Source organism: Geotrypetes seraphini, chromosome 1 (genome assembly GCF_902459505.1).
Source record: "Geotrypetes seraphini chromosome 1, aGeoSer1.1, whole genome shotgun sequence".
NCBI classification, from domain to species: domain Eukaryota; kingdom Metazoa; phylum Chordata; class Amphibia; order Gymnophiona; family Dermophiidae; genus Geotrypetes; species Geotrypetes seraphini.
The window spans coordinates 459,279,335-459,331,699 of NC_047084.1; the positions used below are offsets into that span (position 1 = coordinate 459,279,335).

General features: G+C 49.3%; 1 protein-coding gene and 2 non-coding genes across 3 annotated transcripts; all 3 read left to right on the forward strand.

Annotated features, from left to right (window-relative positions):
* The first annotated feature begins 14,472 nt into the window (after nt 1-14,472).
* RPL10 (ribosomal protein L10) lies at nt 14,473-40,435 on the forward strand. Its single transcript, XM_033922625.1, has 7 exons — nt 14,473-14,516; nt 14,621-14,661; nt 17,222-17,280; nt 22,865-22,972; nt 23,165-23,303; nt 23,627-23,789; nt 40,211-40,435. The coding sequence occupies exons 2-7, from the start codon at nt 14,639-14,641 to the stop codon at nt 40,364-40,366; spliced, it is 648 nt and encodes a 215-aa protein (XP_033778516.1). The 5' UTR covers nt 14,473-14,516; nt 14,621-14,638; the 3' UTR covers nt 40,367-40,435.
* LOC117352826 lies at nt 23,345-23,481 on the forward strand. Its single transcript, XR_004537878.1, has one exon. It is a non-coding gene; the product is annotated as a small nucleolar RNA SNORA70 (small nucleolar RNA).
* LOC117352827 lies at nt 24,163-24,300 on the forward strand. Its single transcript, XR_004537879.1, has one exon. It is a non-coding gene; the product is annotated as a small nucleolar RNA SNORA70 (small nucleolar RNA).
* Nucleotides 40,436-52,365: the final 11,930 nt, after the last annotated feature.

Sequence of the window (52,365 nt, forward strand, 5' to 3'; positions counted from 1 at the left end):
TGTCCGTGCCACATTGGACATTGTAAATAACGTTTTTTTCTGCTCTATCTTGTCGATTCCTTTCAGTATTTTGAATGTCTCGATCATATCCCCTCGTAGTCTCCTTTTCTCAAGGGAGAACAACCCCAGTCTCTTAAGTCTTTCCTCGTAATCCAGGTTCTCCATACCTTTCACCAGCTTTGTTGCTCGTCTCTGCACCCTCTCTAGCAGTATGATATCCTTCTTTAGGTATGGAGACCAATGCTGGACGCAGTATTCCAAGTGTGGTCTGACCATCGCTCTATAAAGCGGCATTATGACTTTCTCCGATCTACTCGTGATTCCCTTCTTTATCATGCCTAGCATTCTATTCGCGTTCTTCGCTGCCGCCGCACATTACACCGACGGCTTCAGTGTCCTATCGATTAATACTCCCAGGTCCTTTTCCTGTTCAGATTTTCCCAGAGTTGCACCTGACATACTATACTTGTGTTCTTTATTTTTTCTGCCTAAGTGCATCACTTTGCATTTTTCTACATTAAACTTCATCTGCCATTTATCTGCCCAATTCTCCAATCGGCTCAAGTCACTCTGGAGTTTTTCACTGTCCTTCTGCGATTTGATGGCCCGGCATAGCTTTGTGTCATCTGCAAACTTGATGATCTCACTGGATGTTCCATCCTCTAGGTCATTGATGAAGATATTAAATAAGATGGGCCCAAATACCGAGCCCTGGGGCACACCGCTAGTCACATTTTCCCAGTCCGAGAACTTCCCATTTATGCCCACTCTCTGCCTTCTGTTCTCCAGCCATTTGCCTATCCATCTTAGTATATCTCCTTCTATTCCATGGCCCTGCAGTTTCCTGAGGAGTCTTACATGTGGAACTTTGTCGAACGCTTTCTGAAAATCCAAGTATATAATATCCACCGGTTCTCCATTATCAATTTGTCTGTTCACTGTCTCAAAAAATTGAAGTAGGTTCGTCAAGCATGACTTCCCTTTCCTGAATCCATGTTGGCTGGCTTTCATCAGGTCGTGTGTGTCTAGGTGCCGGGTTATGCTATCCTTGATCAGTGCCTCAACCATCTTCCCAGGGACCGACGTGAGACTCACAGGTCTATAGTTGCCCGGTACTCCTCTTGATCCTTTTTTGAATATCGGCATGACGTTTGCTATCTTCCAGTCGTCTGGTATCTGCCCTGTTTTGATTGACAGATTGGCAAGTTTTTGGAATAGTTCTCCGATTTCCACTTTTAGCTCTTTCAAGACTCTCGGATGAATTCCATCCGGTCCAGGGGATTTGTCGCTTTTGAGTTTGTCGATCTGGCGGTATATCTGGTCCAAGTCCATGTCTACTATGGTAAGGCTGTCCTCTGTTACTCCTTTGAACACTTTCACTGCTTCTGGAATTGTTGCAGTGTCTTCCTTTGTAAAGACAGACGCAAAGAATGAATTTAGTCTGTCTGCGATTTGTTTATCTTCCTTGATGTACCCTTTCCTTCCCTGGTCGTCCAGCGGTCCCACCGCCTCATTTGCGGGTTTTCTCCCTTTCACGTACTTGAAGAAGGGCTTGAAGTTTTTGGCCTCCTGTGCTATTTTCTCCTCATAGTTCTTTTTGGCATCCCTCACCACCCTGTGACACTTCTTCTGATCACCCTTGTGTTTGTTCCAAGTTTCGATTGTTTTTGTGCGTTTCCATGCTTTGAAGGAGTCCTTCTTTTCTGTTATGGCTTCCTTCACCTCTTTAGTAAGCCACGCCGGCTCTCTTTTGCCTTTGGTTTTCTTTGCTTTGGATATCCTCGGAATGTAGAGGCTTTGTGCTTCCGTGATAGTATTTTTCAGAAGGGACCATGCCTCATATCTCTCCCTCTCTGCTCTGTCATCTCCTCTCCTTCCTTTCCCTCTGGTCTGGCATTTGTCCCCTTAGTTTCCCTTCCCTCCCCCTTGCCCTGGCAACCAGGATAGGTGGGTGGGTCATGAGAATATATACCTGATGTTTTCGGAGAACACCTGCTACAGTCAGTATCTTTGCTTTCTCCAAGGACAAGTAAATAAATAAATAATAATTTTATTTCTTATATAAACATAGAAAAGAAGATGACGGCAGAAAGGGGCCATAGCCCAACAAGTCTGCCCACTCTATTGACCCACCCCCCTTGATTTTACCTCTTTAGAGAACCCACGTGTGTATCCCATTTCTTTTTATACCGCTATACCATAAGTTCAAAGCGGTTTACAAGAAGTTACATACAATGAGAGTAAGAGATGTTTACAACAAGAAGAGATGTTTACAATGAGATACATACAATGAGTGTATGAGATGTAAGGGGAACAGAAAAAGTACTTTATTCTCACATATGGGACTCCCCTATCTGTCAGGATCATGCTTCTAGATAGAGAATTAACAGTGAACAAACATGAACCTGGCGAAACTCAAGAAAATGCCAAGAAAACCACTCCCCAGGAACTACCAATGCCGCAGCTCCAGAGCCAGGGAAAGAACAGAAGCTTTGCGAACACATGCGCGGGAAGGCACCGGCTCCTGCAATCGCATGGTAGGCCCTGCACCAAAGCGACCCCAGAAAAACTTAAATTCCACCGCACAATAAATCTGCTATAGATAAGAGCCCGGAGCTTTCACACAACCACAAAGCGCAAAAATAAGCAGAATGTACACATACTCACAACTTATGGAACAAGGCCGGTAGATGCTGGCAGCTCCGCACTAGCAGGGCAAAAATGCTGCTGTGGAGTTGTGGAGTCCCTTTTTTTTTTTTTATATGGGAAAGAAGAAAAAATAGGGACTAAGTCTGACCCTCTATCATCGGAGGGAGGGTGAGGCAGGGACATGGGGGGGCCCAAGTGTAACCTCTAAAGCCGGCACCACTCAGCCGGACACCCCTGTCTCACTGAAGAGAAGATCTCAACAGGAGAAATGGATTAGCCAGCTCACTGAAGAGAAAAAGCCTCAACAGGAGAAAAGAAAGGCCCAGTCACAGCCAGAATCCAGGAGCTAGTTGAATAGCGATCATCCCCTGCTGGGAGATAGAGAATACTGGATAAACAGGAGGAATGCCAACCAATAAGACCACCTGTTAATCAGTTTCTCTATCTCCGCCTGCTGGTAGATGTGGGCTATCCCATTGGTCTCTGGATTCATCTGCTGCTGTTGCTAGGGAAATATATTTTGCAGAACTGCTTACCCAAACCCACTCTATTTTCTGGAGTTTTGCTCTGAGCAGTAGTGTGAAGTGAAGGTAGGAACTGAGAAACAAATGGCCGCGTTGCAGATGAGCTAGTCCTATTGCATCAAGAGCATTTCTTCAAGCCGTTGAGTGCTGCTTTCGGCAGGGAGGGAAAAAGAAGAATTGTAAGTCCTGTGAGCATCAGGTGGGAAGGCACAGGCACGTGCATGGTACAAGCAGTGCCTTAAAATTTGAACTGACAACACACTCTGTCCATACCGGGTTCCGTGAATGATGTCAGCCACATGTGAAAATATTATACTTGCTTGTCCTCAGAAAACACATTTACAATTATGATCTCATGATATTGCTTTAAGTTATCTTACCATACCAATATGTTACTATTGCTCGTAATTATACAAAGTTACTACTGTTTTTCATTCTATTCCTTGACCTACGATGTCTTATAAAGTTGCCTTGTTGCTTTCTTACTTGGGAGATTCTTATTTTAGCTCGGAAGAGCCAAGAAAAGTTTTCATAGCAAAGCTGACTCATGTCCTGATTTCCTAAGTCATCAGCTTTCACACAATTTCATTCTACTGCAGCTCCACATCAGACTGTAAAGGGACCCACATTGACTCCAGGGCCTACCATCATTCACCTGGAGAGTTACCTTTGTGTGGGAGGCTTATGCAAGGGTTATTAGTAGGGCTACACTAAAATTTTAACACACTGCTGATGCAGCTTCCTGTTTACTCAGGGCATAAAGTGGCAGAAGGAACTCATCAGAGCAGGTCTGTAGGAATCACTGTCGGCAAGGTATAATTTAAAGTGCCATGGCAGGGGTTGAGGGAGGGAAAGGGAGCTCACAGATGCCAGACCTGAGAAGGGGAGGGCTCACAACCTCGGGGAAATCTTTGACTCATCTCTCTCCTCTTCACAAATCCAACAGAGCGCTGAACCCTGTCGCTTCTTTCTCTACATCACTAAAATCCGACCCTTCCTTTCTGAACACACTGCTAAGACCCTCTTCACCTCTACTTCAACCTCCTTCTCACTGGTCTACCACTAAACCACCTCTCTTCCCTTCAATCTATTCAGAATTCTGCTGCATGCCTCATATTCCGCCAATGTCACTATGCCCACACTACCCTCTCAAGTCACTTCATTGGCTCCCTATTCATTTCTGCATACAGTTCAAGCTCCTCTTACTTCCCTATAAGTGTATTCATTCCATAGCTCCTCAGTATCTCTCCTCTCTCCCTATACTCCTCCCCGAGCACTCTGCTCATTGAATAAGTCTCTCTTATCTGTACCTTTCTCCTCTATGGCCAACTCCAGTCTCCGTCCCTTCTATTTTGCTGCACCATATGCCCGAAACAAACTGTGACTCAGTATGTCAAGCTCCATTTCTGGTAGCATTCAAATCCATGCTCAAAGCAGGCTTTTTGAAGCTGCTTTCAATTCCTAACTCCAACCCGCCTGCTAAGCACCCATATGTTATCATTCCCTCTGTAATTCCCCACCTGAGCACTGTGTATAGATGCACCTTTTTGTACAGTTTGCCTATCAAAACTAGACTGTAAACTCTTTTGAGCACTGCACTGCGAATGCCTAGTAGTACAATAGAAATAATAAGTAGTAGTAAGAAAGGGAGTGCACAGATGCTGGACCTGCAGTGGAGCAGGGATGAGAATTGTTGTATGTGCAGGGAGGGTACTGGAAGTTGGAGAGAAGTAGGGGCTGGATCTACATGGGAGGTTGGAGGTTGAAGGGAGATAAGTGGTAGTTCTGCAGTGGGGGGGATGGGGGCTGGAGGGAGAGGTGCCGATCTGCAGAGGGGGGGCTGGTGGGAAGGAAAAAAGGTGCCGGAAATGCAGGAGGGGGCTGGAAAGAAGGGAGAGAGGTACCAGATCTGAGATGGGGGGGGGGGGAGCTGGACGGAAGGGAGAGAGTTGTTGGTAATTTATTTTAAAATATTACATATTATAAAAAATTTAATCTTCCTACAGCCCTAGAGCAAACCTTCAATTTTGTTCCCCATCCATCAACAAACATTATTACCCCAATACCACCCTGCCTAGAATAATCTGCATAAAGGGGCACCTCAAAACTACCTTCTATGCTAGTAAAAATAATTTATTTTTCTTTAAGTTTTTGTGGTTGCCAGGACTTATTTTTTTTGCTTTAACTGGAGTAGCGCTTTGACATCCCCCTCCCACCCCACCCAGACTAACTGCCTTCTTGCCTAATACTGCGTTTCCTCAAAAATAAGACCTACCGTATTTTTCGCTCCTTAAGACGCACTTTTTTCCACCCAAAAGTGGGTGGAAATTCCGGTGTATCTTAAGTAGCAAAGATACAAAATTTATACCCCCTAAGCATTGTAAAACACCCTTCCATCGCACCTTTTCAAAACACCCCCCCTCCACCTCTCAGCACCGCCGCTGCACCTTTTCAAAACACACACATCCTGCACCGCCGCCGCACCTTTTCAAAACACCCCCCAGCACCGCCACCGTCGGTACCTTTTTTAAACAGCTTGGTGATCCAGCAGTATCCCTCCCTCGTAAGATGGCTCTCCTACTCAGGTCAGGAGCGCGGACATGAGGAGCAAGTGTTTCACGCTCCCACTTGGGCTCGCCGCTGCTTTCTGAATGGTGGCGTCATTTCTCACAGGACTCATGAGAACTGACGCCAGCCATTCGGAATGCAAAGGCAGGCCCAAACGGGAGCGCATAACGCTTGCTCCTCACATCCGCGCTCCTGACCCGAGTATGAGAACCGTCTAGCAAGGACGGGAGGGATTTTAAAAGGTATGGGGTATTTTTTTTAATGGTTGTTTTTTGTTTTTTTTTCTGTGCTGGGGCTCCTTGGGAGATCATGCACACTATCTAGCTTTTTCATTCTTTGTGTATCTCTTATTTGTATATTCTGACTTATTTCTTGGATTCTTTAGCAGCCACACAATGGAGGGTGGGGAGGGTCAAAAGGTACTGTGGGGGTTAAAAGAGTATGGCATATGATTTAAAAGGTACAGAGGGTGTTTAAAAGGGTATGGGGATGATTTAAGGTACTGGGGAGCTATGTGGGGGCATGGGGGATGATTTAAGGTACTGGGGGTAAGTGGAGGGCATGGGGGGTATGATTTAAGGTACTGGGTAGTATGGGGGATGATTTAAGGTACTGGGGGGTATATGTCATTAGGCTACTAGGCCTGCCTGTCCCTGCCTCCCTTTGTGCCCTGTTCCAGCCTACCACTAGACCACCAGAGGGGGAACAGGGTACAGAGCCTGGCAGGGAGGGGGGACAGGGTGCAGAGCCTGGCAAGGAGTGTGGGGTTGGGTGCAGAGTAGAGAATGACACAGTGGCTGTTACCCGCCGAAACGGTGGAGGGGAAAAAAGTGCTCACTGCGGGCAAGGAGACAAGGCCATCTACCGCCCTGTGAAGCGGTGAATGGCCTTGTCCCCGCAGTTAAGGGAAGGATCGCGCGCCCGGCCCCCTCCCTCTTTCCTACCTACTGAATCTATCTCCCTCCCTCCCCCCCTTACCTTCGCAGCGCATTAGTAAAGTAACTCATTGAAGCCAGCCGAGCCTGCCTGTAGTCGCTTGTGTATGGGCGGAAGCTTCTCCTCTGACACAACTTCTGGGAAATGGGGAAGACAGAGTGTGGAGAAGATGTTGAAGGGAAATGGGGAAGAGAGTGGGGAGAAGATGCTGGAAGGGAAGAAGACAGAGATGACAGACTATGGGGGCAGCGGAGGGAAGAAGATGGGTGCCAGACTAATTGGGGGGGGGGGGTTGAAGGGAGAGGCACATTAATAGATCAGAAACCAGACAACAAAGGTAGAAAAAAAATTCTATTTATTTATTTATTTCCTTTTTTTTTTTTTTTTTTTTCTTTAGGATAAAATAATATATTAGTTGTGTTGATAAAATTTATAAACAAAGCCCTGCCAGCTGAACATCTTTCTCTAGTTCAGCAGCCAGAGCTTTGATTTATAAGGAAGGAATAAGCTAAATTTTGCAGTACTGCTTGTATGGATGCTGCGGGGATAGTAGTCATGGGGACAAATTTTTGCCCCATGTCATTCTCTAGTGCAGAGCCTGGCAGGGAGAATTTGGTTCAGAATGGTTTTTTTCTTGTTTTCCTCCTCTAAATCTAGGATGCGTTTTATGGTCAGGTGCATCTTATTGAGCGAAAAATACAGTACCCCAAAAATAAGCCCTAGCATGATTTTTAAAGATGCTCTTAATATAAACCCTACCCCAAAAATAATACCCCCCCAAAGCCACCCTGACACTAATGCTGCCTGATTTGCCAATCATCTCTCCCTTCCTCTCCTCTACCCCACCCCCATGTACAGCATCTTTCCTCACCTCTCACCCATACCCTTGTGCAGCAGCTCCCGAGGCCTCCAAAAACAGTGGTAGCGTTCTGAACGGGCTGCTTTGCAGCCTTCCCCAGCGTCTTTTTATCCCTCCCCTCCCATCCCTCTGTGCAGCGGAATCCCACCAATCCTCCCACCGTGAGCCTGATATATTTCCACTCTAAAAGTCTCCAAAACAGCAGCGGCGGTAGCACTCTGAACGGGCTGCTTCACTGCTGTCCCCACCAGGGAAGTTAGTGAAGCAGCCCATTCAGAGAGCTGCTGCTGCCGCCGCTGCTGTTTTGAGGCATATCCGGTTCACGGTGGGATTCCATTGCACAGAGGGATATGATTTTGTACACTGCCTAGAAAGCACAGTTACTTACCGTAACAGGTGTTATCCAGGGACAGCAGGCATATATTCTCACATGTGGGTGACGTCATCTACGGAGCCCCGATGCGGAAGCATTTTCAAGCAAACTTGATTGAAGATTTAAGTTTGCTCTGCTGCTCCACGCATGCGTGCCTTCCTGCTCCACTAGGGGGTGCATCCCCTCGTGGTCTCCAGTTCACTTAACTAGCCAAAAAGCCAACCTCGGGGAGGTGGGCGGGTTGTGAGAATATATGCCTGCTGTCCCTGGATAACACCTGTTACGGTAAGTAACTGTGCTTTATCCCAGGACAAGCAGGCATGATATTCTCACATGTGGGTGACCTCCAAGCTTACTGAAGAGGGATGGAGGGAAGTTGGCAATTTAAGCAAATAGATTTCGCAACACCGATTGGCCGAACCGGCCATCGCTTCTGGACAGGGAGTCCAGACAGTAGTGGGAGGTGAAGGTATGAACCGAAGACCACGTGGCAGCCTTGCAGATTTCCTCAATAGGTGTGGACCTGAGGAAGGCTACGGAGGCTGCCATCGCTCGGACTTTGTGTCCCGTAACTCGACCATGCAGCGCGAGACCAGCCTGAGCGTAGCAAAAGGAGATGCAATCGGCCAACCAGTTGGACAAGGTGCGTTTGGAAACTGGGTGACCTAACCGGTTTGGGTCGAAGGACAAAAACAGTTGTGGGACTTTCCGGTGTGGCTGAGTGCGTTGGAGGTAAAAGGCCAACGCTCTTTTGCAGTCAAGAGTGTGGAGCGCCACTTCTCCGGGGTGAGAGTGGGGCTTGGGAAAAAACACAGGTAAGACAATGGACTGATTGAGATGGAAATCAGACACTACTTTAGGTAGGAACTTTGGATGGGTGCGGAGTACCACCTTGTCGTGATGGAATACCGTGAAGGGTGGGTCCGCTACCAGAGCTTGTAGCTCACTAACCCGCCGTGCGGACGTGAGCGCGAGTAGGAAAATTACCTTCCAAGTGAGGAATTTTGGATGGCATTTGTCTAGGGGCTCAAATGGAGGTTTCATTAGTTGAGCCAGAACCACGTTAAGGTCCCAAACCACCGGGGGAGGTTTGAGAGGGGGGTGGACGTTCAGCAGACCCTTCATGAAGCGAGTGACTAAGGGATGGAGCGAGAGGGCTTTCCCTTCCAGGGGCTGATGAAAGGCCGCAATCGCACTGAGGTGTACTCGAATGGAGTTGGTCTTTAGGCCGGAATGAGATAGTTGAAGTAGATAGTCAAGGACCAGGGGTACGGGGACCGACACCGGGTCCTGGCTGTGGGAGGAGCACCAGGTTGAGAATCTGGTCCACTTTTGGGAGTAGCAGGTTCTCGTTGAGGTTTTTCTAGAGGCCTCCAATATCTCCTTGACTGATTGAGACACGGGGAGAGCAGTCAGGGGGAGAGAAACCAAGCATTCAGATGAAGAGATTGAAGATTGGGATGTAACAGTGAACCCTGACCCTGTGACAGTAGAGAGGGAAACAGAGGCAGAGGCAGTGGATCTCTGACACTGAGTTGAAGTAGAAGGGAAAACCACGGCTGGCGTGGCCAGCGAGGGGCAATCAGGATCAGGGTGGCTTGTACTGTTTTCAGGTGGACAAGGGTCCGCAGTATCAGAGGAAACGGCGGGAACGCGTACAGGAACCTTCCCTCCCAGTCGAGGAGGAAGGCGTCGGCCTCGAGTCGGTCCGGGGAGTATATCCGGGAGCAGAAGAGAGGCAGCTTGTGATTGTGAGGGGACGCGAACAGGTCTATTTGAGGCGTCCCCCACCGTTCGAACACTCCTCTTAGGGCCTGAGAGTGTAGTGACCACTCGTGTGGCTGGAGGAGGCGGCTGAGTCTGTCCGCTAGGCAGTTTTGTTCTCCTTGTATGTACACCGCCCGAAGGAAGGTGTTGTTGGAGATTGCCCATTTCCAGAGGCGTAGGGCTTCCCGACAAAGGGGCCAAGACCCTGTGCCCCCTTGTTTGTTTACGTAGTACATCGCTACTTGGTTGTCGGTTCGGATGAGAACCACTCGGTCGCGGAGCAGATGTTGGAAGGCTACAGCTGCGAGGTAGATGGCCCGAAGTTCTAGCACGTTGATGTGGCAGCGACGGTCTTGTGCTGACCACATTCCTTGGGTGCGTAGGCCGTCCAGATGGGCTCCCCAAGCGTACTCCGACGAGTCCGTGGTGAGTACCTTGCTGTGGGGTGGGGTGAGGAAGAGCAAACCTTTGGAAAGATTTGAAGAGTCGGCCCACCAGCGGAGCGATCGTTGCAATGAAGGAGTCACTGTCACGGAGCGGTCGATCGGGTCCCGGTCTTGACGCCATTGAGACGCCAGGGTCCATTGAGGGATTCTCAGATGGAGGCGGGCGAAGGGTGTGACATGGACGGTGGAGGCCATGTGGCCCAGGAGGGTCATCATCTGTCGAGCTGATACTGAGGTCAGCAGAGAGATCCTTCGGCTCAGACTTACTAACGCCTCCAGGCGCGGAGGGGGGAGGAAGGAACGGAGGCGAACCGTGTCCAGCGTGGCCCCGATGAACTGTAGGGACTGCGAGGGGCGTAGTTGAGATTTTGGGAAGTTTATTTCGAACCCCAGACTTTGTAGGTAGGTAATAGTCTGTTGGGTCGCTGAGATAACCCCTTCCTTGGACGGGGCTTTGATTAGCCAGTCGTCCAGGTAGGGGAATACCTGGAGGCCCTGGGAACGTAAGGTTGCTGCTACCACCACGAGGCACTTGGTGAAGGCCCGAGGTGATGATGCTAGTCCGAAGGGGAGGACTCGGTATTGTAGGTGCCAGTCCCCTACTTGGAAACGCAAAAACTTGCGGTGAGCGGGGTGCACTGGGACGTGTGTGTACGCCTCCTTGAGATCGAGGGAGCAGAGCCAGTCGCCCTCGTCGATCAGGGGGTAGAGTGTTGGTAGTGAGAGCATCCGAAACTTTTCCCGTACCAGGAATTTGTTGAGGCGTCTCAAGTCTAGTATTGGGCGTAGGTCTCCCGTTTTTTTCGGTACCAGGAAGTAACGGGAGTAGAAGCCCTTCCCCCGTTGGTCCGGGGGGACCTTCTCCACTGCTCTCAGGCGAAGCAGGTCTCGAGCTTCGGAGAGGAGTAGAGGTAGCTGAGTCCGGTTGGGAGGGCAATTCCTTGGGGGATTGTCCGGGGGAATGGCCCGAAAGTTGAGAGAGTACCCTGATGAGATCACGCCAAGGACCCATGCGTCCGACGTGAGTTGTTCCCAGCGAGGGTAAAAGGCTTTGAGTCGACCTCCGATGGGAAGGCGGCCTGGGACTATGGCGGAGGGGGCCCGCCCCCTTCCGCGTGTCCCGTCAAAAGGACTGGGATGGTTTGGTGGTCGCGGGCGGTTGAGACTTGGGCATGGCCCTGTGATGGGCTTGCGGACGTCTGGGTGGGGGCCGCGAGAAAGCAGGGGTGGACTTTTGTGGGTAGCGGCGCGGAGGGGCCCTGTATGGCCTGGGCGCTGGCGGTTTGGGCTTTTGCCGGACAAGGGAGGCAAATGAGCGTTCATGTTCGGAGAGGCGTTTTGTCGCCGCCTCGATAGTGTCATCGAACAATTCCTTTCCCACGCAGGGGAGGTTAGCCAACCGGTCCTGTAAGTTGGGGTCCATGTCAACCAGGCGCAGCCAAGCTAGTCGGCACATGGCGATAGCGAAGGCTGCTTCTCTGGAGGAGAGTTCGAAGCCATCGTAGGCCGCGTGGAATAGATGAAGGCGCAGGTTGGAGAGGGACTCTTAAAGCAGGCTGAACGTTCCCTGCCGGGAGGCCGGTAGGTCAGTCTCAAAGGCTCTCAATAGTCCAATGAGGTGTTTGAGGTATGATGTGAAGGTGAAAGTGTAGCTTTGCACCCTAGAGGCCATCATTGCGTTTTGGTATAGTCTCCTGCCGAACTTGTCCAGGGTTCAGCCTTCTCGGCCTGGGGGTCCGCTGCTGAGACCCGGGACGGGTGAGCCTTTTTCAAGGAGGATTCCACTAGCAGCGATTGGTGGGAGAGCTGTGGTTGCTCGAATCCCGGGTAAGGTACTGTGCGGTACTTGGCCTCCATTTTGGAGGGTACGGCCGTGACCATGTAGGGGGTCTCCAGGTTCCTGAAGAAGGCCTGTTGGAGTACCGGGTTAGGTGGTAAGCGAAGGGACTCTCTGGGCAGTGATGGCATATCCAGCTCCGCCAGGTACTCCTTCGAGTATCTGGAGTCGGACTGGAGGTCTAAGTCCAATGCGTGGCCCATGTCTTGGACAAAGCGAGTGAAGGATGGGCGAGATGTCCCCGGGGCCCCGTGCGGGGTCGGGGAGCGAGACCTTCGTCGGGTGGGGAAGGATAAGGAGGCTTCTCTCGAGTATCGAGGTTCATGCTCTGATCCATGCTCCGAGGTTGGGGAAGCACTGTGAGAGTGTTCGGGGGTTGTCGATCTTCGGCGTTTCGAGGAGCCCCTCGGAGACGATGCCGGGGTTAGGGGTACCGATCGATGTCGGATTGGTGACCTCGATCCGGACTCCCTCGGAGAATGCGTCCGAGGGGGAGTTCGGAGGATGCGCGGGTTGGAGAGTGATAACTCAGCCACCTTTAGTGGTCCCGTACGAGGTGTGGGAGAACGGCCTCGTAGGGTTGGTGAACCTCGGGCCTTCTTGGAGGTACGGCGGTTCGAGGTTTCTGTCGTTCTAGCCCGACGTTTTGCCCCTCGGCGGTCCGCGGAGGGGGAACGTCTCGGGCGTCTCGGCGAGGAGTCCGAGGAGGATGGGATGCGGCGAGGATTGCGCACCTTTCCTCGAGGTTGTTCGGTGTGAGGCCCAGGCTGGTCTGGCACATTCGAGGTCGAGGCCGATTGAAACTGGGCCATTGCAGTGGACAGCTCCGACGTGATCATCGCTCGGAGTAGGTCCTGGAAGACGGGCACGGACAGCATCGAAGGCATGTCCACTGCCTCGGTGCGCTCCACCGGGGGCAACCTCGTATCAGAGTATTCCCGTGTGGTGGAGGCACGGCCCGAAGGCTTGGAGGGCTTAGACGGGGCTGTAAGCATGGGGCTTCCGCCATGCGTCGCCGTTGTCCCCGAGGCTGGCTTCTTCGCTGTTATAGAACCTGAAGAGGGGACTTACCCGGGGCCGAGGTTTTCTGTTGTCCCGAGGACTTCGGGGTCGAGTCTCGGGGCGATGCCGAGGTATCCGGGGCCGAGGTCAAGGCCGGGGCCGACCTCGAGGCCGAGGTGGAGGGTTGGTCCGGGGTGAAGAGATCCGCCATGCGGGCTTTTCTTCGGCGGAGGGCCCGGTTTTGGAAAATAGCGCACTGGGGGCAGGAGTCGGTTGGATGAGTCGCCCCCAGACAGAGGATGCACCGGCGATGCGGATCTGTAAGAGAAAGGAGCCGCTCGCACCGGGTGCACTTTTTAAAGCCGGTCAAAGGCCGGGACATTAAATCGAAAGTAGCCGCGGCTCGATTAGCCACGCGGCCACGGGGACCCGGAAGCCTCCGGGTTGTTGAAAACGAAGCAGGAATCAAGTAAAAAGGTAAGGAATTCGCGCACAGCGACTTAATCGTGAAAAAACAAGAAAAAATTGCGGTGCTAGAAGGCAGTTGGGGCAGAGCCTGAAAAACACGTCTTCTAGGCTCGCGGAAAATTTTGAACTGGAGACCACGAGGGGATGCACCCCCTAGTGGAGCAGGAAGGCACGCATGCGTGGAGCAGCAGAGCAAACTTAAATCTTCAATCAAGTTTGCTTGAAAATGCTTCCGCATCGGGGCTCCGTAGATGACGTCACCCACATGTGAGAATATCATGCCTGCTTGTCCTGGGATAAAGCTGATTAGGCGGTATAAAATATTTTAATTAAACTTGAAACTTGATAGAAAGACGCTGCAGAGAAATGGTCCGCCCTGGCGGGGAAGGCTGCAAAACAACCCATTCAGAGCGCTGTCACTGTTTTGCACAAGGGGATTGGTGAGAGGTGAGGAAAGATGCTGTACATGGTGGGGGGGGGGGGAGAGAGAGAAAGGAAAGAGGAAGATTTGGGGTGGAGGAGAGGAAGGGAGAGATGATTGTTGTAAATGGAAAAAAAAAAAAAAAGACATTCCCTGAAAATAAGCCTAGTGCGTTTTTTGAGGAGACACGGTAGCTAAGTCAGCTTGACGAAAAAAATTCAACCACCACCCGAAATACAAATTTACAGTACACAATTATTTAAAATGAGAACTCTAACTTTGGAAAGTATAGGCAGTAACATGTACCCCCCCCCCCAAAAAAAAAAAAAATGTTACCGCTCTTTACGCCTCTGAAAGCTATCTTTTATTTCTATCTAAATATACTGTTTTGTGTTAGAATGAGAAAACGACACGGCGTCGACGGGGACAAAAGAATCGCCACCAACCTCTCAATCTGCGCAAGCGCGACGTAAAGCGCGCTCGGGACGGCGGGCTTCGCTCCGCGCGCGCGCGCGCACAGGTTCGCGATAGGCGATCCGCCTCGTTTTGGACGTAACGCACGCAGACGCAGTAAAGGACAAGCGTTGTGGTGACGTAGGGTGACCGGGGCCTGGCTTTAGCGCATGCTCCGTGCGTTCCGTCTTTCCTTTTTTTGCTCGCTGCGAGGTGGGTAGAGTCATGGCGGCTCTGTGGGCTTCTCTGTCCTCTGGTGTTCTCTTTTCTCATCCTCTTTTGGCTCCTTTAACCTCCTTGTTTCTGTGTGTTTACAGGTGCCATCCCCCGCAGCCATGGGCCGCCGCCCCGCCCGCTGGTGAGTGTTGCCGTTCACCGTCGCTGCCATGTGCACAAGGCCCGGGAGGGGACAGGAAGGGAGTATGCTGACTTATTTCCAAATCCGCGCCTTTCATTCCTGGGGGAAAAATAATGTTGGAACTTAGTGTGATCGTATTGTAAAAAGCTTTGCCGCAAACTGTACAGAATGAAGAGACGGGATCAGGCAGAGCGGGTTTCACTGGCGGTTCCAGATGCAGAAAGTGAGCTAATCTGGTGCAGTAACGAAAGAAAGGCTCGGGAAGAACAGGTCAAGGGAAATGAACTCTCTGGAAAAGCGACGACTTGGAAAGATCAATTCTCGTAGGAATAGTAGATGGATGGGCGGACTGGATAGGCCATAAGGTCTTTTATCTGCCGTGCTCTTGTCTATGCTTTATTGTTATCATAAATGCATTGCAGGGGTAGTAGTTTAATGTTTAAATCTCGGTCTGTCCTTCATCCTTCTAAAATGGACCACCTTGTTTGGGTTTTACATTATTTTTTTTTTAAAGTTTTATAGGTTGATAGTAATCCCACAAACATTACAACCCATCATAAGTTGGCCATAAGCTGTCTCCTTTTATAGTTGTCATTCTGTAATAGATGGCTCTTTTTATCTCTATAGACGTTCCTCCTGCAGCAAGAAATGCTTAACTCCTCCTTCTGCAAATTGTTGCCTAAGTTTAAGTGCAATTTGCACACTTATATCATGAAACATGATGGCAGATAAAGGCCAAATGGCCCCTTTACTATCTCCTCTTCCTAAGAGATCCCACATGCCTGTCCCAGGCTTTCTTGAATTCAGACACAGCCTTTGTCTCCACTTCTACTGCATATTGTAAAATACTTGCACTTTGGGGTATAAAGTGTGCACTTGTGTGAATAAATGCTGGGTGTTTGTTGAATGCTAGTTTATAAATGACCTATGCAACTTGTTTAACAAAAAGGGTGTCCACAGGACAGAAGCACAGATACTATCAGCATTTATTACATTTGCTGTTGACATGGTGTGCAAGTAGGTGTGCAGATACCAACTTATATTAATAAAATCTTGGTGCCCAAGTGCCATCATAGATTAGCAGTCTGTACTGCATCTGGGTGCCTCACTTGTGGTGCCTAGTTATAGAATTGCCCCCTTACTACCTAACTTGTTCTTATACTACTACTTTTCATTTCTATATCGCTACCAGATGTATGCAGTGCTATGCATTAAACATGTGAGAGATTATCCTTGCTTTTAATAGAGTTTATAATATAATCAAAACAGGATAATTAGGAGTTAGGGGTGTTATCAGTCACTGGAGCAAGGACTGATCCTGCTAGTCTTTTAATATCAAATTGTTTCTCAAGAACTAAGGAAAAATAAATCTATTCTAGAGTAGGAGTTACGAATCTGAGAATATTTTGAATAGTTGCAGTCTTAGATGCTGTGCTCTCCAAATAGCCAATAAACCAGTGTCTCACAAACTTTCCGGGTGGCAGCACACTAAATCCAGTGCCCCAGCTGGAAGGCGCCTGGAAGTGCGATGAGGCCCATCTGGCCGCGACCTGCTTCGGTGGAGGGGGGTGGGAAGAGGAGGAGAGTCATTTGCGGTGGCTGACTGCCTACAGGACGTGCCTCTCGCTGTGAAATGCACGTCCTGTAGGCAGTCAGCCGCCGTAGATGACTCTCCTCCATGCCAGTGTATTCCGGCACACAGTTTGCGATAACACTGCAATAAACCATAATCTGAAACCAGCCCAGTTAATGGATTCTTGTCCTCCAGCTATCCCATCGTCCATATTTAGGTTTCCCTCACAAAAGAATGGTTGAAATCCAGTGTCTTATAATTACCCAAAAACATAGCTGTCCTTTGCATGTATGTTTACCAGGTGAAATTGTACACCGCCTATACCTCAAGAAGGAGAATCCTCACCAACTTCTCTTTCCACATCTTTTATACCGTAAAAATAAGACCCTTGTGGAAAAGAGCTGCCACCCCACCCTATTAAGATCTTCTGAGTAACAATATACAATTGGAGAAGTTTCAATTGCACAGGTGTTTTCTTGCAACAACAAAATGTTGGTAAACACATCCTTTTAAGTCAGCCAACATTCTCTTGCTCTTCCTAATTGCACTTTAACCCTCTCATTTTAAGAGGAGATTTGGATGCTCATTATCAGCAGGCTGAACACCATTTATTAGGAAGCTTCTAAATAAACCCCACATCTGTTCTTACCACCTCTCCACATACATTCAAAGATCACATTCTGTTTCCTCACATACACATTGGGTGGGCAAATTAGATGTCATGTTTGACAGTTGTGACCCCAGAATGCAAGCAGATAACCTTTACACCCCCAACTCCCCTCAGGCTGAATCTCTGTCCAAGTTGGTCCCACAGCTTCTCTATTTACAAGCCAAGCCTCTACAACACTCGCACTGAACTAATTTCAGAGATGTTATGTTTTTAAAGAATATAATTTGTGTGTGGGCCTCTTAATACAGTTCTTGCATATGTTGAAATGATTTTCATGTCTTGCTAATAATATTTGTGCTATTTTGTAATTTATCTAGTTACAGATACTGTAAGAACAAGCCTTACCCAAAGTCCCGTTTCTGTAGAGGTGTTCCTGGTAAGTGCACCTTTTTTTTTTTTTTTTCTTTGAATACCAACAAGTATGAGGGTAAATCAAAAGTTTAAAGGCAATTGTTAAATTACACGATAACCAGAACAAAGCTAGTGAAATGCAACATATATAAAGTTGTACATTGTCTGTTGGATAGTTTGTCCATGCACAGGGCAGTGCTCGGCCTTCAGTTGTGTGGCAAGCCACGAGGTCAGAAGCATGGATGCTCCATTGCAAGATTGCACCATCGAAGAATACCATGCAGTAGTGCGTTTTCTTTGGGCAGAGGGAGTGAAAATTCACCATTGAATATTGACTCAGTATGGACATAGCACCATGAATCAATGAGATTATGAGTGGGTAAAAAGGTTTAAAACAGGTGTAACCAACAAAAGTCGTTCTGGTTGGCCATCAATATCGCACACACAAGAAGAGCACATTGACAGGGTGGATGCCTTGGTTAGAGAAATCTTGACAGCTAACGGTGTCTCGGCTGCAAATTTGGATATTGGCTGTGGATCTGCATTTGCTATAATGCATGATGACTTGGGATGCAGGAAAGTTTGCATACGATGGGTTCCCAAACAGCTTACTGATCTGCACAAACAGTGTGCAGAAGTTGTGATCCAGTTCCTGAGACAGTATGAAGAAGATCCGAGTATTCTGGAGAGAATTGTCACTGGCGACGAGACATGGGTGCATCACTGCGATCCAGAGAGCAAAAGATAAAGCATGATAAAAGTAAAGGAAGTGGTGCTCATCTGGATTCGGGAGCAGACAAAAAATGTCTTTTTTGCAGGAATGCAGAAACTAGTTGAATGATACAACAAATGCGCTATCTTGCATGGGGACTATGGAAAAGTGATGCGATCAATTGCTCACAGTTAACTTCTATTAAACCTGTTAAATGTATTTTGCTTTTACTTTTTGATTTACCCTCTTATTTATTTTATAGCATATACATTGCCTAAACCTAGACAGTTTCCAAATAACCATACATACATAATATAAAATACAATGCCAAATAATATACACAAAAAGTGTCTCTGCAATACCATGAACATCTGAACTTCAGTTCCATCTCCATGCTAAATAATTGATGTTTACTCTTCATTCCACTTCTGGATTAAACCAGCAATGTCAGTCTAGAAGGCCTAGGGAGCTTAACAATGAATATTTGTGGGGCACTTGTTTGTATGATTTGATGTTAGGTTTGTTTTGTGGTGTGTATCATGGTTACCCAGCCCTGTTGGGGCCCTTGAGGAACAGAATTTAGAACTGCCTAAGTAGGGTATTTAGCTGTCCTAATTACAGAGTGCTCTAAGGCAATGTTTCTCAACACATGGTACGCGTACCCTTGGGGATACATGGCCTGGCTGCCGCCATGGATCCCTGCTTGCCCCCCCCTCCCCCAGCTGAAGGTGCCAGGAATCATTCCCTGGCTGCCCACCCGCTGCACACACACCCCTGAAGCTGACGCGCTCCATCCCCCACACACACAGGGATGGACCACAAGCCTTCCCCCTCCCACAAATTCCAACGTCAATGCTGACATTGGAGAGAAGGTTCCAGGCCAGCCAATCGCTGCCTGGCTAGCCCAGAACTTGACGTCGAGGGGGGGAAGGCTTGTGAGCCGATCTTATGCAGTGTGTGAGTCGCATGTGTTGACATGGCCCATCCCTGTGCGGAGTTGCTGCTGGGATGGGGGTGGAGCGTGTCTGCTTAGGCTTGGTGCTAGGGTTGGCTTCAGGGGTGGGGGGTGGTACAGTGAGTGGATAGACAGAGGCATCTCTGGCAGCTTCAGCGGGTGAGCAAACAGGGATCCCTGTTGGCACCTGCCGCTTCTGTGTACAGGGTGGCTTTGGGGGAGAGGGGTACAAACTTGACACGTGGAGGCACTAACTTGGGACATAGGAATAGAAAGGGAGAATTGATGGGCATGATTTTGTGAGTGAGAGATGGTACACATGGGGAAAGGAAGAAAGGAAAATTGGGCATAGAGAGGAATGAGGTAGAGATGCATGGGGAATAGAAGGATGAGAGGGAGAAATGTTGGGGGATGCAAGGGGGAGGAATGTTGGACATAGTAATGGAGGGAGAAATGTGGCATTGTGCTGGGGAGGGGTGAAAGAAGGAGAAATGGCCATGGGGCTGGTGGGCGTTGGTGAAAAATGCTGCACATGATCCGGGGGATGTGGCAGCAGAGGAGGTGGGAGAGATGCCTGGATCTCTCAAGACAGATGGACAGTGTGAGAGAGAGAGGGAGACATATTGCCACTAGGGGTGGAGGAGAGAGGGAGAAACGTTGGATTCATGGAAGGACAGAGAGAAGTTGGTTGGGGTCTGGAGGAGAAGAAGCGTTCAGGAGGCAGAAAGAAAGAAATTTTGAAAATGTAACCAGAGACTCATGAAATCACCAGACAACAAAGGTAGGGAAAATAATTTTATTTTCAATTTAGTGATCATAATGTGTCAGTTTTGTGAATTTATATCTGCTATTTATGTTTTGTTCTATATAATCTGCCTTGACCTCTTTGAAAAAAAAACCCTGAATATAAATGATGATTAATATTTTCTGTGTGTGCTTTGTGGTTTTAAAAAAAAATTTTGTGGTTAATATAATCTTAATGCATAACGGTATAGTGTGTATATGAAAAATGGATGGAAGAAATTGCGTTACAATTAGTATTATTATGGGGGTGGGATCATTGGCGCAGCTTGGGCGGGGGTATTCGTTAGGTGTTTGTTAGGCTTGAGGGGGGGGGTACTTGGCTTGAAGAAGTTGAGAAACTGCTCTAAGGGACCTTGGATACAAGCTTTTCTCTTTACTAGTCATTCCCACTTAATGTGGATGGGAACTGGAAGCAGAGGCAGTAGATGGGTTTACAAAAACTGTTCACAAACAGATCAGCACTGTTTGTTAAATGCTCCCATACCGGGATTTACAAAATATGAACATTTGTTTGCCATATAAGTATTCACAATAGAACAAAACACAAAAAAACCCCTCTCAATACTGGGCAAGTTCTCAAGTAATATCTTCATATAACATTTAAAGGTTTTTAAATATTTAAATGTGCTCATAAGCTCTTCAGCAAGGCGCCACAGCAGCGGTACAATGTCGCTGGAAAGGTGCTTGAATTTTTATCATAACACATTGCATGGAGCAAGGATTCTCGCTTCTACTGGAGTAGCAAATGTTATGGCTCTACAAAAGTTGTTTAACAGTAGACCACTTATCTGAAAAGGTCAGTTCAGGGCTCCAACACAGTCTGTGTTTCGCTACGTTACATCAGGAAGCCGGAAAGATGATCTTTTTATATTGTTTTTATTTGCAGTGTGCAGTGCCTGAGTCCTTTGGTCTACACACTTGATCTTGAAAAAACACGTCCTCATCAAGTGTGTAAACCAAAGGACTCAGGCACTGCACACTGCAAATAAAATCAATATAAAAAGCTTATCCTTCCGGCTTCCTGATGTAGCGTGGCAAAACAGTCTGTGTTGGAGCCGTGAACTGACCTTTTCAGATAAGTGGTCTACTGTTAAACAACTTTTGTAGAGCCATAACATTTGCCACTCCAGTAGAAGCGAGAATCCTTTAAAACTTTGTGTTTTATTAAGACCAAATCTATGTTGCAATTGTGAAAAATCCAGCAGTTTACCTTCTGAAATAACATCGTCTAGAGATCTAATGCCTGCAATAATCCAGTTCTTCCAAAGGATTGCAATTGAAGCAGGCCATTCAGGTTGGGTTCCCTGAATGGAAAACATTAAATAATCAATATAGTTTAAAGTTCTTATGTTTTCAAGCAGACTTCCTAGGACATCAAGCCGCATTGTGGTATAAATTAATATCTGGATATTTGAATAAAAAACCAAAAAATGGTCTAAGAGATATTTGGAGCATTGAGATTAAGCATCAAATTAATGCATCTCAATGGCCACTAATTTGGTCTTGGAGAATGAGATGTACAGTGTCAGCATCTATGAGACAAATCTATGAGACAAACTTGGTTCTTTTTATTACATAGAGCTTTTTGGACCCCTACACGTTTGCAAAAATTAGACAGTTCTAAGTCAAATAAATGCTGGCACTGTAATCTTGAACCAGGGACGTTAGATCACTTACTATATCATTGTCCCTATATTAAATGTTTTTGGAATTCAATTTGGCCACAAATTAATAAATTGATGGAAAATCATATAGCAATATCATATGATACAGTATTATTTGGAATGATGATGAGAAAAAAAAGTCAAATTTCACCAGAAAATAACAAGCTTTTATTAATCATGACAGGGGTTGCCATTCAGCATATAACCAACAATTGGAAGAATTATAATAACCTAAATTATACATTTTGGTGGAACACAATATGTCATATATTCAAAATGGAAAGAGCAATAGCAATACAAAGAGGGACATATATTAAATTTATAAAAATATGGGGGCCTTTGACAAAATATTGTAATGAGTAAATAGTAGGTTTTTTCTTCTTCTTTTCTTCTTTTAAATATCTTTATTATGACACACATAGAGGGGGGGTAATGAAAATAATTTTTACATAATATGTTATAATATATTATACAATATGTTATGTATGAATGAAAAGTAATAGAAGGGTGGAGGGAGGGAGAGGGGATAAAAATATATTTAGAACATAATGTATTAGATATAAAAGTGTTATTGTATATTCATCAATTGTATTTTAACATGTTGTACACTTTCTGTAAAATTTGAAAATAAAAAATAATATATAAAAAAAAAGAAGCGAGAATCCTTGCTCCATGCAATGTGTTATGATAAAAATTCAAGCACCTTTCCAGCGACATTGTACCGCTGCTGTGGCGCCTTGCTGAAGAGCTTATGAGCACATTTAAATATTTAAAAACCTTTAAATGTTATATGAAGATATTACTTGAGAAACTTGCCCAGTATCGATGAGAGGGTTTTTTTGTGTTTTGTTCTATTTTGAAAGTATTGCCCCCTCAAGTGGACTGTAATTTAAAATCCCCAGTCTGTTTGGATATAAGTATTCACAGCAGCCCACTTGGTATTGGCTGCCGCTTGGAAGAGCGCTGTTAGGCCTGAGACACATAGTTCGAGCTAAGGTAGACTTACGTTCATCTGGTGTTGAACTTGATAGCTATCAGACAACATGCCCTAAGTGTTTACCATAAAATATGGGACAATATGTGGAATGGAAACAATCTTAGTATTACATGGACTGTCAGAACTTTTGGAGAACATTGATTGCTATGGAGGGGGATTCTGGAGGGGATATTAGCTTGCATATTGCATCAGTGTATATCGGTAGTTTCATTGGCTTGTATTTGATGGCATTTGATATGTTGTACATGAGGGCTACCTAGCCCATGTTTTTGGTTTCTGTTTCAAAATTTGAATAAGTAAAATTATTTTTTAAAAAAACACCCCAAAAAAACAGATCAGCACAAGTGCCAAGCTTGTGTGCGGTAACACTGGTATCATGATCTTAAGTAATCTGGTTAAAATAATACCTTAATAGGTGAAACAGGATTTCTTCCTTATTGTTACATCTCAAAAGGTTTTTATATTTCTTATCCTCAGATTCCAAGATCAGGATTTTTGACCTGGGTAGGAAAAAGGCTAAGGTGGATGAGTTCCCACTATGTGGACACATGGTGTCTGATGAATATGAGCAGCTGTCATCTGAAGGTAAGGGATAGGACTCTGGACTTGAGCAATACAGCTCCCCTAACAGTTTTTAGTGTGTGAAGTGAAAGAGAACCATAAAAAGGGGTTAAGATACCTCAAAGCCAAAACATTGATAAGTGTTAAGATTTTTAAGGTCTGGACCCTCTCCTGGTGTACTTGCTTACTGATTACTGCCTTTCTCTGTCTTTGTAGCTCTAGAAGCTGCTCGTATCTGTGCCAATAAGTACATGGTGAAGAGCTGTGGCAAGGATGGGTTTCATATCCGGGTGCGCCTGCACCCCTTTCATGTTATCCGCATCAACAAGATGTTGTCCTGTGCCGGTGCTGACAGGTGAGCTGGAACCCTAGTTCTCCCAAATGTGCAACTTATATTTGCAGTCAATTAAGCCGACCAGCTCCTTCTTTTCTATTGGGAGGTGGTGTGCAATGGCTGCATACAGTAACATTCCCTGGTTGTGTAAGTGCCCTGTCCTATTTTCAGGGTGCTCTAAGGGATCTCGGAGACATTTGTGACTTCATTTTTTGCCTGTCTTTGATTTTATATTTGAATTGAATTGGGCAGCTTTTATTTGATTCTACTTTTTCTTGAGATGCAGGGCTATAGACTCTCTTGTAAAAGACCTTATGAGCCTGTTGTGCATTCTCTTCCTGCAGGCTTCAGACCGGAATGCGTGGTGCCTTTGGTAAGCCCCAGGGCACAGTAGCCCGTGTGCACATTGGACAAGTGATCATGTCCATCCGCACCAAAACACAGAACAAAGAGCACGTGATTGAGGCATTGCGCCGTGCAAAGTTTAAGTTTCCTGGGCGTCAGAAGGTGAGGCATCGGAGCAGGCAATCCAAGTTTTATATATGGTATAGGTGGTAATTCTCTTGCTAGAAAGAACTGAGCCAGGTTCCATTTGAGTGGAGTGAGATTAAAAACTTAGCAACTTCCCCTGTATATCTCAATGAGCATTTGAATAGACAGTCGTAGAAAATCTTTTCCTCCAGCCTCTTTTCCCACATATCATGAAGCTGCACTCTGACACCTTTTACTTAGGAAGCCTTATCTTGCTTCTGAGGAAGCTTTAACTGAAAGATTGGTTCCTTTCTAGTAATTGCTAGCTTTATTTCTGGAAATGGTAAAATGTAACATTTGTACTATACTTTTTTTTTTTCTTCAATTTTTCTTTAAAACTACTTTCTATTTGCAGTCAATTAAGCCGACCAGCTCTTGCTTTTCCTGTTGGGAGGTGGTGTGCAATGGCTGCATACAGTGATATTCCCTGGTTGTGTAAGTGCTCTGTTCTAATTACAGAGTGCTCTAAGGGATCCTGGATACAAGCTTTTCTCTTTGTTACCCATTCCCATGTAATATGGGTGGAAACTAGAAGCACTGGATGAGTTTACAGAAACTGTTCACAAACGCATCAGCATAAGTTCCATGTTTGTGTGCAGCAGCACTGGTATCTTGATCTTAAGTAACCTGGTTAAAATAATAATTCTTCATTTTGAAGTTAGGAGGCTTCAGTCTGACCTTGCGCATGTACTTTTAGGGTGGTCCAGAAAAACCTAAAGTTGAAGAAACTTTACTAATTGAAATTTTTCACATGAATTTTGTATCTGCTTGATCAAAACCATTTTTTGTACAATTTTTTAGGCCCATCCTGAGGTTGCTCAAAGCTAATGAATATAAGCACCAAAATCCATTTTTTTTCCCTTTTAAAAATCAGCTGATAATTTTGCACTAAACAGGTGATAATGTTATCGTTATGCTAAGGACATAAACGTGTGAAGGAATTTCTGGGTTACAATATCATACAGAAATTTATAGAACAACTAAATGCTTGACTCTCATATGGGGGACAAACTAGACAAGCAGGATCTGAAATAGAGAATGACACGGTGGCGGTTACCCGCGGCTAGCCGCGGGTAACCCGTCGAAACGGGGAAAGAAAAATAGCAGTCGGGACGGGGACAAGGCCATTCACCGCCCCGTGGAGCAGTGAATGGTCTTGTTTCCGCAGTGAGGCATCAAGGATCGCGCGGTCCCCACAGCCCCCACCTGCCTGCTCAATCGATCCTAGTGTTTAACCAGCTCTCTCCCTTCTCCGGCGACCCGCACACTATCAAAGAGCCGCGCATGCGCGGCTGCTCAGTGTTCAATCTTCTCTGATGCAACCGGAAACAAGAAGTTGCAGCAGAGCAGAAGATTAAAAACTGAGCCGCCGCGCTTGCGCGGCTCTTTGGGAAAGCGTGCAGGTCGCCGAAAACGAAAGCCTGCAAACTAAGGTGAGGAGAAGGGAGAGAGCTGACTAAACACTAGGATCGATTGGGCAGGTGGGTGGGGGCTGCGGGGACCGCGCGTGTTCTCAGCTCAAATTGGAAGGAGGGAGTGAAAGGGAAAAGGATTCTGGGCCAAGGGGATGAAGATGGAAAGAAAAACCCACAGCAGGAAAGAAAGGGAAGGACAGGCAGGTGAGCCAGATGCTAGAAGCAGGGGGGGGGGAAGAAAGAGGGAAAAAGCTAGATGGGGTTGAAAACACTGGTATGGAAGAGGAAGATAGGGGAAATCTGGACACGGGAAGGTAACAGAAAGAGGGGAAATTATGTACAGGGGCATAGGGACAGAGATATAAAGGTGACATGCCATGGGGATGGTATATGGACACGGGGGGGGCAACGGCAGATACATAGGGGAGATATTAGAAATGGGGAAAATAGGAGCACAGAAGTGAGATTTGTGGGGATGGGACAGGGACCGAGCTCGCAGGCTCCAGTGGCTTGCACAAATTACATTGTAACGTGCCACAAAAATAAGAGGGAGGAAGGTAGATAGGCCACACGAGAGTTGCTGAAGGGTGGTAGAAAAGAACAGATGGTAAAGGAGGAAGGGAAGGATGGTGGTGGAAAGGAATAGAACAGACATTGAAGGAGGGTGGAGAGGAACAGACCCTGAAGGGAAATGTGGAAGACAGAGTGGGGAGAAGACAGATGCCAGACTATGGGGGAGCGGAGGGAAGAAGATGGGTGCTAGACCAATTGGGGGGGGGGTAAAGGGAGAGGCACAGTAACAGCAAATGGAAGACGCAGAGAGAAGACACACAGTGGATGGAAGGAATTGAATGAGAAGATGTGGAAAGCAGAAACCAGACAACAAAGGTAGAAAAAAAAATTATATTTATTTACTTTTTGCTTTAGGATAAAGTAGTATATTAGTTGTGTTGATAAAAATTTATAAACAAAGCCCTGCCAGCTGAACATCTCTTTCTCTAGGTCAGCAGCAGGAACTTTGATTTATAAGAAAGGAATAAGCTAAATATTACAGTACTAAGGCTTATATGGATGCAGTGGGGACAGTGACGGGGCGGTGAATGGGATGGCAGTGGCGGTGACAGGGCAGTGAAAGGGGTGACGGTGACGGGGCGGTGAAGGGAACGGCGGTGACGGGGACAGATTTTTTCCCTGTGTCATTCTCTAATCTGAAACTTCTGACACTGAAAGTTGACAAACCTTGGTTAATGGACATTAGAAATAAGGTTTTTGAGGAACTGACTGCAGTACTAACGAGCAATGACACGACACTTCTCTATGATGATTATCCCAGGACAAGCAGGCATGATATTCTCACATGTGGGTGACGTCATCTACGGAGCCCCGATGCAGAAGCATTTTCAAGCAAACTTGATTGAAGATTTAAGTTTGCTCTGCTGCTCCACGCATGCGTGCCTTCCTGCTCCACTAGGGGGCGCATCCCTTCGTGGTCTCCAGTTCAAAATTTTCCGCTGAGCCTAGAAGTCGTGTTTTTTCAGGCTCTGCCCCAACTGCCTTCTAGCACCGTGATTTTTTTCTTATTTTTCTCGATTAAGTCGCTGTGCGCAAATTTTTTCTTGTTTCAACTTGTTCCTGCTTCGTTTTTGACCGACCCGGAGGCTTCCAGGTCCCCGTGGCCGCGTGGCTACTCGAGCCGCGGCCAGTTTCGATTCTATGTCCCGGCCTTTGACTGGCTTTAAAAAGTGCACCCGGTGCGAGCGGCTTCTTTCCATCACAGACCCACATCGCCGGTGCATCCTCTGCCTGGGGGCCGCTCATCCAACCGACTCCTGCCCCCAGTGTGCTACTTTCCAGAACCGGGCCCTCCGCCGAAGAAAAGCCCGCATGGCGGATCTCTTCGCTGCTGACCAACCCTCTACCTCGGCCTCGAGGTCGGCCCCGGCCTTGACCTCGGCCCCGAATACCTCGGCATCGCCTCGAGACTCGAATCCGAAGTCCTCGGGACAACAGAAAGCCTCGGCTCCGGGTAAGTCCCCTCTTCAGGTTCCGTAACAGCAAAGAAGCCAGCCTCGGGGACACCGGCGACGCATGGCGGAAGTCCCATGCTTACAGCCCCGGCGAAGCCCTCCAAGCTTTCGGGCCGTGCCTCCACCACACGGGAATACTCTGATACAAGGTCGCCCCCGGTGGAGTGCACCGAGGCAGTGGACATGCCCTCGATGCTGTCCGTGCCCGTTTTCCAGGACCTACTCCGAGCGATGATCTCATCGGAGCTGTCCGCTGCAATGGCCCATCTACAACCGGCCTCGACCGCGCATGTGCCAGACCAGCCTGAGCCTCGCGTCGAGCCACCTCGGGGAAAAACGCGAAAGCTTCGCCGCATCCCATCCTCCTCGGACTCCTCGCCGAGACACCCGAGGCGCTCTCCCTCCACAGACCGCCGCGGGGCAAAACGTCGTGCTAAAACGACAGAAACCTCAAACCGCCGTACCTCCAAGAAGGCCCGGGGTTCCCCCACTCTACGAGGCCGTTCACCTACACCTCGTACAGGACCGTTGAGGGTGGCGGAGCTATCACTCTCCAACCCGCGCATCCTCCGAACTCCCCTTCGGACCGGGGCTCCGATCCGAGGTTTCAGGCTTTCACCGAGGGAGTCCGGGTCGAGGTCACCGATTCGACATCAATCGGTACCCCGAACCCCGGCATCGTCTCTGAGGGGCTCCTCGAGACGTCCGAGATCCACGACCCCGGAACACTTTCACAGTGCTTCCCCGGTTTCGGAGCGTGGATCGGAGCAGGAGCCTCGATACTCGAGGGAAGCCTCCCCATCCTTCTCCACCCGACGGAGGTCTCGTTCACCGACCCCGCACGGGGCCTCGGGAACATCCCGCCCATCCTTCTCTCGCTTTGTCCAGGACATGGGCCACGCCTTGGACTTGGACCTCCAGTCCGACTCCAGATACTCTAAGGAGTACCTAGCGGAGCTGGATATGCCATCACTGCCCAGAGAGTCCCTTCGCTTACCGCCTAACCCGGTACTCTACAGGCTTTCTTCAGGAACCTGGAGACCCCCTATATGGTCACAGCAGTACCCTCCAAAATGGAGGCCAAGTACCGTACAGTACCCTTCCCGGGATTTGAACAACCGCAGCTCTCCCACCAGTCGCTGTTAGTAGAATCCTCCTTGAAAAAGGCCCACCCCTCCAGGGTCTCAGCGGCGGTCCCCCCAGGCCGAGAAGGCCGAACCCTAGACAAGTTCGGCAGGAGACTATATCAAAATGCGATGATGGCCTCTAGGGTGCAAAGCTACACTTTCACCTTCACATCCTACCTCAAACACCTCATTGAACTACTGAGAGCCTTTGAGACTGACTTACCGGCCTCCCGCCAAGCAGCGTTTAGCCTGCTTTCAGAGTCCCTCTCCAACCTACGCCTCCATCTATTCCACGCAGCCTACGATGGCTTCGAACTCTCCTCCAGAGAGGCAGCCTTTGCTGTCGCCATGCGCCGACTAGCTTGACTGCGCCTGGTCGACATGGACCCCAACTTACAGGACCGGTTGGCTAACCTCCCCTGTGTGGGTAAAGAACTGTTCGATGACACTATCGAGGCGGCTACAAAACGTCTCTCCGAACACGAACGCTCGTTTGCCTCCCTCGTGCGGCAAAAGCCTAAACCGCCCGCGTCCAGGCCGTTCAGGGCCCCTCCGCGCCGCTACCCACAAAAATCCACTCCTGCCTTCTCGTGGCCTCCGCCCAGGCATCCGCAAGCCCACCATCGGGCTCTGCCCAAGTCCCAACCGCCTGCGACTACCAAACCATCCCCGTCCTTTTGACGGGATACGCGGAAGGGGGCGGGCCCCCTCCGCCATAGTCCCAGGCCTCCTTCCCATCGGGGGTCGCCTCAAAGTCTTTTACCCTCGCTGGGAACAAGTCACGTCAGACGCATGGGTCCTTGGCGTGATCTCATCAGGATACTCTCTCAACTTTCGGGCCATTCCTCCAGACAACCCCCCAAGGAATTGCCCTCCCAACCGGACGCAGCTACCCCTACTCCTCTCTGAAGCTCAAGATTTGCTTCACCTGAGAGCAGTGGAGGAGGTTCCCTCTGGCCAACGGGGGAAGGGCTTCTACTCCCGTTACTTCCTGGTACCGAAAAAAACGGGAGACCTTCGCAATACTAGACTTGAGACGCCTCAACAAATTTCTGGTTCGGGAAAAATTTCGGATGCTTTCCCTACCGACCCTCTACCCCCTGATCGACGAGGGCATCTGGCTCTGCTCCCTCGATCTGAAGGAGGCGTACACACATGCTCCAGTGCACCCCATTCACCGCAAGTTCTTGCGTTTTCAGGTGGGAGACCTGCACCTGCAATACCGAGTCCTCCCCTTCGGCCTAGCATCGTCACCTCGGGTCTTCACCAAGTGCCTCGTGGTGGTCGCAGCTACCTTACGCTCCCAAGGTCTTCAGGTATTCCCCTACCTGGACGACTGGCTGATCAAAGCCCCATCCAGGGAAGGGGTTATCTCAGCGACCCAACAGACTATTATCTACCTACAGAGTCTGGGGTTCGAGATAAACTTCCCAAAATCCCAACTACGCCCCTCGCAGTCCCTACAATTCATCGGGGCCACGCTGGACACGGTTCGCTTCCATTCCTTCCTCCCCCCTCCGCGTCTAGAGGCGTTAGTAAGTCTGAGCCGAAGGATCTCACTGCTGACCTCGGTATCAGCTCGACAGATGATGACTCTCCTGGGCCACATGGCCTCCACCGTCCATGTCACACCCTTCGCCCGTCTCCATCTGAGAATCCATCAATGGACCCTGGCCTCTCAATGGCGTCAAGACCGGGACCCGATCGATCGTCCCGTGACAGTGACTCCTTCCTTGCAACGATCGCTCCGCTGGTGGGCCGACTCTTCAAATCTTTCCAAAGGTTTGCTCTTCCTCGCCCCTCCTCACAGCAAGGTACTCACCACGGACTCGTCGGAGTACGCTTGGGGAGCCCACCTGGACGGCCTCCGCACTCAGGGGATGTGGTCAGCAGAAGACCGCCGCTGTCACATCAACGTGCTAGAGCTCCGGGCCATCTATCTCGCAGCTGTAGCTTTTCAACATCTGCTTCACGACCGGGTGGTCCTCATCCGAACCAACAACCAGGTAGCAATGTACTACGTAAACAAACAAGAGGGGACAGGGTCTTGGTCCCTCTGTCGGGAAGCCATGCGCCTCTGGAAATGGGCAATCTCCAACAACACCTTCCTTCGAGCGGTGTACATACAAGGAGAACAAAAATGTCTGGCGGACAGACTCAGCCGCCTCCTCCAGCCACACGAGTGGTCACTGCACTCTCAGACCCTACGACAGGTGTTCGAAAAGTGGGGGACGCCTCAAATAGATCTGTTCGCATCCCCCCACAATCACAAACTGCCCCTCTTCTGCTCCCGGATACACTCCCCGGACCGACTCGAGGCCGACGCCTTCCTCCTCGACTGGGAGGGAAGGTTTCTGTACGCGTTTCCGCCGTTTCCTCTGATCCTGCGGACGCTGGTCCACCTGAAAACGGTGAAAGCCACCCTGATCCTGATTGCTCCTCGCTGGCCACGCCAGCCTTGGTTTTCCCTTCTACTTCAACTCAGTGTCAGAGATCCACTGCCTCTAACTCGGTTTCCCTCTCTACTATCACAGAGTCAGGGTTCGCTGTTACATCCCAATCTTCAATCTCTTCATCTGAATGCTTGGTTTCTTTCCCCCTGACTTCTCTCCCCGTGTCTCAATCAGTCAAGGAGATATAGGAGGCCTCTAGAAAGACCTCGACGAGAACCTGCTATTCTCAAAAATGGACCAGATTCTCAGCCTGGTGCTCCTCTCACAGCCAGGACCCGGTGTCGGTCCCCGTCCCTCTGGTCCTTGACTATTTACTTCAATTATCTCACTCCGGCCTAAAGACCAACTCCATTCGAGTACATCTCAGTGCGATTGCGGCCTTTCATCAGCCCCTGGAAGGAAAAGCCCTCTCGCTCCACCCCTTAGTCTCTCGCTTCATGAAGGGTCTTCTGAATGTCCACCCTCCTCTCAAACCCCCTCCGGTGGTTTGGGACCTTAACGTGGTTCTGGCTCAACTAATGAAACCTCCATTTGAGCCCCTAGACAAATGCCATCCTAAATTCCTCACGTGGAAGGTGATTCCTGCTTGCACTCACTTCCGCCCGGCGAGTTAAGTGAGCTACAGGCTCTGGTAGCGGACCCACCCTTCACTGTTTTCTACCATGACAAGGTGGTACTCCGCACACATCCAAAGTTCTTGCCTAAAATAGTGTCTGATTTTCACCTCAATCAGTCCATCGTCTTGCCCGTGTTTTTTCCCAAGCCCCACTCTCACCCCGGAGAGGTGGCGCTTCACACTCTTGACTGTAAGAGAGCGTTGGCCTTTTACCTCCAACGCACTCAACCACACCGGAAAGTCCCACAATTGTTTTTGTCCTTCGACCCAAACCGGTTAGGCCACCCAGTTTCCAAGCGCACCTTGTCCAACTGGTTGGCCGATTGCATCACCTTTTGCTACGCTCAGGCTGGTCTCGCGCTGCATAGTCGAGTAACGGGACACAAGGTCCGAGCAATGGCAGCCTCCGTAGCGTTCCTCAGGTCCATACCTATTGAGGAAATCTGCAAGGCAGCCACGTGGTCTTCGGTTCATACTTTCACCTCCCATTACTGTCTGGACTCACTGTCCAGAAGCGATGGCCGGTTCGGCCAATCGGTATTCCGAAATCTATTTGCTTAAATTGCCAACTTCCCTCCATCCCTTTTCAGTTAGCTTGGAGGTCACCCACATGTGAGAATATCATGCCTGCTTGTCCTGGGATAAAGCACAGTTACTTACCGTAACAGGTGTTATCCAGGGACAGCAGGCATATATTCTCACAACCCGCCCACCTCCCTGAGGTTGACTTCTTTGCTAGTTAAGTGAACTGGAGACCACGAGGGGATGCGCCCCCCTAGTGGAGCAGGAAGGCACGCATGCGTGGAGCAGCAGAGCAAACTTAAATCTTCAATCAAGTTTGCTTGAAAATGCTTCCGCATCGGGGCTCCGTAGATGATGTCACCCACATGTGAGAATATATGCCTGCTGTCCCTGGATAACACCTGTTACGGTAAGTAACTGTGCTTTATCGTGAGTGCATCAAAAACACTTTGTTTCGTGGAGCAGCACATCCTCGTGTACATTTCATGAAGCCGGAAGTGATACATCAAGCATTGGATGGCCTGCAACATATATGGAACAAAAATGTTCATAGTTTTCCAGTCAACTGCCATACAACAAGGAGATGATTGTGAAACTGAAGCAATCCAAACATATTCTGGCACTCTTTGTGCCAATGTGGATGAAAGTGTGCAGAACCCAAGATGCACCCATTCTTGATCTGTAATTTTTCTGTGACATGCATGACTACAAAGCAATTGATTGTGAAGTCGCTGACATGGTGTTGAAGTTATCTAACCTCTGATGGTACCTGACAGAAGATGTACTGTTCGCACTTTTCAGCAAACATACTTTAATCACTGACAGTGTCAAAACAGGACATTGCTTCAAAGCTGTTGAAGACCAGTGCCTGAACAGTTTCATTGGGGCAAGCTGGTTTTCAAGCAGGTAAGCCAAAGCACGTCACTGAGAGACTTGGTTGGACCTGAATCACATGCTCTTAGTATTACCAATAAATGATTGGCAAAGCCTGTGGCTAGGTGGTCTGAAGATCTTCCCTACTGCTGAACAGTTTGTCAACACAGCCGAGCAAGGTGTTAAAACTGCTAACTGACTTTGTCACTGGCATCACCACACCCAGTGCAGAGTGAAGCCTTGTGACAAGGAGTTGAATAGCATCGCAGGCTTTATCCTGCCTTTCCTTAGCATAGCAGCAGATGAATCCAGAGACAAGTGGGATAGCTCACATCGACCAGCAGGTGGAGATAGAGAAACTGATTAACAGGTGGTCTTATATACTGGTATTCCTCCTGTCCATTCAGTTTGCTCTATCTCCCAGCAGGGTTCGTAGCTATACTTCTAGCTCCTGGATTCTGGCTGTGCCCGGTGAATTTGGGTGAATTTATGGTCTTCTGTTGAGACTCGTTCTCTTCAGAGAGACAGGGGTGCCTGGCTGAGCGGTGCCGGCTTTGGGAGCTATACCTGGGCCCCCCCAGGTCCCTTCTCCACCCTCCCCTCCGGTTGCTTGAGGGGTTGACTTGGGCTCTGTATTTTTCTTCTTTCCAGTAAAAAAAAAAAAAAAGTTCTGAGCCTGCCTATGCTGGGCTATGCCTTTTGGTCAGCTTTCAGTGAAATTACCAGCCATAACCTTACTTGCTTGCTGTTGTGTGATTGGGAAGTTTGTTTGGGTGAGTAAGAACTTTGGTTTTCTGGGGTTTTAGTGCGTATTGTGCGGTCCCGGGTGCCGGTTTTGTTGGAGGGCTGCGTTGGCGATTTTGGCGGGCTTTCTCCGTTTAAAAAAAAAAATGGCGGCAGAGGCTGTGAAACGGTGTTCGCGCTGTGAGAAGCGCAGGACACCGTCGGGACTGTGCTCTGCCGGGTGTGCAGATACACCGGCAGAGGATTCTTTCCTGCCGGCGTGTGACTTGGCAATTTCCCGCGCTGGGGAGGCGCGATCGAGCTCCTCTTCCCTCGCGGTCAAGTCGGCCATGATTCAAGGCACGCCGGCGTCTGAGGGGAATTCGGCGGCTGTAGCGGCGTCGGGAGCACTGGGGGAAGCCGCGGTTCCGCTCTACTGCACAAGACAGGCAGGGTCGGCGGGATTCGGGCTAGGCTCGTTTTCTCCGGAGTTTGTCATGTTAATGCACCGTGCCTTTGTTTTACAGAGCTCTCAGCCTGTTCAGCTGGTGCCTTTGAATTTTCCTGTGCTGCCTGTTCCCTCTACTTCCACTACTACTATTAGTAATACTGGTACTGCTGCTGTTAATGCTGTTTCCCCTCCGGTGAAGTCTCAGGTAGCGAAGAGGCGCAGGCATGCGGCGGTGGACGAAGGGGACCCTGACCCTGTCTCCCCTTTATCTCTTACTCTTCCTGAGTTGCTGGAAGAAGGTGAGGTGCTGGATTTGGAAGCGGAGGAACCCCCGGGTAGGGACGTGGATGATCCTTCCGCTCTCCGGCTTTTTCACAGGGAAGAACTTTCTTCTTTAATTTCTAAGGCGTTGCAGGGATTAAACATCTCGCAGGAGGATACTCAAGTTTCTGGGTCCGCAAACCCCCTTATGGCGGGGATGCGCAAGCCGACTAGGTCCTTTCCAGTGCATGAAGCCATGCAGGAGCTTATTGTGACGCAATGGGACACTCCGGGTGTCGAAAGCCATGCGGCTCTTGTATCCTGTTGCCCCGCACGAACTCGAGAGATTTAAGTTACCCAGGGTTGACGTGCTGGTGGCCGCGGTTACCAAAAAGACTACCTTGCCGGTTGAAGGAGGTGTTGCGCTGAAGGATGTCCAGGATAGGAAGATTGAATCTTTACTGAAAATGTCCTTTGAAGTGGCTGGAGTCACCTTACAAGCTGCGATTTGCAGTTCGTATGCGGCGCGGGCTTGTCTGCAATGGTCTCAGCTGATGGCGAATAATTTGATGGAGTCCGGGGGCTCTGTTCCCTTGAACTGGCTGATTTGGAGTCTGGTCTAGCGTATTTGGCGGACGCCTTATATGATATTATCCCAGGACAAGCAGGCAGCATATTCTTAACGTATGGGTGACATCACCGACGGAGCCCCGGTATGGACACTTTTAACTAGAAAGTTCTAGTTGACCGCTCGACGGAGGAGAGCGTGGTCCCCAGTTTCTTCATTTCCGCGGAGCGAAGAAGACGCATGTGTTTTCAACGGCCGTTGAAAAATCAATTCCTGCCTTCCCGCTCGCGTAATTTTTCGTTGTTTTTCTCTTTTTTTGGAGTCTGGTCTAGCGTATTTGGCGGACGCCTTATATGATATTATTCGCGCTTCTGCAAAGCAGATGTCTCTTTCGGTGGTTTCTCGCATATCTTTATGGCTCCGTAATTGGGCTGCGGACGCAGCATCCAAACTTCGGCTAGTGAAACTCCCTTTTAAAGGGCATTTGTTGTTTGGGGAAGATTTGGATAAATTGGTGAAGGATTTTGGTGATACCAAAACACAGCGCTTACCGGAAGACAGGCCTAGGCCCCCTTTAAAATCCTTGGCGGCCAGACCACGTTTCCGGGATGTTAAGAGATATAGACCTGGTAAGCCATCCTTTCAGCCCGCTTATGGTTCCTTCACTTCCTCGAGACCTAGGTTTCCGCAAAAGAGTTCCTTTCGTACGGCGAAACTCCCATCAGCTCAGCCAGCCCGTGCTCCAGCAAGTCGCACCCCACAATGACGGGGTCTCGGCTCCCTCCGCTATTCCCTTGGGGGGGCGGCTGTCTGCCTTTCTGGCGGAGTGGGCCAAGATCACGTCGGATCAGTGGGTTTTGGATATTATTCAAGAAGGTTACAAGTTAGAATTCGCCTCTCCCGTCGCCGATTCTTTCTTGGTGTCCCCGTGCAATGGGGCGGCCAAGGGAGACTCGGTTCGCCTGACTCTTTAAGTGCTTCTGGATTTGGGGGCAGTGGTGCCGGTGCCTCCGGAGGAGGTGGGTCTCGGCAGATATTCCATTTACTTCATTGTGCCCAAAAAAGGGGGGTCATTCAGACCTGTGCTGGATCTCAAAAGGGTCAACAAATTTCTCAGGGTTCGCCATTTCCGTATGGAGACAGTGCGCTCAGTGATTGCAGCGGTGAAACCTGGGGAGTTCCTCACGTCCCTCGATCTCAAGGAGGCGTACCTCCACATTCCGATCTGGCCCCCGCATCAATGATTTCGGTTTGCGATCCTAGGCCAGCATTATCAATTTCGGGCAATGCCCTTTGGTCTTGCAACGGCTCCCCGCACCTTTTCGAAGGTGATGGTGGTGGTGGCAGCATTTCTGCGCAAAGAGGGAATTCGTATGCACCCTTACTTGGACGACTGGTTGATCCGCGCCTCTTCCAGGCGGGAGAGTTTGTTGGTGACTCAGAGAGTGATCTCTCTCCTTCAGTCTTTGGGGTGGATCATCAACTTTCCCAAGAGCTCTCTGTCCCCGTCACAGTCATTGGAGCATCTGGGAGTGAGGTTCGACACTTGTCTGGGGAAAGTGTTTCTACCCGGGACCGGGGAGAGAAGTTACAGTCTCAGGTTCGTCTGCTTCTCAGATCGCTCAGGCTTCGGGTTTGAGATTATGTACAGGTTCTGGGCTCGATGGTGGTGGCTCTGGAGGTGGTCCCCTGGGCCCGGTTCCACATGAGGCCGTTGCAGAAGTCTCTACTTTCCCGGTGGTCCCCGGTGTCGCAGGACTACGATCGGCGTCTCCAGTGGAGTCCTCAGGCGGCCCGCAGCATGCAGTGGTGGCTCAGCGAGTTCAATCTATTCCGGGGCATGCCGCTGGCGACTCCGGATTGGGTCGTGATTACGACGGATGCCAGTCTTGTGGGCTGGGGAGCACAGTGCCTGCAGGCGTCGGCGCAGGGTGTTTGGTCCTCAGAGGAGGCCCAGTGGTCGATCAATATGCTGGAGTTGAGGGCGATCAGGCTTGCGCTTCTAGCGTTTCAGTCCATGATTCAGGACCGTCTGACCAGGGTTTTTTCGGACAGCGTCGCGGCGGTGGCGTATATCAATCGCCAGGGGGGTACCCGGAGTCCTCAGTTGGCCGAAGAGGCGATGGTTCTGTTTCGATGGGCGGAAGTGCATGTTCCTCTCCTCTCAGCGGCACACATTGCGGGTCACGAAAACGTTCAGGCGGATTTTCTCAGCAGAAATCTTCTCGATCCAGGCGAATGGGAGCTGTCCGCTCGGGCGTTCGATCTGCTGGTCCTACGGTGGGGTCTTCCGGAGATGATCTCATGGCCTCGTCCCGCAATGCGAAGCTTCCTCGGTATTTCAGCAGACGCAAGGAGCAGGAGTCGGAGGGGGAGGACGCGTTAGCCCTCCCGTGGCCTCCGGGTTGCCTTCTGTATGTATTTCCTCCTTGGCCGATGATAGGTCGGGTGTTGCACCGCATCTCTCGCTTTTAGGGCAGGGTGATCCTGGTGGCTCCGGATTGGCCGCGTCGGCCGTGGTAAGCGGATCTGATACAGCTGTCAGCGGGCGATCGTCTGACGTTCCCAGTGATTCCGGACTTACTGACTCAGGGTCCAATATCCATGGAAAATCTGTCCCACTTTGGTCTTACGGCCTGGCTCTTGAGCGGTCGCGGCTGAGACGTAGGGGCTATTCGGAACAGGTTATTTCAACTCTTCTTCAAGCTAAAAAGATTTCTACCTCTGCCTCCTATGCTAGAGTCTGGAGAGTTTTTGAGTCCTGGTGTAGGGGGCAGGGTATTTCGCCCTTCCAAGTGTCTCTGTCGGCTATTCTTTCCTTTCTTCAGGAGGGCGTTGCTAAAGGGTTGGCCTATAATTCCCTGAAGGTTCAGGTGGCGGCCATTGCTTGTTACAGGGGTCGGGTCTCTGGTTCTGCGCTCGCGTCGCAGCCCGACGTGGTTCGATTCCTCAAGGGGGTTCACCATATCCGGCCTCCTGTGAAACGTACCTGTCCCGCGTGGAGTCTTAAACTTGTCCTTGGGGGATTGCGGGCGGCACCTTTTGAGCCTTTATCTACTGCTACTCTGAAAGATGTCACGTTGAAGACGGTGTTTTTGGTGGCTATGGCTTCAGCTCGACGGGTGTCGGAGTTGCAAGCGCTATCTTGCAGGGATCCCTTTTTGTGCATTTCGGATGCTGGGGTGTCTGTTCGGACGGTGCCGTCCTTTCTGCCTAAGGTGGTTTCTTCCTTTCATGTGAACCAGTGTTTGTTCCTCCCGGCTTTTCGGCGGGAGGATTGGGGGGAGCGCTTCTCGTCGTTGCGTTTCCTGGATGTGCGCCGGATTGTTCTGCATTATTTGGGGGTGACTAACGACTTTCGTCGGTCGGATCACCTGTTCGTGTTGTTCGCGGGCAAGAACAAGGGTATGGCTGCATCTAAGGCTTCCATTGCTCGTTGGGTCAAAGAAACGATTGCTTCGACTTATTTGATAGCGGGGAAACGGTTGCCAGAGCAGCTTCGTGCTCATTCGACTCGAGCGTTGGCTACGTCTTGGGCGGAGTCCGGGGGTCTTTCCTTGGAGGAGATTTGCCGCGCGGCTACTTGGTCTTCTGGGAATACCTTTTCGAAGCATTACCGATTGGATGTGGCGGCCCGTGAGGAGGCTAGTTTTGGCGCTTCCGTTATTGCGGAGGCGGCATTGGCTTCCCACCTGGTTTGAGTTTTGCTTTGCTACATCCCACTTGTCTCTGAATTCATCTGCTGCTATGCTAAGGAAGGAAAAATTATGTTCTTACCGGTTAATTTTCTTTCCTTTAGAAGCAGCAGATGAATCCAGAGCCCCACCCTTTTTGTGTACGCTATGCCTGTGGTTTGTGTGCCAGTTTCGGTTGGGTTATTGTTGGTAGTTGTGTTCTTTAGTTTAATGTTGGAATTTCGCTACTGGAAAGAAGTTTTTTGGATGCTCATTCTCCTATATCTGGATGCTTGGGCAAGGAGCATAACTGAATGGACAGGAGGAATACCAGTATATAAGACCACCTGTTAATCAGTTTCTCTATCTCCACCTGCTGGTCGATGTGAGCTATCCCACTTGTCTCTGGATTCATCTGCTGCTTCTAAAGGAAAGAAAATTAACCGGTAAGAACATAATTTTTCCATTTCAAGAAGACATTGAATGCTTGAGTGGCACACATTGGTAGATGACTACACCAAAGTTTAGATGTTTAGCTATTAGCAAAGTATGTTAAATTTGTTATTTTCCCACCATAAAGTGCAGTTAGTGAAGGTTCATTTACCCCCCCTCCTTTACAAAGCCACACTAGCATTTTTAGTGTCGGCCGCAACAGTAACAACTCCGATGCTTATAGGAATTCTATGAGCATTGGAGCTGTTACCTCAGCAGCCAACGCTAAAAACGCTAGTGTGGCTTTTGTAAAAGAAGGGGGTTAATACTGCTAGATATTTTTTTTTTTTTTTTTTTTGCATAAAATGTCTTTTTATTAAAGTATCATTGCTGAGTGTGAAAACCATAAATGTTATAGCTATAATAACCAAGAAATTTGCTTCATAAAGTAAAAATAGCAAATGTTAAGAAAAACAGCTTTGAACGAGCCCAGGATCGGCTTTAAATTTTTTTATTATTTTAAATTATTTTCTGATTAAGCACAATGGAATTCTTGGGGAAAAACTTCAATTTGCACAGATTTTCCAACTTTAAACCTCCTCCCTTACAAAACCACAACAGCAGTTTTTAGCACTGGCGCTGAATGCTACGCACTGCTCTGATGCTCATAGGAACTGTGAGTGTCTGAGCAGCACACAGCATTCAGCGCACTGGCCAGTGCTAAAAAAATGTTTTTGCGGTTTTGTAAAAGAGGGGGGGGGGGGTTAGTTTTTTCTGGACAACCCTAATGCACTTTTATCTGTATAGATGTCACTCATTTTTAAATTTTCTTTTGAAAATCAAATTTTGAGAAAGAGTACTATTTGTGGCCAGGTTTGCTGACTTGGACATAGCATAGGAGGGACATTGTTGTTCTGGTTTGTGATGTAGGTGCAACTGGGTTTAGAGCAGGACTTCTCAGTCTAGTCCTCGGGACTCACCCAGCCCCTCAGGCTTCAAGATAACCAAAGCAAATATGCTTGTAATAGATTCTATTCAATGGAGACAGTGCATATAGAATCTACAGTATGCATATTCATTATGGGTGTCCTGAACCCCTGCTTTAGAGTATCTGTTGTCTAATGCAGTTCATATGTGTGAGCTTACTGCCATAGTTTTGTTTTTGGCCTGTTGACTCCTAAAATAGTATTCATTTATTGCCCCATTTATAATTTCCAATTAATACTGTTTGACCATACCTGTATGTCTTCTTCAGATCCACATTTCCAAGAAATGGGGCTTCACGAAGTTCAATGCCAATGACTTTGAAAACATGGTCTCTGAGAAGCGCCTGCTCCCTGATGGCTGTGGTGTGAAGTATATCCCCAATCGGGGTCCCCTTAACAAGTGGCGTGCCCTGCATGCAGCCTGAGCCTCCTGTTCTGGTGGATTCAGAAATGACTATAGAGAATAAAAGGTTGAATAAAGTTCTTGGATGTTGGCTCTTGTATTATGTGTTCATGGGACAAGGGTGTTCTTTGGGGTATAGGGCACTATATTGGGTAACTGAATATAGAAGCAATTATGTATTGCTCTTTGGACCTTCAAGGCTCTGTCAGCCAGTCACTAGACAGAATGATGACCCAGGAAAAAGATAACATGGGACTCCAGTAATTTCAAGTGCATCTCTTAAATCGGCCATACTCAAGACAATATTTAAGTTTTTGCTCATCTATTGGTTGTAGTTTGTGATGTGGCTGCTGTGGCAGTTTTAATAGAATAGGTAGTAGTATTCCTTGTCCCCTTACCAGGTATAGGGGAATATATGAGACACTTCATCCTTTTTTTTGCAGATGGAACAGCTGGAGCTGTTTGTTTCCATGGTCCCTTCTGGCTTCCAGTAGCAAGTCCACTTCTACAGGATAGTGGTCACTGATTGCCAGAGCCTGGAGTACATAAGAATTGCCGCTGCTGGGTCAGACCAGTGGTCTATCGTGCTCAGCAGTCCGCTCATGCAGCGGCCCCCAGGACAAAGACCCGTGCTGTCACCTGCGTACGGTCCAGTTTACCAGGAACTTGTCTAACTTTGTCTTGAATCCCTGGAGGGTGTTTTCCCCTATAACAGACTCCGGAAGAGCATTCCAGTTTTCTACCACTGGGTAAAGAAGAACTTCCTTACATTTGTACGGAATCTATTCCCCTTTCAACTTTAGAGAGTGCCCTCTTGTTCTCCCTACCTTGGAGAGGGTGAACAATCTGTCTTTATCTGCTAAGTCTATTCCCTTCAGTATTTTGAATGTTTCCATCATGTCCCCTCTGTCTCCTCTTTTCAATGAAGAAGAGGCCCAGTTTCTCTAATCTTTCGCTGTACAGCAGCTCCTCCAACCCCTTAACCATTTTAGTTGCTCTTCTCTGGACCCTTTCGAGTAGTACCGTGTCCTTCTTCATGTACGGCGACCAGTGCTGTATGCAGTACTCCAGGTGAGGGCGCACCATAGCCTGGTACAGCAGCATGATAACCTCCGATCTGTTCGTGATCCCCTTCTTTAGCATTCTGTTTGCCCTTTTTGCCGCTACGCATTGCACGGACAGCTTCATCGACTTGTCGATCAGAACTCCCAAGTCTTTCCTGGGAGGTCTCTTCAATTACTACCCCGGACATCCTGTATTTGTGCATGAGTATTTTGTTACCGACATGCATCACTTATCCACGTTGAACCTCATTTGCCATGTCGATGCCCATTTCTCGAGCTTGATTATGTCACGTTGCAGATCTTTGCAATCCCCGTGTCTTCACTACTCTTAACTTTGTTTTGTATGCAAATTTAATCACCTCACTCGTCGTACCAATGTCCAGATCGTTTATAAAGATGTTGAAGAGCATGGGTCCAAGCACTGAGCCCTGCGGCACCCCACTGGTGACGCTGTTCAGTCCAAGTATTGTCCATTTACCCCCCCCCCCACTCTCTGTTTCGTATGCTCCAACCAGTTTTTAATCCACGTCCGTATTCCACCCTCGATTCCATGGCTCACAATTTTCCAAAGTAGTCGTTCATGTGGAACCTTGTTGAACACCTTTTGAAAATCCAGATATACAATGTCGACTGGGTTGCCCTTGTCTATCTGCCTGTTTACTCTCTCAAAGAAGTGCAGCAAGTTCGTCATATTACATATCTATTTTAACAACCTAGCATAACCATAAACACCACATATTAACAGTCAGAAGTAACCTCTTCCCCTCCCCTCCCTATTCTCCATGGTTTAAATAGTGATGGAGTTGAGTTCAGGACTCTAAAACTTTGTTTTTCTTATGGCACCATATTGCTATCAACGGTCCTAGAAGGAATAACTTCCATAGTCTCTTACCAACCCTCCAGCAATAGAAGAGCCACAGATTTCCATTGGCTAGAAATCTTCCCCCTCACAGCCAAGTAACTCTTGTTTATCATACATAGTAGTTATACTATAATTCCTTAATCTGCCCCACCCCAATACTTTCTGAACCTCTCCTATGATTTTTTTCCAGAAGAAGCCTACTATGGCACACTCCTAAAATATAACGTACCTTGTATTCCACATTCCCCCTCTCTTAGGAGTCCACTAGGCAGGCTGGTTAAACCTTGCGAAGATGCTCTGGAGTTGTATACCATTGCATTAATATTTTTAAAGTAGATTCTTTCACACCTGCTACAATTGAAAATATATAAGCTCCTGCTATAATTATCTCCCATTCCTTACATCAAATGTCTCACATGTAAGCCAATGTAGTAAATTTCCCTTTTTTTAAGTAACATACAAGCCTGTGAAATCAGGCTGCAGTCTGTGGCATAGCCAGACCTAATATTTTAGGTGGGCCCTTCTAACAACCCCCCTCCTCTCCCCCCCACACACTTAGCTCAGCATTTTTTCTGTTCTTCCACACCCACCACGCTCCCAAAGACCAGCATCTGTGCCCTCTCCAAATCCAATCCAATCCCTCCCTAGTGTACCTCAGAGGCATCCCAATGGCTGCAGCAACATCTCTGCTTGCGGCAGCCCCTACAGGCTGCTGTATCTTGCTGATGTTACTTCCTGTCTCCTCACTGGTGGGAATTCTATGAGCATCAGAGCTTTTACTGCAGCAGCCTGCGATAAAAAGTTCTAATGTAGCTTGATAAAAGTAGGCCTAAGTAAATGTAATTACTTATTGTACTTAAGTACGTGTTTTACTTTTATTTGTAAAGAAGTACAGAATAACATTTGCTACTTTTACTGAAGTACCGGTAATAATTTCTTCTTTTACCTATCTGATGGTTGCAGTAAAAAGTAGAAGTGAGATGTAAATGATGATTCCTCGGTAAATCAAATGAAACACCAAAACTGGGGACAGGATTTTGCTATTGTAGACTTTATCATGCAAACAGTGGAGGATCTCATCTTAAATTTTGTTGTTCCGTGAATATAGCCTATGAGAACAGTGGAGTTGCCTGGGTTTGTTGATCTGATTACTGGTCTCCAGCCAAACAAAACAATGATGATTTGGATTAGTAAATAACAAAGGCATCATACTAATTGACCTCACGGATAAAAACTGAGGTATGTTCCTGATTACTAAAACCTGGCTTAAAGACAATGATGAAGTTACACTAGGTATATGTCCCTTAGGCCAGTGTTTTTCAACCGCTGTTCCGCGGCACACTAGTGTGCCGTGAGATGTTGCCTGGTGTGCCGTACGGTCAGGGCCGCCATCAGGGCAGTACCACCAGTCTAGGGAGAGGGGCGGTCCGCCCCACGTGGACAGGAGAGAGCTGGACAGGGGACCCACGGAGTTCAATACATCTCGAGCCGCGAGGCTCGTCTTCTGTATCTGCCTGCCCTGCAGCTAACATATAGCCGATCGCAAGCGTTCCCCGATGTCAGCGCTGACGTCGGAGGGAGGGCTTAAGCAAAGCCTGCCCTCCTCCGTCAGTGCTGACGTCGGAGAATACTTCCATTCGGCTATTTGTGCGCGGCAGGGCAGGCAGGAAGCAGAAGACAAGCCTCGCGGCTTGAGCTTCGTTTTGCTGAGAAAGTTGCAAAGATGGGCTGGGAGGCAAACACGGAACACAAAAGGGGGGAGGGAGTGCGTTTTGGACACAAGGCATGAACTTGGGAGAGAGGAAGGGAGGGAAAGAGATGCTGAGGTGGGGGAGGGAATGGGTTTTTGGACACAGAAGGCATGGACTTGGGAGAGAGGAAGGGAGGGAAAGAGATGCTGAGGTGGGGGAGGGAATGCGTTTTTGGACACAGAAGAAATGGACTTGGGAGAGAGGAAGGGAGGGAAAGAGATGCTGAGGTGGGGGAGGGAATGAGTGTTTGGACACAGAAGGCATGGACTTTGGAGAGAGGAAGGGAGGGAAAGATGCTGAGGTGGGGGAGGGAATGAGTGGACACAGAAGGCATGGACTTTGGAGAGAGGAAGGGAGGGAAAGAGATGGTTGTGTACACGGGGAATAGAAGAAAGGAGAATTTTTGGTCATAGGGAGGGAGTGAGGTACAGATAGTAGCATACCAGGGTGGGGGGGGGGCGGTCTGCCCCACCCCGGGTTTACGTCCCAAGGGGGTGCACAGCTGGCCACCCTCCAGTGTTGTCCCTAGGCCGGCAAACTGCGGCTCTTTAGCCACTTGAGTGCCACCGCCGCCAACGGTGTTGTTGGCGGTGGCAGCATTATAAAATACTTTCTTTGTGTTTATTTGATTCCTATTCAAGAGAATTACTTTATATATAGGCACAGAGTTAAATTTTTTAACATTTTCTAATGGTGGTGTGCCTCGTGATTTTTTTCATGAAACAAGTGTGCCTTTGCCCAAAAAAGGTTGAAAAACACTGCCTTAGGCTATCAAGCTTTAGCAGGCTCCTGTACACAGAAAAAAGGAGGAGGAGTAACAGCAATTACCTGCCCATGACCAATGCATTGCAGAGAAATGTATTTTGGTACTAGATCCCAATATGTGTCACATTAGGATAAAAACTTGTATTGAAAAATCTAGCACTGTAACTATGACAAATTTAAACTGTAAACTGTACATTATGGGGCTCATAATCAAAAGAGAAAAACATCCAAAAACCGGCCTAAGTCGGCACTTGGACTAACATATCTCAAACATGTCCAAGCGCCGAAAATAAAAATGGGTTTTGGATGTATTTCTAAACAACCTAGGCCTTCATAGTGCCGCTCAACGTCCAAAGCTAAACGGGGCGTTTTGGGAGGCGTGTCGGGAGTTGGGCGGGACGTGGGCTGGCTTAGACTTAGTCGTACAGCATGTATAACCGAAAGTTATACAACCCAGGATTGATGGAACTTGGACGTTGTGACTTAGACCATGTAAAACATGGTCTAAGTTACAAAACCTCACCTAAACTCACCAGATAAGCACTGCAAACACATAACAAAGACCCCCCCACACACACACACACACTACCCCAGTGATCACCAACCCCCTCCCACCCCCATAAAAATTTTATTCACAACTTTAAATTTCAGCCTCCATACCTTCATCACCTGGCCGCCTGGCATAGGAAAGCCTAGTCGTCCAGCCCAGAGGCAGTTTAAGTCATCTTGGGGGTGGGATAGGGACCCATAGAGAGGAGGACCCATGCCCATAAGCCCCTGTAATCACTGCATTGATACTTAAACATGTGCACTCCCCTATACACCCCAAAACCCTTTTTTTACTGGCATATAAGTGGCTCCTGCAGCCATAAGGGCTATTGGGGTGGTAGATATGTGGATCTAGGGGATTCTGGAGGTGGTTTGGGGGGCTCACTGTCACCTATAAGGGAGCTGTAGTGAGGAGAAGCCATGGCACCCTTTTTGTGAAGTTCACAGCAGTGCCCTGTAAGGTATCCCACTATTTAGGTGGCATGTCTGGATGTGCAGTCAATCACTTTGCAGACCTTTCCCATGTCCAACTATTCTCCTGATTGTATTCCACTAGTTAATCGTATTTATTATATTCCTCTTATAAAAAAGGACATGGGAACTACACCGGATGAAGGTGTCCAGAATCCATCAGAAGTTTTGAATCTCACAGATTTTCTTGAAACTTCAATAACTGAGACCTTAGAGCGTGCCACTTTGTTTCCTTTGTCTTCGAACAGGATATGTCTGCTTTACTTAGGAAATATTTCCGTAATTCTCAAGTACCGTTCATGGGGAAAAAAGTCTGAATCTACCCACACATTACTAGACAGATGCAAGAGCGCAGGAAATTATTTCTGGCTATGAGAGTTGAAGTAGTAAAGCTGGGTGGGAATTTTCTTTTGGCTTACCCCTGTAAGTGTATTATAATGTACTTGGGGACAAAATATGTTTTTTTTTCTCACCTGAACAATTACGTGCTTTTATAGATTTGAAGAAATTGTCAACAGGGGGAGTTTAGCGCTTACAACACAGTAAAGTATAAGATTGGAAGTGAAGCCAATACCTGAACGTTTGCCTTAGAGGGTTCTCTTCACCATTTTCTGATTCCTTTTCCTGGAGGGCCTTATTGTGGTCTAAGGAAGATATATCTTTTTCCTATTTATGTTTAAATATACCTTATGATTTTCTTATCTGTATTTCTTTAAAGAGTTATCTTGTATATTATTTCTAAACTCAATAAAAATTAAAATAAAAAAAGCAACATAGTAACATAATAGATGACGGCAGGTAAAGATGCAAATGGTCCATCCAGTCTGCCCAACCTGATTCAATCTAAAAGAAAATTTTTTTTTTTCTTCTTAGCTATTTTTGGGCAAGAATCCAAAGCTCTGCCCGGTACTTTGCTTAGGTTCCAACTACTTGATTGATTAATAGTAAAAATTCATTTTCTTAAAATTTTCAGTTTTTTGGTTAATTTTTGGCTATTACCGTATTTTCACGCAAATAACGCGCATCCGTATAAAACGCGCACACGGGTATAGCGCGCAGAAATCACGATGATATGTACAAAAACTTTGGTATACCGCGCTCACGGGTATACCGCGCATGCTGCCCGACGCTCCTTTCGCCCGCCCTGACTTTCCGACTCTCCGTTCACCCCCCCTGACTTCCGTGCACTGTCCCCCCTTGAAGGTCTGTCCCCATCCTGAAAGCCTGATGCCCCCCCCCGACGTCCGATACATCCCTCCCCCCGAAGGACCGCCGACTCCCCAACAATATCGGGCCAGGAGGGAGCCCAAATCCTCCTGGCCACGGCGACCCCCTAACCCCACCCCGCACTACATTACGGGCAGGAGGGATCCCAGGCCCTCCTGCCCTCGACGCAAACCCCCCTCCCCCCAACGACTGCCCCCCCCCAAGAACCTCCGACCGCCCCCCCAGCCGACCCGCGACCCCCCCTGGCGACCCCCACGACCCCCCCACCCCCCTTCCCCGTACCTTTGGTAGTTGGGCCAGAAGGGAGCCCAAACCCTCCTGGCCACGGCGATCCCCTAACCCCACCCCGCACTACATTACGGGCAGGAGGGATCCCAGGCCCTCCTGCCCTCGACGCAAACCCCCCTCCCCCCCAACGACCGCCCCCCCCAAGAACCTCCGACCGCTCCCCCAGCCGACCCGCGACCCCCCTGGCGACCCCCACGACCCCCCCACCCCCCTTCCCCGTACCTTTGGTAGTTGGCCGGACAGACGGGAGCCAAACCCGCCTGTCCGGCAGGCAGCCAACGAAGGAATGAGGCCGGATTGGCCCATCCATCCTAAAGCTCCGCCTACTGGTGGGGCCTAAGGCGCGTGGGCCAATCAGAATAGGCCCTGGAGCCTTAGGTCCCACCTGGGGGCGCGGCCTGAGGCACATGGTCGGGTTGGGCCCATGTGCCTCAGGCCGCGCCCCCAGGTGGGACCTAAGGCTCCAGGGCCTATTCTGATTGGCCCACGCGCCTTAGGCCCCACCAGTAGGCGGAGCTTTAGGATGGATGGGCCAATCCGGCCTCATTCCTTCGTTGGCTGCCTGCCGGACAGGCGGGTTTGGCTCCCGTCTGTCCGGCCAACTACCAAAGGTACGGGGAAGGGGGGTGGGGGGGTCGTGGGGGTCGCCAGGGGGATCGCGGGTCGGCTGGGGGGCGGTCGGAGGTTCTTGGGGGGGGGCGGTCGTTGGGGGGGAGGGGGGTTTGCGTCGAGGGCAGGAGGGCCTGGGATCCCTCCTGCCCATAATGTAGTGCGGGGTGGGGTTAGGGGGTCGCCGTGGCCAGGAGGGTTTGGGCTCCCTTCTGGCCCGATATTGTCGGGAAGTCGGCGGTCCTTCGGGGTGGGGGTGCGAGTGGTCCTGCCGGGGGGGGGGGATGTATCGGACGTCGGGGAGTCGGCCGGGCAAGAGGGCTTGGGCTCCCTCTTGCTCCGATCGTGGATGCGGGTGCGGGTGGGAGCGCGTGCGAGCGGTCGTTCGGGGTGGGGGTGCGAGTGGTCCTGCCGGGGGGGGGGGGATGTATCGGACGTCGGGGAGTCGGCCGGGCAAGAGGGCTTGGGCTCCCTGTTGCTCCGATCGTGGATGCGGGTGCGGGTGGGAGCGCGTGCGAGCGGTCGTTCGGGGTGGGGGTGCGAGTGGTCCTGCCGGGGGGGGGGGGATGTATCGGACGTCGGGGAGTCGGCCGGGCAAGAGGGCTTGGGCTCCCTCTTGCTCCGATCGTGGATGCGGGTGCGGGTGGGAGCGCGTGCGAGCGGTCGTTCGGGGTGGGGGTGCGAGTGGTCCTGCCGGGGGGGGGGGATGTATCGGACGTCGGGGAGTCGGCCGGGCAAGAGGGCTTGGGCTCCCTCTTGCTCCGATCGTGGATGCGGGTGCGGGTGGGAGCGCGTGCGAGCGGTCGTTCGGGGTGGGGGTGCGAGCGGTCCTGCTGGGGGGGGTGAATCGGGCGTCGGGCGGGGTGGGAACTATGTTTTAAAACTTTTGTATACCGCGCTCACGCATATAACGCGCGAGGGGTATGCGCGGTAGGTAAAAACGCGTATAACGCGCGCGTTATATGCGTGAAAATACGGTAATAAGATCCACTTCTGATTTTGCAGATCTATAAAGCAGCCATATTTGATGGGTGCTCATCCTTATCTGAAGGAAAGTAGATGTGCAAGTAAAACAGAATAAGAGATTAGATAACTGTCTGATCTATCACTACTTTATGGCAAAGACCATCACCTTGATGTGAATAAATGCTCATACAGCTTTCTTCCTGATGGATTACAATCTGTTTTATTTACACACATGGCTGTCAATTGTTACAGAGTATAAACACAGCTTTCCATACAGACACTACAAGAGGCACTAATTTATTGCATAACACATATTATCCCAGGACAAGCAGGCAGCATATTCTTAACACATGGGTGACGTCACCGACGGAGCCCTCGGTACGGACCTTTTAACTAGAAGTTTCTAGTTGGCCGCACCGCGCGTGCGCGAGTGCCTTCCCGCCCGACGGAGGAGTGCGTGGTCCCCAGTTTCTTCGTTTCCGCGGAGCGAAGAAGACGCGTGTATTTTTTCAACGGCCGTTGAAATCACTTTTTGCCTTCCCGCTCGCGCTTTTGTTATATTTTTTTTCTTCCTCTACCTTCGGGTTTCCTTTTTCTTTCAATTGCAAAAAAAAAAAAAAAAAAAAACTTTGATTTTTATTGTTTCTTTCGTTTTTGCCCCGGCGGGGCCTGTTGCCATTATACAGGCCTCGGACTTCGATTTTGCGGAGGCTATCTTCCCCTTCATGCCCCCGCAGGTCGGTTTTAAGAAGTGCCAGCGGTGTGCACGCCCGATCTCCGTTTCTGACCCACACAATTGGTGTTTGCAGTGCCTGGGTCCGGAGCATCGGGCAGATTCCTGCACCCGCTGTGCCACTTTACAAAAACGTACTCTTAAAAACCGAAGAATCCAGCAAACCCTGCTCTTCGGCTCCGAGTCGGCGATGGATTCATCACCCTCAGCGGCGGTACCGCAGAAATCGGCACCGTCCAGCTCGACACCGACCGATCCCGCATCGGCGCCACTGGCGCCAGGTAAGCCGGCTAAGAAGCCTTCCTCTTCCCTCGAGCGCCCTCCAGCTACGGTGACGACACCGTCCATACCGGCATCGCACCGGTCCCGTAAACGCTCCGCCCCGATAACGGTGAGTGCCTCGTCATCGGCCTCCTCATCGCCGGGGCGTGGAGCGGCATCCAAGGAACCGAAGAAAAAGAAAGCGGTTCCGATGCCACCCCTGGATGACCGTATCTCGGCCATCCTACAAACTCAGCTTCAGGAGCAGTTGAAGAAACAGCTTGAACAACTGCTACCCTCTATCCTGGCACCGCTCCTTCCGGTACCAGACCGGCCCGAGCCCCGCACCGAGCCCCCGGTGTCCACTCCTTCGGTACCGGTAAACACCTCGATGCCGATCCTTTCGGCACAACAACTTCCTGATGATCCTGTGGTTCATTCTCAACCCACAGTGGATCCTGCTCGGCACCAGGCGGTACGGCACTCTTCTCGGGACCGAGAACGACGCCGATCGTCCTCCCCTGGTGCCGTTTCGGTGCGCTCTGGTAAATCTTTGTCCAAAACTCACCACACCGCACCCTCCACCCCGGTGTCCCGACACGCACCAGAGGTCAGGGATCCGGATTTATGGGAGGAGACTCCTCTCGGTACCGAGGAGGATCCCTCCTCATCTGATGAGGAACCATCGGCACCTGATGCCTCCTCTAAACCTGAGCAGTCCTCTTTTTCTAAATTTCTGAGGGAAATGTCTGCTGCTCTGTCACTTCCCCTTGAATCTGACTCCAAAAAGTCCCAAGCCTTTTTAGAAGCCTTAGACTTTGAGCAACCTCCTAAAGAGTTCCTCAAACTTCCCGTACATGACATCTTACGGGAGACATTCTACAAAAATTTGGAAAATCCCCTCACGGTACCGGGAGCTCCCCGTAAACTGGACAACCTTTACCGTGTCATCCCTATTCCAGGATTCGACAAATCTCAATTGCCCCATGAGTCCCTTCTGGTGGAATCCACCTTAAAAAAGACTCAGGGCTCCAGTGTCTATGCCTCTACCCCTCCTGGCAGAGAAGGTAAGACCATGGACAAGTTTGGCAAGAGGCTTTACCAAAATGCCATGCTTGCCAACAGGGCAAACAACTATTCCTTCCATTTTTCCTTTTATCTCAAACACTTGGTCCAACAGCTGTCTGCCCTCCAGAAGTACCTACCTGAGCGCAAGGTCCCGCTATTCCAGCAGCACATATCCGGCCTTCTCCAAATGCGCAAGTATATGGTCCGCTCGATCTACGACTCCTTCGAGCTCACCTCTCGGGCCTCTGCCATGGCTGTAGCCATGCGTCGCTTGGCCTGGCTCAGAGTCTCCGACCTGGACATCAACCACCAGGACCGCCTGGCCAACGCCCCCTGTCTCGGGGATGAGCTTTTTGGAGAGTCACTGGATTCCACCACCCAGAAACTCTCCGCCCATGAGACTAGGTGGGACACCCTGATCAAGCCGAAAAAGAAGGCTCCGCCTGCTCGACCCTATCGGCCTCAATCATCCTACCAGCGGAGGTTCTCAGCCAGGCCACTCAATCCGCCTCCCCAACAATCTCGGCGACCCCGTCAACAGCAGCACCATGCCCAGGCTCGGTCTCAGGCCACCCAACCCTCCAAGCCTCCTCAGCCTGCTAAACAATCTCAGCCCTTTTGACTCTTCTCTCCAGGGCATAGCCAGTCATCCACCCTCGCTGCCTCTTCCACAGCCTATCGGGGGTCGTCTCACCATTTTCTCAAGCCGTTGGGAAGTCATCACGTCGGACCAGTGGGTCCTCAACATCATCCGCCACGGCTACTCTCTCAACTTCCAGACTCTGCCTCCGGACAACCTTCCCGTAGAGTCTGCTTCAAACTCCTCTCAAACCCCCCTCCTCCTGAGGGAGGTTCAATCCCTCCTCCTTCTCAATGCCATCGAAGAAGTACCTCCAGATCAAAGGGGGCAGGGATTCTACTCCCGCTACTTCCTGGTACCCAAAAAGACGGGAGACCTCCGTCCCATTCTCGATCTCAGGGACCTCAACAAGTGTCTGGTCAAGGAGAAGTTCAGAATGCTCTCCCTTGCCACGCTCTATCCTCTTCTTTCTCAACACGACTGGCTATGTTCCCTAGACCTCAAAGAGGCCTACACTCACATCTCCATCAATCAACATTCTCGCCGCTACCTGCGATTCCAGGTACTGCACCACCACTATCAGTACAAGGTGCTACCGTTCGGCCTCGCCTCCTCACCCAGGGTCTTCACCAAGTGCCTTATAGTGGTAGCGGCCTTCCTCAGGTCTCACAACCTCCAGGTGTTCCCCTATTTGGACGATTGGTTGGTGAAAGCACCTACGTCTCCACTTGTGCTACAGGCTACTCATCACACCATCTCTCTCCTCCACCTCCTGGGGTTCGAGATCAACTACCCCAAGTCGCATCTGCTTCCCACCCAGCGACTTC

Bases quoted from the DNA above. Each gene is read 5' to 3' on its own strand.
- RPL10 (XM_033922625.1), top strand. From the start codon at position 14,639: ATGGGCCGCCGCCCCGCCCGCTG. The intron at 14,662-17,221 runs GTGAGTGTTGCC...TAATTTATCTAG, and splicing joins GGCCGCCGCCCCGCCCGCTG to TTACAGATACTGTAAGAACA. The intron at 17,281-22,864 runs GTAAGTGCACCT...TCTTATCCTCAG, and splicing joins TTTCTGTAGAGGTGTTCCTG to ATTCCAAGATCAGGATTTTT.